At 46.3% G+C, this 71687-nt stretch overlaps 1 protein-coding gene across 1 annotated transcript; it reads right to left on the reverse strand.

Annotated features, from left to right (window-relative positions):
• Positions 1 to 11629: 11629 nt before the first annotated feature.
• Positions 11630 to 36519, reverse strand: DMBX1 (diencephalon/mesencephalon homeobox 1). The gene is given in 6 exon segments (XM_052802457.1): positions 11630 to 14410; positions 14884 to 15238; positions 16392 to 16570; positions 20803 to 20968; positions 36353 to 36409; positions 36412 to 36519. Coding segments are annotated over 6 exon segments (1266 nt in total). The 3' UTR covers positions 11630 to 14009.
• Between the last annotated feature and the right edge of the window lie 35168 nt (positions 36520 to 71687).

Here is a 71687-nt window from a genome sequence, read left to right on the forward strand (position 1 = left end):
AAGTCTTGCAGGTAATATCATTTCTGGGCTGATCAACATAGTTGGGGAAAGGAACAAATTAGCTTTCTGGATCATGACTACATGTAGCTATTCTATAATTAGGGATTGCATTTCTCTGTAGCCCTTGCCTGATTTAAAGTATCAGGAAAACTTTGTCAAGAGACCCGTTGACGAGCAAGAGCTCAGCAGAAGCAGTAGAAATCCAGCAAGAGGAACTATTTCCCCAGAGTTTTCAATATTTGGGGAGTGAGGGGGGGTGAAAGCCAAAGGGGTTAAAACGCAGCTCCTGGAGGCCTGTGAATATGAAAGCATCTCTGTTTTTAAATGAGCTTCTCCCTTGTGGTTTACAGAAATTTGACAGCCGAATACTGAAGTCAGAGAGTCCTTTATCTACATGACAAAATCTCATTAACTATTTTAGGGACTTGAGAGTAACTTCCTTGATGCTTTTGGTTGGCAATACTGTGAAACTTCAGTGAAATGGGGACTGAATGACATTACCATGTCCAAAAGCAATGAGGTTCAGGGAAGTTAAATAGCCCACACAAAATGATGTAAAATAAATCAGATTTTTTAAATTCTTCCGGTTTTCATAGTCCTTAACAAATAATGCTTTCAAGTCAAACTACGAGGCTACATTCTGTAGTTCTTATTGATTTCAGTTGGAACTTTGCCTAAATAAAATGTGTCAGCTTTTTTTTGACTCTTTAAATCCATCATTCCTTGCTATTACTCCTAGACTTTGTCACGTCGCTCCCTGCTACAATCAGCCCTTGTTGCATGAGTGCAATCTACCTGTATGCCCTAAGAGCTCCTGCCCCCAGAGGCTGACAAACTGCTGTATTTTCACACTTAGAACTCACACTTGCAGTAGTCCTCAGTAATGGAAACAACTGGAATATGAAAAATCACTCCTTGTGCAAGGCGAGTACAAGGAGACAGGGTTACGGGAGCAGAAGGGAGCATCACAAGGGCTGTTTGGGCAAAAGATGCTCTGTGGTTCAATGTCCACATGTATCGCTCACATATTCCTTCTCCCATTCTGCTCCTGGGCCAGTGTTTTTTATGTAACTCAAAGGTTTATACAAATGAAAACATGATGAATAAATTAAGCTGGTTAAAGACAGTGGTGTTAGCTTCCTCTCACATTTGGGGACTCAGAGCACCTTCAAAGCCATGTCAAGAAATTGCAGTAACTCCATCGAGGTGAGCCAGGGTAGGGAATCACCTTAATGCTCCTTCCCCAGCAAACTGCTCCCCAAGGACATGCCCGAGGGCAGCGAGCCTGCTCCTTCCCTTTGGTTTGCATTTGCCTGTAGTTGCTTTTCCTGAACACCCACTGCTGAGTGTAACTGGGAGATGTTGGGGACAGCTTTCTGAAGAATTTGCCAGGAGAGCCGACACAACTGTTGGAAGCCAACTGAATGCAAAGCAGGATTAGACCTGGCTCCTTAATACTCATAATCCCAATGTTGCAGCAATACCTCCACCTTGTGCGGGGCAGCTTCATGTCCAGTCCCACCCTGAGACTCAAGCAGATAAAGCGATATCAAGCATTTATTCCATAAGACCTAATAATCTGTGTCATCTGTTTGGCCCTTTTAATTGCCTTTCTTTTTTTAATCAAGGTTGAGACATCATAAAACAAGGGATGGTACCTTTGGAAGAGGAGAAACCTCTTCAAGAATCACTGGGAGATGGGCAGTTACTCCAAATCTATAAAACAGAAGAAGGTCAGTGAGAAATTTGCTTATACCTCATAAATTTATGATGCAACTGTCTGCCATTAGCTCCTGGTTGGTTTGGCACTGCCAGTATGGAGCAAAGTGCTCTTCATTGCATCGCTCAAAGTCACTGCTAGACTCATCCAAGTAGAAACCCAAATACTGATTTTTTTTCCCCATGATGCTGGCCTGTACCGTGGCCTTCCAGGCTAAGGCTGGTGAGCTCGGTGGTGGCTACCGGCGGCAGCAAACAGCTCGCCAGCACTGGGTGACAGTCAGGGTGACAGCTGGGAGCCTGCAAAGGGGACAGGCAACTCTAAACACATGCTTAAACACGGCGCTATTTGCCCAATAATCAGTAACATCGAGAGGGCGACATTAAACAAAATAATAAATTGTGTGCTGGGCTTCAGATTGGATCCCTTTTTTTATTTGATTTTGCTAGGATTTATTCCATTTGACAAACCATGCTGTTTAGAATACAATAGTGGCATAATCACAGCCTGGGGCCCTCATTCTTCAAGATAATGGGATACTTATTCATCTAAGGCAGGTACAAGTCTGTCCTTGGCTTTCATTTTACAAGATTACTTGTATTTCTGTCTCGTTTGCAATAGGTGATATCTGTCAGAAAGCAATTTTCACCCAATTTGGGGTTCTTAATATTTTGTCTTTAAACTCCTTTGTTGTTGATTTTTCCTTCCCCCCACCGCTTGACACGCATTTGGCAAGCAACCTGCAGACAAGCCGCTTTTTTTTCCCCTTTTAAACAAATAAATAAATAAATAGCATCCCTGGCCCTGTTTACATAGCTTGACGATTTATTAGTTAAGCGTGACAGCACAGGAATTTTTCAATGTACAAGACGTCCTGGCTGGTGTGTGTTCCACTTCATCCTCAAGAAAAAGAGAGTCTGCGCTCGCTTTTGTTTAGCCTGAAAGTTCAGCAGATAGGAGCCTCTCGTCCCCCCAAAGATGATCCAAAAAGCGGTGTTTTAAAGGCCAACTGGAAGGGCTGAGCTGAGGTCCCTATTCAGGCTTCGAGGGCTTAACTTCAACATTTTTTTCAAGTAAAGGTGAATGAAAAGCAGGGTAATTTTTTTGCAGGAGCGCAGTGACTTTTTCAGGTAATGTTGGGAAATGAAAAGAAAAAAAAATTGGTCCACTAGCAAGGTTCTGCTTAGTGCTAAAAAGAAACATTTGTTTTTCCATTTAAAGATGAAGTGAAATGGGGAAAAACATGTGATAAACTGTTTGGACCTAAAAAGCATTTAGATAAAATTCTAGCTATTTGGGATTTCAGCCCTTCCAGATTCCTTATGTGAAAAGCTCTTCTCATTTCCCTGCTTTCCCATTTCCCCCTGATTACCCCTGCAGCCCTCTCTGCTGCTTTTGGGTATCCCAGGTTAATTTGTCCTTGAATTTTGATTCTGAAAATGCAACAGCTCCATCTCAGTTGATGCTTTTCTTTTCTTTTCTTTTCTTTCCCCTCTTCCCCTTCATCCTTGCTGAAAGCTGCAGGAACGTGGGTAGGTGTGAAGCCCCCTCCCAGCCCCAATTCTTGTGCTGAGACCTGATGGAGTCGTGACACATTCCTGCAGGTAACATAGCCCTGCAGACATCCTGGGAGGTGGGGGGACTTAAAAATGCAGGTGGAAGCAAAGCAAACAAACAAAATTGGGGAAGTGGGGCTGAAATCAAAAGCACATCTCTCATCTCTCTTTGCTTAAGCCGGTTAGAGGAGCTCTGTGCAAAGAGGAATTACTCTGAGGAGACTCAGACACCTTTCTTTTCTCTGTGGGTGTCTCTGAAAGCAAAACTAATTCACTTCTTTTGCTCCATCAGGTCTCCCCTCCATTGTTCCTCACTAATGTAATTTTTTTTTGTCTTACTTCAGAAACATTCCTGCCTGAGTAATTGTCTCCAGCACGGAGAGTGAGGAAAGGAAATTAAGACGTTAGTGAGGGTTTGAGACATCTCTCATGTTTCAGAGTGGATCAGAAGGCTTTTTTTGCCTTTAAGGTGCCTGTTATGGGGAGGTGAGGCAAACATGTTGGATGGCTTAGCTGGCGGGAGAGGGCTGGGGTGGAGCGGGGCTGGTCTTCAGGAAGCGATGATGCTTCTTTCTTCTCTTGACACAGCAATAAATATGTCCTTAATTCCACATGCGGGTCCGTCTACAGCAGATAATCTCTCAGGGGAAGAGTTTCATCTTTGGTGGTCTCCACAGGGCAATCACAAGAACTTTTTACTAGATGGTTCCCAGTTTTACTTGGGGAAGGGAGGAGGCTGGACTACGGGAGGTGTCAGATGAGATCTTTTTTTGGAGACATGAGGCAAAACTGAAGCTGACAGATAACTTTTGAGTAGCTTTTTGCCTTCAACAACCACAAGCTGAAGGGAGCTGAGCCACTTCCACCAGGCGAGTGATTTATCTTGTTATAGGAAAGTTCATTTTTTAACCAAAGAATGAGACCGTACCCATGAAAATCCATCAGCAAAGGTTTTTCCAGGGTTACACAGTGGATTTCAGTTTTTCCCATGTGATTCCCAGTGCAGCTGTGGAGACCTGCATGGAGATTTTGAGCCAGCTTCAGAACTGCTTTGTTTTTCTCTGCTCCTTTTCATGGCATCCTTGGAGAGATGGTCTCCTGTCCCCAACAGCCACCCTGGTCATGGCCACCAAACTGCTGAGATGGACCACTTGGCTTAACTCACAGAGCCTTTGTGGTGCTTGTGACCTATTAATTGACTCCGTAAGAAAGAAATAATGGGGAAATTAGCATAAACATTGCACTTGGGATTGAACAGTGCTTGCAGCTGCCTTTGCAGTAAGGGGTGCTGTAAAGTTTACTGTGCAAAAATGATAGCTCCAAAGTCAGTCTGGGAGTAGCAGGTGCCTCACCTGAGCTTCCTGATGGTGGTGTGACCCCATGGGCCACCCCATGGGCATCTTTTCATAGGGAAGAGCTCCACTCAGATCCCATCCCCATGTCCAATACCATGTAACTTTTAGCCTCCCAATGTCCTGTGGAAAGGAGTTCCCCCAACTAATGATGCACACTGTAAATGGGACATCCTCGGTTTTCTTTGCAGGTGATGGAGTGACCTTGGGTTTGTTCATTCAGCTGGGTCTAGTCTGGTAAGCCTAGTGTAGGTGAGATGCAGTCCTACCACTTCTGCACTTGGACACTGTCCTGCAAAAGGCAAAGGATCGGCTGCAGTCTGACAGCAGGGAGGCTGGGCTTCATCCCACCGGGAAGTCACGCTCGCCTGGGAATGCTGGACTGACTGTACATGGCGGTGGGAGAGACCAGAGGAATGGAGCTGAAGAATTTCCCAGGGCTGAGCAAAAAGCCAACCTTCATCCAAAAAGGGGTTACAAATCCTGAAGACACCAAGTAAAATGTAAGCAAAAGTCTCAAGTGATATTCGGGCAAGAGTTGCAGATATTTAAGTCACTTAAGCATTATTAATATTTGCTTTGTCAAAGGAGAGATAGGTTTCTCTGACATGTGCCTTGCAGCAGGTTAAAATAAAAGACCAGCATGGTCCCTTCTGGACTTGCAGCTCCAGAAAACAGCGCCAGCCCCAGTGTGTAATAGGATCTTCACTGCTATTCCGGGGCTTGAATAACATTATGGTGACTTTGCATAGATTTTTGCCCTTAATGCAAATAGGGAAATGATTTTCTAATCGGGTAAGATAAGGCTGAAACATGATAGATAGAGTTGGGCTTGTTAATGAAATACAAAGAAGTAGCCTGTAGCTCCATAAACTATTCTTTAAAATAATGCAACGTTAAAAAAAAATGGGTTTCTTTGGCTAACAGTGATGTGAGAAAGCCTTGATGCAAATCTTTGTAATGAGTGCATTTCGATGAGCATTTGAAAAATATATATGTATTTATTTGCATTGATATGTTTATATGGCTTTACATATCAACTTAGTCAGGAAAAATTGAATAAAATGTCTCAGGTCTGGGAAATGAGAAGAGATTATGAAAAGCAGATTTAATATAGCACCATTTTTTGATGTTTGTGGCACATTTCATCATATTGCCAGAGACACCCAATTACACAGCTTGCAGAGTAATCAGCAAATGGGGGATCCGAAGGAGAATATTAACTGTGGTCTTTTTTTTCCCCTTCCTCCTCCTCCTTCTTTAGCAAATATTATGTTATGCTTTATGGAAATGGATCAAAATGCCACATGTGCATTTAATACTGAGCTCTGGAGCTCTTTCAAATCTTATTTTTCCCCTCACATTGTATTTTTCTGGAACAAACCTCCTGATAACTTTAGGACATGGTCTTTAAAGCCAAAAACATCACCTTAAACTTCCTGCAAGTTTGGGTTCCAGTTTTAGCAGGTGGTTGACTTTACCTCATTGACCTTGTGCGAGGGGAAAAATCAGGTCTTATTGTGAATTGCAGATAACCACGTGCAAGGACGTGATCATAGGTCATCCGTTCATTTCCCTCTTGGTGGAGGCAGGAATTGTCCAAGCTATTTGGTGGCCTTGAAGGTCACAGACACTCCTTACCCACAGGGTTTTTAATTTTCAAAGCAAACCTGTTACTGCAGTGAAAAGGGAGATCTAGTGATTAATATTCCCCTTATTGTGGAAAAAAATAGCAATGGTTGCATTGTAGGACAATTGTGGCTGGCTGATATTTTGGCTGCATGTGATCAAACAGTCCTCGAAGGCACTGATTGAACCGGGTCAAAAAAATTGGAACTAAAAATATTGCAGGCAGGGGTGTTCTCAGGCTCTGCCCATATTCCCACTGTTCTGGCTCTCTGCTTGGTTTAAGAGAAAGTCACTTTTCTTGAGAATGTCAGAAAAGTTATTAATCATTATTACAAATGCACTTGCTTTTCCTTCTTGATGACTTTTTCCCTACTATGTTGTTTCCTCTGCAATGTTTCTACAGTTGAGAAAAGAAACTAGGAAGTTATATTGGTGGGGGATGACATTCTGAAATTGAGTAATTTGATTCTTTTTTAAGAGCTTCATTATCAGATGACTTCAGGAAAATCTTAATAAATTCAGAAAAATATTTTTTTCTTATCAGCTTCATCAGGCAGCAAATTAGGCCTGTAGCCAAGATGGAAAGCCCTTGACATCACTAGGAACTTCTTGCCCAAAGAGAAGTCTCACCATCTAGGTAATGCTCAAACTAACCCTGAGGGAGCAGCACTGTAGAGTTACAAGCTTCACTGCCATCTTCTTGAGCACAGCCCACCATGGCTAGACCTAGAAAAGGGGACAGGTCTTCCACCAAAAGAACAGAAACATGCCCCAAATTGCATGAAAGCCCAATCATTTGAGAATGGTCCAATTTATCCTGCACTGCTGTCTTTAAAGACAAACTCTCTAGTCAGGTCTTTCCCATCATCCCCTCATCAGACATGACTTTGTCTCCTGGCTTGTGCTGGAAGATGATGAGAGAGCAGACCCCTTGTGCTTGCGTTGCACAAGGTGCTGCAGCAATTGTTTCAGTGTCTTGCAGCCAAAGGGGGTTTTCACCTCCCACCCCAGCTGGAGACAGTGGCCCCAACAGCAAGAAGCTGATGTTCTGCACCTTTTTATTGTGCAGACTTTTCTGTGTGGTCCCAGCCTCCCCCAGCTGAGAGGCAATGGCACTCACCACCATCGGCAGGGACGTGGTGGGGCCAGGCAGGGGAGCATGGGTTTCGGTGTGGGCACTGTTACCTGACCCACACTCCGTGTCCAGGTTTTCTGCACTAGAAAATGCCTCGCAGCCCACCAGTGACACGACTCAGGTACAAAACAGGAGCCCGCTTGCATTTACACCCCTGCCAATCGGCTCAGGTAGTTGTTAATGAAGGATTTGCAAAATAAATTTTCCTTGATTTTTTTTTTTTTTCTTTTTTATTAGCGGAGTATGAAAACAGGCAATAATTTTACAGAAAGCAGGACTGGCACAATTGGTACATAGCATCATGCTGCAGCTTTTTGGAAATGAATATAAACTCTTTTTTTTTTCTTCTTTTACCTACCAGAATAAATAAATATGATACACATTTGAGTTCCTCGATAGTGAATTCTAAAGCACAAGGTCTTACACTACAGCTCAATTTTACAGCGATCTGTACAGTATATTACTTTGATTTCCTTTTTGTTGTTTAAAAGCCTTTGTTCCTTTGCAAGATAGGTTTGACACACAAACACGGTTACACTTTGGGGCTAACTGTATGCCTTGGGTCAGAAGCTGGGAAAAAAATATAAATTGATTGCCTCCTGGCATGAGAAAATAAACCAAAAAGTTATTTTCCATTGCACAGACACATCTAAAGTTCTGCTGTATGAGATGGCCCTGCTCAATTGCCAGGGCAGTTAGAAAAGGCTTTGGCCATTTGTAGGGCACCAGATGCACTATGTAACTTGCTATGGGTTTAACATGTGTCTTTCTTAGAGAGCTTTTGCAGAGGGCTTTTAGCTTGAGGCCCAGACTATTAAAAAACATAATTGTATGTTTTTGTTAGTATATGACAAATCTTATATTCTTTACAAATTCATTTGGGGGCTAAATTTTGTCCTTAGCTGTGGCCTTGCTCCGCTGAAATCGGTGCAATTATTCCACTATGGCATCACAGCAGCGATGAGGGTCTTACTTTACATAGTGTCTGGGTCTTACTTTACAAGTCACAGCAGGTTCCTCTGAAACCAGTAAGACTACATGACCTGGGACATGTCCTGAACTTTGTACAAGGTCCTGAGACCATGCTCAACATTGGCATTAATGAGAGCCTTCATTAATGAGAGACACCCATATACAGAGGAGGTGACATTAGCATCTCAGCTTTTGCATCTTTTCCCCAGGCAGCCTGAGAAAGCAGGGGACAACACAAATGCTGCTATCTGTGCAGCTGGGAACGAAACAGCGCATCTGCAAAGTCTGTGGAAAACAGAGGACGTTAATCATTACTGGGCTGTTTTGTAACATGGTGGGAAAGTTGCACACATACATCAGAGCAGGGGATTTTCTTGTTTGTTTGATCTTGCTTTGCTGGAAATTTGTTTGTTTGGGTTTTGGTTTTTTTGTTGTTTATTGCACCAACCTCTTCTTATCCCTCTGCTATGGATTTGGATTGAGAGCAGACCTACTCAGAGAAATAGCTTATTTTCACTCGATAGAAAACACAGGAGATGTATTGTGTTGCTCTGGAACAGATCGTAAAAAATCAGCAAGGGGCACATGGAGGGGTAAGGAGGGAGGAAAAGAAAAATCAACACAGCTTGTAAAAACCAGCAGGAAAGTTCTGTAATTGACTTTTTTCAAGCTTAATTGAGTTATGTTTCATAGCTACTGTAATTAAACTAATAGAATATGTTGGATTTAAATTTGCATTTCCTTTCTACAGAGGTTTATTTAATCCTTTACGTATGAACTCTTCAGAAGTGTCCTTAAACTTCTCAAAATTGTCGTGTCAATGGAAGTACCACACATGGCACACAGGGACAGAAATAGCTCCAATTCCCTCTTCTGTGTCCACCCACTGTGGTGTTTCTTCAGCAAAGATGAGCATCTCTTTGGCTGGCTGCGGTGGCAAGAGAAACCTAGAGCTGGTTAAATTTTTTCACATGGTGAAATACCTAAATGAGAAATGAGATGTGAGGGGATCTGCTTGTTGATGGTTATTTTCGTGGTTAGGAGTGTTTTTGTGTTTCCTACATGGCAGATGATGATTTTGGGTGGGGGAAATACAGGCAAGACTTCTCTCTCTCTGTATTCCCATATTCACCATCAAGGATATTTCCACTTGTTAGCCAAAAAGAAAAAATAACCAAAAAGGGAAAAAAGACATTCCCTTTCTGCCACCCAGCATCATTACTGGATTTTTTCTCACTGGTAGTATTTAGTATTTCTCCTGCACTGTTTAAATACCTCCTTTATTTTATTAATACTTAGCAGACTTGTCTTGCAGAGTAAAAGAAATTTAAACTGCAAACTCTTACCCTGAATATTGTGACCTGTTTTCTCCTGGGCCCTGATCCTGCAAGGACCATAGCTAAAACCTTTAAAAATTCGGTAAGTAGGGTTTGGAGCCACAGCTGGTTCACCAAGGAGAGGCAATGTAAGCAAAGCCATAGGAAGGGAAAAGAACAGCAGAGGAAATCTCCAGGTACAAAACCTGTTTCAAAATAGAAATTAGGGAGATTTTTTTTCCCAGTCTCTCCACCATTGTTTTTAAAGGACTGGGCGTATCCTTTTCCCAGCCTCGGTGCCACGCTGTGCATTTATTTGGCATTCCTTTCATGCATTAAAAAAATCAACTGGATCATCTGCATTACGAAACACAAAATGTTCCTTCTCTTTTTACATTTATCTCTCTGCGGCTAAAACTGTACCAGGGATGCCCTGCCCCAGCACCAGGTTGGCGTAGCACCCAGAGAAGATAGATAGCTTTTTTTTTCCCCATAGTAGTTTTTCTGTCTGACGAGGCAGGATCTCCAGGTTACACTCCAGGCATTTTATGCCTGTGATGGAAGAATCTGTGTTATATCCAACTGCAATGTTTGTTAAAACACATCATGTGTCTCCTGGACAGTGAGGGGAGGGGAACCTCATTCCATTTTGTTTCTGAGACTCCACCAACAACCTCATTTTCCTAAATAGCTGGGGCTGGTGGAAGGAAAGGGAACAAGCAGACCTCACATCACAAATCAGGGGAGATGTGCAGTAGTTCTTCCCACTTGAAAGAATGTTCAGGTTTGTAAAGTTCAAAGAGGAATGATGCAGAATGACTCCCTTCAGTCTTCCCACTACATATATAGGCTCGGATTGGATGGGGAGTTCTCCCTGTGGTTTTTGATTTTTTTTTTTTTTGCCAGAAAAAGCCCCAAAGCCCAGAGGCATTAAAACAATATGCAGGAAAGAGTCAGTTTTGACAGATAATTCATTATTAACCTTCTGCAAGTTGGGAGCCTAAATTCTTGCTTTTTTGCATTTCCAAACCAATTTTGGCTTTACGTGTCAGCTTACTCCCATCATGGATGTTTAACTTTGACCTTGAGAAGATAAACCCCAAACTTGGCATAAAATACTTCAGGGGCTCATATATATTTAAGGCAATATATTTTTTCTTTTGTTTATTTTTAAATTTTAGCTATTTTTATCCTGATTCAGAATGGGAGAAATAATGTCCATGTAAGAAATGTTCACATGCTCTAGTCCAGGACCAGCTGCACCTTGGTCAGCTTCTGTACCACACAGAGGCAGATGAGGATGATACTGAACAGACATCCCTAGGGACTGATGGAGATCCAGGTGTCTCCTCTCCCAGTTTGCTTTCTGAGCTGTGCTGGCCTCATCCTGATGTCCATGGTTTTAATGGCGTGCTAGACGCTCCGTCTGGGAAGTTCCCAGTAGCTGCTCCAAGCCTGCTGTGAGGATGTCAGCGATACCACAGGGCATGAAGGGGGTCAGGCATGAGGGTCGGTCAAGACGTGTGAAGACGGTGAATGTTAAAATGAATTCTTGCACCAAGGCACGGGGAAGAGTTTCCCTCCGTGGCTCAGTGGGGAAGGTCTCGTCTCCCTCCAGAGGATCACGGCAAATCTAGTGCTGGCTCAAGCAAGCTTATCTCCTGCGCTCCCTGTCCCCGCCTTGCAGAAGCAGGGCATAAATCCACGTGTTTTGACCTTCCTGTGGTGGATGCTGTGGTATCCATCGTGACCTATGGGAAGGCTGTAGCTGCCCTGATGTGAGCTGACATCACCCATTCCAGCCCCATGGTACCCAGGCAGAGAAGAGATGCCCGTCTTACCTGGGATGGGACAAGAGTGACTACGACCCTCTGTTCTCTGCCTGAAACACTCACTGACATGAGTTGCAGTTTCATGGGCATCTTTTATTACTTAAAGAAGAGCTGAAGTCCAGATCTGGTCTCACTGCCAATTACCACCCTTGTTCGCTTCATCAGCTCAGTCTAGACTGGCACCAGGGAACAACATCAGAAGGGCCGTTAATTAAATTTGCAGTTGCTCTGCTCTGGCAAAGAAACTCCATATCCTACAAATGCACTGATGTTAGTGTGAGGCATTAAAAATAAAGATTAATATAGCTTTTTGAGGAAGGAAGAGGAGAAAAATTAAAGCTTTGTCCTGGTGTCCCTGGTTTGGGTGACAGGCTACAAAAAATGGAAGCTGGGACTTTCAAAGGATCTTTTTGGAGACAGTAAATGTTCTTTGGTGGTTTTAATTTAATCAAACTCCTTTGAAAGCGGCAGCCAAAAATCTGCTTCCTACGAATACCTTTGTTTTTGGCAATGTGGAGAATTCTGACGGTCACAGGGGCTGATTTGACAAAGTCAGGAGAACTAAAGCAGGAGAGAAAACCCCCAAACTGAAGTGTTTGGCACAACAGAAACGTTTAAGGAAGATGCTCCACTTTCCGTGGAAGCTGGTGCAGTCGATGAGCTGCCCCCTCCGGAGGTCCGCTCTTGCTATAACTTTATGAGGGATAACACACCATTTTCCGTCAAACTTGGCTATTCTTACATCTCTATTTGCAGGAGTTAGATGCTTTTTCAAGAGGCATTAGTGGAGTTGAAAACAGTCTTTCCCCCCATGTTTAAAGAGGTAATTTGACCCCTGGCTTCTGCCCTGGTATGAAGCAAGGTGGGAGCGAGTGGGGCCATAGGCTATGGATCTACACTTCATGGTTAAATCAAGTATGGACCAGCTGATCATCTGCAGTGAATTAGCACAGAACTGCCCTGTGTGTTAGTGGCAGACCCGGCTGACAACCTTGGGATTCAAACGTAGCACCTGCCACAGAGTCAGTCTGGATTTTTTGGTCCTAGGCAATGTTAGAGATTAGATCTGGATATCATCCCTCCCTAATGCTCGGGATAACAGAGTGGGTTCAAAGGATTTATTTGGTTTGGCAAAAAACTCCCGTGGTTTGAGTTGGCAGAAACATTTCTTCTCAACAAGGAAAACCACCCTAGGTTGAATGATGGGTCGTTCCAATGAAACGAGGCTGAAGCTGTTCACTGAAATAATTTTGAAGCTGGTGAATTTTGGTTACTTGCAAAGCCTGCATTTTTGGCAAGTTCATCTATGCCCCCTCAGCTCCAGCAAATACAAAGAGACTATAAAGCCCCTGTTTATCACCTGCTTTGCCTCCAGCATTTCAGCATTTTTCACTTGTTACATTTTCGCTTGCTAACCAGTTTCTGAAGCTGCAGGGCTTGAGGGTAGAATTTGGTGATCAGAGCTTTTTTCTAGACACAGCTTGCACTAATCAAGTTTTTGTCAAAGAACCATATAATTCATGGTGTATGAACACACCAGGAGTTCATACAAAGTTTTTATTATTCTCTATTGTCAAAGTTAGACCAAAATGCTCTCCAAAAAGAAAACCCCATAATTTGTAAATAGAGGAGTTTACACTTCACTGAAGATCAAAGAGGAAACAATCTAGATCAAAAATAATCCTGTGAATTTGGCTTTCATTTTTCTCCCCAGCCAGCAGCATTAGGCCAATATTTTGTCCTCTGTCTTTGAACAAGTGCTATTAAAAAGTAAACGAAAAATGCTTGCCTTATAGGAAGTGCTTAAACAGGAAATTCACCTTCATGTCATTTCCCGGCTGTTATAAAATTAGCTTTAGCAGAGAAGGGGGAAGTGGAGCAGTGAAGTGCACAATCGTTTCTCTTCGTCATAAACACCTTTAGGATGCTGACCCATGAAGAGCAACTAGCTACAAGCTGAGGTCAGGAGGATGGCTGATTTGTAACTTGGATACTAGCTACTAAAATTGAGAAGGAAGGGGGTATAAAAGCAAAAGAGGTCACAGTTCTGTAACACTGACAGTAACGCACAGGTGATGGGTGCTGTCAACATTATAAACTATATACAAGACGAAGCAGGACTCTTTCTTTTCCCAAAGAACGCAACAACAACAAAAAAAGGTGTATATTAACACAGTTGGCACATTATCGCAGGGATGAGGAAAGGGGGCTTCTCCTGAACGTTACAGGCTTAACTCATGGCAGTCCAGAGGACAGTTCATCTGTCTAAACATACATCCTCTCCCCCTTCCTCCTTAAATATTTAGTGAAGACGAGGCCAGTAGCAATGTCTGATGCAATCTTGGTGCTAATAAGACGTTAATAAATGCAAAGTTTTCCCTGAAAGGGAGCACCTTACTCCAGGAAGAGGTGAGGGTGGGTGGGGGTTCAAGGAGTGACATGTCTAGTGCCAACCTCTGGTGCATCTTCTCATGGGCAATGCTAGCTCATCTGGCAGTCAGTTGGGTAGGGTGTCAAGCCCAAGGGATGCCGCATGCTGCTTTGCCCGGAGCCTTAGGTTCTCAATACTCGTCGTTTTACTGTTCAGGCTTGGAAGGGAGCTGGAGGCCTGCAGGATGGGTGAGGACCAGACCTGCTGAGCGTGGGAGAGCGACTGGTAATACGACTGACAGTGCAGAGAGCTCAGCGGCGCCATGTTGACGTTCATGCCCAAGTAGGGCATGGCAGACGGTGTCCCCATTTCGAAGGAGGAGTAATGGACCAAGTTGTTGGTGGCAGCCATGTGCTGGCGGAATTGCTCCTGCAGGCGGAAGAGGCTCAGGGGTGAGGAGGAGTAGGAGTGAGTCTGAGCCAGGCCACTGCTGGATGAAGGCGTCACAGTTGCGCTGATTGGGGACTCTGTAGCAGGAGACAAGAGGGGATGGGGGTTATTTCTACAGGCTGGATGCAGGTGCTGATCCACACCCCAGTAGGGTTTGGACTGCAGCACGGGCTTCTCTCTTGCATCAGGAGGGCAAACGAGAGGGGTTGTGTTAGCTCAGGAGAGCTAAACGTGTCTGTTCCTTACTTAGCACCTTACAGCATAGAAATGGGGCTGACCTCTTTGCTATGACTTTCCTGCTGCCACTGGGCACTGTTCTCCCCAAGCTCTAACCTGAGTAGAAGGTATTTGCTCTTTCTGCGCTCCTGCTACAATAGACATCATGCCCTCTGTGGGTCCCGTTTAGTGCTGGGGGACAAGAAGACAAATCTGGGCAGCCATCTGCAAGCACCCATGCCCACAGGGAATAAGGGACTATACCCAACCACTAGCATCCCCCTTGGAAATGCCAGGTCCTGACACCAACCCCCATCAAGATGCTGCCCCTCACCTGCTTTTGGGCTCGCTCTCTTGCAGTTCAAAACCTTGCTGTCCACACCAGGGCTCTTGTCCACTTTAGCCTCGTCCAAGGTGCTCTTAAACTCCTCCTCTCTGTCGGTCTGGTCCTCGGGCGCTGACTCGCTGGCCGACTGCTCTGACAGGGTTAGGCTGAGGTCTGCGCCCACCTCGCTTGGGAGACTCTGGACTTTCTCGGTGTCCGGGGTGGTGGCCTGGGTCTCCAGCACGGGCGGCTCCGTCTTTCCCTCGCTGTGGCTCCCTTCACAGTCCTTCTGCTTCTGCAGCTGCTCCTTCTGCAGGCTACGCTGTTTCTTCCGGAATTTGGCTCTCCGGTTCTTGAACCAAACCTTCAAGGTCACAAACAGCAAGGGGGAAAACTGTTGAGAATCCTGCTTAGTGCCAAATTCAGCATCATTCAGCCTGGGAACTTCAAGGGAACCCCAAGTAATGAAGTACTGCAAGCCCACTGTGTCCAAATGTTTTCAGTGCTTCTACCAATAGCACAACAAATATATTTTTAAAAATGTCCAGCCTTCTTGTTGATTCTTTAGGCCATTCCACTGGCTTTTTTGTTGTTTTTTTGTTGGTTTTTTTTGTTTTTTTTCTAAATTAGTCAGGCAGTTTCATCCAACCAGAATGGCTTATAGCTGAGTCTGATGAAATTACACTGGTTTACAGGAAAGTACTCTTTTAGTTTCTAAAACCATTCGGATATAAGTGTACTATGATGACAACACTCAAAATAAGTCATTACAGGCATAGGCTGTTATCTGGGAACTGAATTTAAGGGAGGAGGAGAGAATCCATATTTTTTTAACCTAAATCAGTAGAGATGGATTGGAAGAAATATATTTGCAAATCTTGTTAGTGCTGTTTGGCTAGTTAGATGACAAAACAAAAATTTTGAAGATCAAAATGTCTTGACATTTATATAAAAGAATTATTTTTTTCTACTACTTATCCACTTCACATTGAAGAACATGCTATTTTGTCTTTTAAAGCCCAGCAATGCAAGAACCTCCCCACCAGCAGGTTATGAAGCATGTTGCACTAGTTGAAACTAAAAAAACACAAAAAACCAAAACCAAACCTTGGCCTGAGATGTTACAAATATTGACACTGGTGGAAAAGAGCAGCTGGAATTACTTGGGTTTCTGCTCTTCTGAGAAAGCCAGAAAAGCCTTACAAATAAATAAATAAGTAGACTTCTGTTAATGTTTCTAAAATTTCCCCCAAAGAAATGTGAAAGAACAAATGAAAACCAGTGTACACTTCAGACAATCCTAAATTTAAAAAATGTGCATGTGGATTAAGAATTTCTTTAGCAGATGTGTGACTTCAGATGATTTTATTCCGCCCCTGCCTTTGACAACTTTACTGCCCCCAAATCTTTGATTACACTGGAAGAATCTTGAAAGGTCAAGGGAGCTGTCAACCCTCTTGGAACCCCACTACATTCTTTTAAACATCCCCACTCACAAACCCACAAAGTATCAGTACCTGGACTCTGGCTTCAGGTAGGTTTGTGCACATAGCCAGCCGCTCTCTCATCACCACATCTGGGTAGTGAGTCTTCTGGAAGGTCTTCTCCAGCGCCTCCAGCTGTTGGGCGGTGAAGGCTGTGCGACTTCGCCTTTGTTTGCGGTGCTGGGATCCATAACGTGCCTCCAAAATGATGTCTTGAAATGTACAGCCGTTGGAAGACAAGAAAAGTGGCCAATTTAATTATTGGAATTTGTATGCTGACAGTTGAATAAAGCACTTGGTAACACCAGACGAACCTACAAAAACTTTTTTCATGGCTCTAGATCTAATAAAACACATACACACATTTTACTGGTCAATTGAGGTGTCCAAGGAGATAAAACCTCTGACTAGAAAGCCTATTCTGAAGAGGGAACATCTTTCTATGACAGCTGTGGAAACTGTTGAGACTCCAATGCTAAATTTGGTTGAAATAAGCCAATCATCTGCTTCAATGTCAGTGGGGTAGGACATGCAGATGCCCAGACGCAACATGGCATAAGCCTCTTTCATTAAGAAACTCAGTTAAAAACAAGGTGAGGAGATTCACCCTTGTAATAAGGAGAGGGGCCCAACATAATGCGTCATGTTCTCCTTGAAGCCAAAGGCAGAGCTTTGGTAGGCTTCAATGCTGCCATGATGTGCTGCCCTGATCGGTGGGAAGAGTCTGTGCAGCTCGAACACAGCTGCCTCTAGCTCATTTTGTTAGCTGCAGCTGTATTGGAAGACATGCATCTTCCCAGAAACCAGGCTGAGCTGGCTCTTCTTTAGTGTCTCGTATGTAGCTCTCTGTAGTCTTCAAGGCATGATACTGGAGTGCTGTTTTGGGCCCCAGTTCAGGGAAGCACTTAAGCTCTTGTGCTTATGTGTGTTTAGCTTGAAACCATGTGCTTTACTGCACATGGGCTCTCTCCAGCATCTGGGGTGGAAACACCAGCCAGGACCAAGTCCAGACCCACTGAGTGCAAGCCCAGAGCTCATGTGCTGAGCTCTTCTCAGTAGAGGAACTACTCACAAGGCCTGACTTTGCAAACTGTGCTTGCAAAATTAAGAGCAGAGAAGAAATTCAGACCGGGGAAAATCTGAGGCCAACAGTAAAGGGCTTATTATTTTACCAGAGGCGTTATTATTGCACAACAGTTAGTGGGAGTAGAAAGATCTTAAATCAATGAAAATTAGTTACTTTAAAATGAAAAAAAAAAAAACCCAACCCTTTATTATGCAAGCTGGGACATGCTGTGCTACAGCATTGGAATGAAATAGTCTGGCAAGAGGTTTGCTCTCAAAGAGGAAATGCAGAAAGAGCAGTGTCTGGTATCATTTTTAATTCAGTTAAGAATGTGACTTCCAGTAGAAGGGAGGAATGAGCACACTAGAAAACAACAGGGAGAAAAGTCGGCATTATCAGTGCATGGAGCCAGATGAAGGCTCTTGCTCCTGTTTATTTGTGCTTTTGTCACGAGCATTGTGGAATGAATCTAAACAATAAAACAAAACCTGCTGTCAGGCCAGCCGCAGAACCACACAGCCAGGTTCCAAATACATTGGCTAATGAGCGTAGCAAATCAGCTTTGCACTGCTCAAACATTCCTCTTCCAAACTTCCAGCTGTTTCATTCTAGGTCAGCATTTTCAGCACCTTTCTGGGTGATTGCCAAAGCCATGTGGTTTTGGCAACCTGGAAGAGACGTGATCAGGCTAAAGGTCTTCGGCCAAATACAATATAGTGTTGGTTGCATACAAGAGACTTTTGTGTTTGAGGTATCGGAGCTCCTCAGGGAGTTAAAATGCTGGTAATAGCTGCCACTTTGGAGGCAAAGAAACCATCCTTGATGCATTCAGACACAGCTCACAGTGCAGCCGGGCGAGGAGAAGGGATGTTCTGGGACAAGAAATAGAAGCTACCCCAAAACGTTTTACAAAGCTAACATTTGTGTTTCAAGTACAAGAAATCAGGAGAAAGGACACTGGTTAAACACCCTACCTGCAGGCTGGAATATTCCCGAATTTCTAGAGTAGAGGTTAGACCTACCAGCTCCCAGGAGGCGGCAGCTCATACATTAAGTTTGGCCACTCCAACGAGAGCCAACCAGCAATTATTTTAATGTTTTAACTATGTTTTCAGGCTTTGTGCAAGAAGGAGAATATAAATTGCAGGTGAGGCTTTGCAGTTACAATCAGAAACCTCTGTTTTCTGACTTAAGGTCATTTGCTTTTGTGCTGCTTTATTCTGACTGTCCCTGGAAGGCAAATGAGATCTATAACCTACACTGAAAGATATTCAGAAGTAACAGAATGTGAAGCAACTGCAAAGGAACCAGCTTGTAGGTATATAATGCCTACCTTGCCAATGATAAGCAGACAAGGGGACCGTGGGATTTAATTTGGAAAGTCTTCCAGGTGGGTTATTAATTTTAAAGATAAGAGGTCAGAAAACCAATTGAATCTCCCAATCAAGAATACGAGAATAGGTTTTTTTACTCTTTTTTTTTTAATCTCCCTCTACTTTTACCCTAGTTAGGGTCAAAGACGTTAAGTCCTCCATGCTCTACTGTAAAAGATAGAGGTGATCAGAAAAATCGTTCAAGAGATCCTTGCATCTAGGAAAGGGGCACCTTGAGACCTAAGGTCTGCAAGGCATATTGCAGAGTTCAGGACCATCTGCTCCCATCCGACCACCTACGCACTGAAGGGGTGAGGGAAGGAGGGGATGGACGACCAGGACAAGGAAAGTGCCCACCTATCATCACTGCAGCCCAGCAGTAGAGCCAGGATTAGAGTCCAGGTCTCCTTGATCCCGCTTTGGTTCTTTTTCAATGAGGACAGTGACTCCCAGCACTGCCCTATGGCCCCCCAGAGATTCCACAGGCCACAGTGAGTGGTCTGAGGAACTATGTTAAGGAGGTCACTACTAGCAGCTGGATAAGGGAACATTGCTGGCATGAAGGTTTGAGAGTCAACTGTGGTTCACTGATCCAAAGAGTCCATGACCTTTACCACCATGCCTTCGTGGACTACGCACATAGGAGGACCATCCTGAAACGTCTGCATCCTTATTTTGGCTTAAGCCCATGTCTCTTAAATTTAGCCCACTAAAGTTGTTTGGGTAGATAATTTTTTCCACCTCTTCTAGGCTGGAAGGAGTCACTCCACATTTTTTTTTTTTCCTTTAATATCAGACAACTAGAAAGCTATCTTAAAGCAGATGCATAATTTTCAGACAGTCGGGGAAGATCATTCCATTCTGGGAGGGTCTCTAGAATCACATCTATGGTCACTTTTTGCTTTAGCTTCAGTATACTGGTTGTCAGGTCTGCTCTTCCATACTGCATCCAAGCCCTGACCAAAATGGTGCTGTTGCAGCTGTTGATCATTTGCATTGCAGTAGCCTTTGATGATCTCAGCCAGACCTGGGTGTTTTGTGGTAGGCTGAAATGTGGAACAGATATATGTGCCCTACCATACCAAATATCCTCAGGTCTCCATCAATTATTTTTGAACAATTCCCCCAAACAAATCACAAAATACTATCTGGACTTTGCATTTCCTCCTAATGACAGTATCGATAAAGTGCTGTTACACTCACGGCTGAACACAGAAAAACAGATCAGATGCTCTGCAGCAGTGCCTCCTGTCCCACTGTCTGACCATCAACAATGCTGTGTAAATAACACTCTCTGGGTAAAGTCACACGTGACTTCCTTTGAGCCTAAAAAAGCTCTTTTATGGAAGGCAAAATACAAAGGCAACAGAGAGGGAGCCAGCAGGACCTGCAAGAAAGCATCACCCAAGCCAAGGTCTAGGATCCCCAAGAAGAAATAGGTCAAGGTGAGACCCAAAGAGAATCCAAATGAAGATCATTTTTCAGAGAGAAAGAGTGTTTGGTAAGACAAAAAATGGAAAATAGTTGCAAGAAGGGGCAACATGAAAGAACAAGCTATGGCCTGGGATGGCAGGAGATGGCTGCTAGGGGATGCAAGTCCTGGGCCCCTCAGTGGGGGAATCCAATTCTCTGTGTGCTCATATTCATCATGCTGTTTTTTACTAACAAGAAAGTAAAATTTTCTGCTATATTTTGTTCACTTGTCAGAACATACTTCCGTGTCTTTTTAATTCTCTCTTTTCAATCCCATACAGTGGGGCCGCGTCCCTTCTCAGCCCCAGGCTCCCCAGCCATTGGAGGCCAGTCTGCAGCAAGGTGCAGCGGTCCACTGGCAACAAACGCTGGAGGCCACGTGTCACCTGCAGAGCTTGGCCACGTGGCCAGTATTCAGGAGCACACCACGCCAGTTGGCTATGTCGCGCTCCAACTCCCAAAGAGTTTCACTCGGTGCAAGCAACAAGGGTTTTTTTCCCAGGGAATGGGAAAAGCCGTGAGTTGTTCTTACCAGCCAGTCTCTCTGCCAGGGTGAGGGCATGCACCGAGGGCCTGTAGTCGGGGGCATGCTGGGCTTGCTGAGCTGCCTGCTGGTGGAGGTTGTACATGGCGCTCAGCGAGTTCATGGCGTGGAGGGAGTAACCGTTCACTCCATAGTGCTGCATGGTGACATAAACCTGAAAAACAGCAGCCGGAGGAGAGAGGTGCTTAGGAACGTGCTATTCCAGCGTCCTGGTGTCTCAGCAGAGCTTTGGAAATGCTGAGCTCCAACTTAAACTGCTGTGTGTGAGGCTCACTTCCAGCCTCCCAACTCCAACAGGTTCTGGGACAGGAATCAAAATACCTCCTGTAGACCTAAAGCACCAGCGAAACCAGTCTGGCTTCCAAGTTTAGAGACCAGCATCTGACTATATTCCACTCATGATATGCTGAGCAAAAGATGAGAAAGGATTTTTTTTTTACATACTGTAATAAAATTTATCATATTATTGTGACTTTTAATGAACGGACCCAGCTCTATCCCAGGACTAGCTGGGATTTTGTCCCTATCATTGCCTACAGTGGGCTGTTCTGTAATCCCATTGCTGTAACGTCAAATAATCTTTCTTATCTGAATCCACTCATGCGTAATTTGTTTCCATTCATTTTTCTTAAGGTTCTTCCTAACAAAACACAAATGACACAGGGAAAAAAAAAAAAAAAAAGCATGTGGTGTAAAAGAAAATAAATCTGTGGCGTAATAGGACCAAAAATGTTATGGCTAAAGAGGGAATTAAGGTTTGCAATAAATACTGACATTTCATAGCTCAATAGCAAGGAAATTATTTCAAAAAACTAATGGCTTTTTTTTCTACTGTGGGCTCTGCATGAAACTTCAAGCTGTTTTTCCTTACAGACCATCTGTAAAACTGAGCTAATATTGATCCCAAAACCTGAGTGATGTTTCATTCATTCCTGTTATAAATGACGGAGGGCCTCCAGGATACCATTTCTGTAGTTTGTAAGACATCGGAAAGGAAGTTGTGAAACATTTGCCATACAAGAAAATTTTTAAAACATCAGCAAGTCATCGTCTGGAAAGTCAGTGCAATGAATGAACATGCAGAGAAAGAGGTCCAGCTGGACTAACTTAAGGAAAGCAGACAGGTTATCTAGGCAAACTCTTAGAAAACAGTTTGATTACTGGAGGGAGGTGGTTCAAGTCCCATGATTTTAGGAGAAACCTGATGCATTGAACAGCAAAAATTTGGATGAACAATTATCTGTTGTTTTTTCTGTACTGAGGAAAGACCTTCATTTTTGCCTGTAGAGGATTTATACCATGGAGGACAGACTCTCAGTGAAGAGGGAGGAATGGAAACGAGTTGCTCCCACCACCCCTCCTGCTCTGAATTCCCATTTTCTCCCAAACCACCTTCATGTAGGAAGCACAAACATGGAGTGACTTTGTTTAACATCCAGAGACCAAGCTGTAGTTCCTGGGAAAAGCAGCTGAATTTTGTACTATAGGGTCTGGCAATGACCTGAGGCATCTTGTGCCTCACCCTTGCAAGCACCTCTCCATCGTGGCACCCAGGAACGGAGGAGGGAAGCCATGCAGTGGGAATTTGGTCAAACACTCTGCCAGCTCAGGGATGGTCCTCGTTGCTCTGGGGTGGTTTTTTTTGTCTAAGGGATTTTGTCATGAGTGTGAGTGCTGCCTTTGGGACTGTCTTCTCAAAGAGGCTGCAGTAATTATAAGCCAACAATTTGGGAACCTAGCACTCAGCCTCATTCCTGTTTCCCCAAGTCCCTTCTGCTCTGCCACCACACCATTTAAGTGCCAAGAGCGCTAGCGGAGGGTGACAGATCCAGGTGTGGTTACACCACGAAGATGTGATGCACACCCTGATACCACCACCTTCACCTGCTTTGTGTCTCCCTGTTCACCCACTCTGGATTCACTCCCCAATTCTTTAGTTTTAGACTCAAAAAAAGATCAGTGGCTATCCAGCACCTAGATAGAATTGTAGAATCACAGAATATCTCAAGTTGGAAGGGACCCACACCCCACCTCACTCTGTGCAATGCCAGCCACAACCTTATGGCCCACGGAGAACGTTACTGGTCATGTCCTTTCCTACCACATCCTATATGAGAGTATAAGAAAAAACAAAACCTGCCTCCTACTTCAAAGTACAGACAGACAATTTTTATATGAATAGCTGATTTATTGAAAAATGCATTTAAGGGTGCCTGAGACATATTTTGTAGCTAGTTCTGGAAAGCAGGGGAAAATCAGATCTGTTTTGTTTTATGGTATCCAGGCAATCACTTTTGAATTCATTTTCAAAATGTTTCATTTCAAAATTTACCCCAGTTTTTAGAAAAGCAAAGACAACCCCAAAACAAAATAATAACCTTCATCTATATCCCATTAAGGTTTTATTCACTCTAACAGAGAGAAAGCCAATGCTATTCTAAGCTGAACTGCTGTGAAAATGGATATTTTTGGTTCAGATGCTGACCTAAACACAAGAATGCCATAGCTCTGCTCTAGTCAAGCTTAGGAAAGACCTAAGCAATGCCAAAATTGTTTGCTGGTTCTCTGATGAAGGGGAGGGACTTCACATGACAACAGATTTTTGGCATTTGTATTTTCCCCACGATGGGTTCACAGCGAAATTATAGCAGGGATGTTGCTTTGCTGGACTGCACAGTTTTGCTGCTGGTGGCACATGCTAAGGGACAGGAGCATGTCCCAGTGACATGTGCCATTGATGTGGCTGCAGAGGACATCTCCCATCACCTGGGGGAAGACCTGCAGGTCCCCGACCCAACCACTACCTTGAACGGTTCCAGCGGTGTCTGTGCCGCAGCCTCACCCCACCCTTGGCACAGTTCGGTTCCAAAAAGCAGCAGTGCTCAGCCCGTCCCCATCATCAGCAAGACCGCCGCAGTCGGCTGGAGAGTCGTTCGCTGCTTCGCTTTCACAGTCCAAGAGAAGGACTGGCTTTTCTGGGCAATGCGGGCAGCGACACAGAGGTTTGCAACTTCATTTTGCCTCCTCCCTTCCCACCCCCTAACTTGTGAACCAGCTGGCTGGTTCCACCAGCTTTGGCCAGCAGCATGGAGGTCTCAGAGCTTATTAAGTTCCTGCGTGTTTCGTGAAAACCATTTGAGGACACAGAACCTATTAATTGCCCTGGGCTGCTGCCAGACCTCTGTCCTTAACAGACACTGGAGAATCCACACCGGGGCTCAGCCTTGCCAGGAGATATGTGGGAGGCCAAGTGTTTTTGACTCCCAACTCACAGAAACGCCTGTTTCTTTTCTAATCCCCCTGCATGATTTTGGTTGTGTACCAAGCTGGCACATTAAGGGAAAAATGAAGAGGGAGAAGAGGGGAATTTTTCCCATACTATACAGTCTTTTGAGGACACTGCCAATGATGTTGTGTCTGGAGCCCAGTGTTTCCACTGAAACACTTGCTCCAGGAAGATTTCAGTTTATTTGATTGTTAAAAGATGCTTTTGTGTGTACATGTGTGTCTGAACAAACTCTTCTGGGTGGCCTAGAAGAAAGTGCATCAAATAGAAAGTAAAGAAAATAAAAAGTGGGAGACTTAATAATGATGGACTCGGGACAGGGGTCACTACCCATCACAGCTTTAGTGATAACTGCCTAGCGTGCTGTGGTGCACATGACAGGCAGAACTTGCTACTCACTTGTGCAGCAAATGTATCATCCCAGATTCAGTACAAAAAATGAGGGAATTTACTGAGCGAGACTGTTCAGCCTGGTAAGCAAAGTTAACTGAGACCACAAACAGCTCCTGTTTAACTGTCAGCTCGGAGCACACTCCAACCCCAATAAATTAAATATTTAAAAGACATCATGCAGCAATTTTTTTTAATGGAGAAAGCCATTCATCAAGCCACCGCTGTGTTTCACAAGCTGTCGAATAGTGCTTACACTGGTTAAAATAATCTTTATATTTCATTAAGCAACCAAATAAGCTGATCCCTTCCCACTGGCTGTATAGATGGTTTTAATTTTCAAAATCTGCAAATGCATCTTTTATGTCTCTGGGTGGCTGGAGGGCCTCAGGAACAGCCGCAGCCAGGAGGAAGATGAGAGTGAAGTTTGAGCTCCTCCTTTGTGGAAGGGTATGGGCTTGAGCAGTTGTCAATACAGCTGGGAGGGTAACGTAGAGTCCATCCTGGAAGAAAGGGGTGCCTCACCCTGATTTTGTACATCAGAGATGGTTGGAGAGTTGGGAGCGGTGGAGAAAGGAGATGGGAGCTGAGGAAAGGTGCAGGAAAACAATAGGTGAGAGGAAAATTTCTCTATAGGGTGAGGGTAGCCTAGGTTTGCCCCTGCCCAGAGCCTGGGGGCTGATCCTGCAGCATTTGCTCAGCACAGGGGAGTGGGTGCCTCTGTGCAGTGCCTGGGGCTGGTGGTTTCCTTCTGCACGGCCCCTCAGGGCCACATCGGTGACTCTCCCATCCCTGACATCAAAAGACTTGCTCTCTCCCAGCCACCTGCATTTCGCAGCACCGGGCTGTCAGGTCTCCACGCCGTGCCCTGTGCCGGACCCTGCCGGGGTTGCCGCTCCTTCTGCCTTTGCAATCCTGGCATTACTACCTCAGTCCCAAAAACTCGCCTATGGCTTTTACCTCTCGCTTAAGTTTTCATTATGGAAGTCTCATGGATGCTGTGCCCATTTTTCTTCCCAAGCCTGCAGATCCCTCGGGCTGCGGGGACTGTGTCCTGCCGGGATCTGGCGTCACAGAGAGGATCAGGGGTTCCCCTTAGCTTTAACTGCTGCTGGCTATGAGAAACCCAGGTTTCTCCATCCTCTGCATTGCTTAGAGGCCTGGCGATGTAGGTCTCTGCCCGACCCAGACTAATTCAGAGAGCAGACCTCTCTTTATTCAGGTGCAGCTGTTCAATCTGATGCAAAAAAATTTGCACGTTTACCAGCCGGGAACGGGAGCCCCTTTATCCCGGAGCAGAGCTGCATTGCTCCAGCTGCAACGTGGCTCCCATCCACCCCTTCCCAACACTGGTCTCAAAAACCTCAGGTTCCCATAAAGTCATATAGCACAAGAGAGGTGCAATTTATTGTACACCACTTAACAGCACAGCATATAGGGGAAATTTGGCCCTGGGCTTTAATATTATCAACTTTGGCTTCTCAACTTTTGTAAAAGGCTTTAAGTTTCCCTATTTAACTGGTAACTAATTTTGTATCCAGGCACATAATTCTGTCCTGAGACAAGATGTGAAAAGGAGAGAACAACACATTTCCTTGCCAGGTGAAAACTCCTGTTCCTAGTGGCTTGTGTTTGTGTGGAATTGAAGCAGATCTGGGAACAATAAAACGTCTTTTAAAAATGAGATATTGACATTTTCTGAAAAGTGCCTTGTAGCAAAACATCCATATTTTCCCTTCTATCAGGAGAAAAAAAAACCAAACCCAAAACAAAAACCAACAAACCACAAACCCCACCCTGGAGCTGCACTAACTGCACCCCAAGAATTTGAGATCAGGGACATTTTCTGTTCGCTCCTCTCCTCATTTCACTCCCTTACTCCCCCCACCAAAACATCATCAGTCTGTACCTGGCTCCACCTGCTACTCACACACAAGGCCTTTAACAAAAATACAGAACTGACAAAAGTCATTAAGGGAGAAATGTATCGATCCCTGCAGCCTGCATACTCGAGTGTCACTTGTGCTGGCCTCAGAGCTTGTGTCAGCGCTGGAAAGCTTGTCCCCGTGCTGAGCTGTCCTGAATAAGGACATCCAGGGCAGCTCCCTGTGCCAATGCTGTGCTGGAGGAAAGGGATTTTAAACCAAGACAGGGGTTTTGCTCAAGTGCGTTATTCTGGAGTAACGCACCTCCTTTCCCCCCAAATCTAAACTGAGTCAAGATGGAGGAATTTTCTTCAATAGCTTATTCTGGCCAGTTTTCCGAGGTAGAAGTAAAAAAATGCCTAAGACAAGACATTAGCCCTTCTCAAGCAAACGCTGTTGGGTGAGATGAGTTTGAGGCTGAATGTAGGACTCGAAGCTTTGCAGAGGCTTTGGACCATTTTCTCTTTTCCCTTCAGTTGGTCCCTCCAAATACTGAGTCATCCCAATCTCAAAAAAGTACTGAGACTAAATTCACTGACCTACACAAGATGCTTAGGTGCCATCATGAAGAATGGGATAATAAAACCTATGAGTTAAAAAGAGTAAGTTTATCCTAGAGAAGTCAGGAAGAGGATACCAGAGCCTGCTTTTGACTAATGGGCACCATGGGGTGTTACGTTATCCTTTCATTAAATCTCTCCAGAAATTGGGAGGGTTGGTGATGGTGGTGGGGTATGTGAGGCCTCCTTTATGTGGGAAATAAGCTGTGCTAAAAAAGTTACATCTGGACTTTGGCAACTCATTGGCAGAAGTGAATTTCAACACCATAGTTAGTTACTGGTGAGGAGAGATTCGCCAGAGATGCGCTTGAAGTTTGGAAGAGCTCGGCGCTGCCTCAGCTCTCTGCCCTGATGCAAGACACAGCTTGAACATGGGAAAAGCATCAGGGGAAAAAAAAAAAAATCGTAAAAGGAAAGTCTGGTGCTGTGGTCTGGTGTTCGGGGTTCCTGCAGATGACAGAAAAAAATAGGAGCAGCCCTGTCGGTCAAAAGCAAAGTTGCGGTCCTCCAGCCCAAGTGCCTGCTCAGGCGATACAAATCTCTACTCGTGTTTATGCAAAGCACAGGAACCCGTTGTTCATTACTAACAGGGAATAACAGCAAATAGTTTGTGCTAACAATGCCCCCCTTATTACTGCTGGCAATAAACACCATCGAAAATAAAATCACAACAAAATATTCCCCCCCGCTCCTCCCTGGAGCTGTTCTGCTTTATGATTTTGTGCTTTGAGTCCTTATTCAGAAACACTTTAAATCAGCAAGATAAATAATGAATCTCTGTCTCTGCTTATCTGACAGTCTAGGAAAATAGGCTCACTCTATATACAGGCATCGGTTTTATATGTATTTGGTACTAAATAAATTACATACCTGGGGGTTCTGGATAAATGATCCTTGCAAAAGGTTTTCTTCAATCTTTTTTTTTTATATCCCTAAATCTTTAAGATATATAAAGGTCCAAAATCACACAAGATAATAACCAGCATGTTATAAATCAGTTTTGTTCCTCACGTGAGATTGCTGAATGTCTAAGGAAACAATCTCACCTTTCTAGTGGATGAAATATAAATAATTTGAAATACTGCAACACATCATATTTTCTCATTCAAACGTCAAAGTCCGAGAGCAACATGCACCATAAAAATAGGTTTCCACAGGACTTTTCTTATAACTGAAATAAAGGAATTGAGAACAGTTCTCAAAAAAATCAAAATTCCCCATTTCTGATCTTCCTGCAATATTTTGACACCTGTGTAAATCTCTGGATTTAAATGCAGTTAATTTCTTAGTGCAGAGTGAGATCTTAATTAGACCTAGTCTAGTTGAACAAGTCGCAACCCACCAAAAGCAAAACCTGACCGGTTACACCAATTCTTGCAGATCACATTCAGCTACTACTACCGACCTTGGTATAAATGAAAGAGATCTTTTTCTTAAAACCAGGAGGTCTGCCAGCAGCTGAAATTTGGAAATACTTCCAGTTAGGAACAGCGTCACAGTTTTTGGGTAGACCTTGTCAAATAATTGCCTCTGTCGGAGCTGTGTTGCTGAGGAGCACAGCAACTGGATTCATAATGCTCATTTATTTGTAGCAGAAGCATAATAGGATGTGAGAAGGTTTGTGAGTTTTATAAAACAAACCTCAGAGCATCCTGCTTGAGATGGGGAAGTTTTATTGTAGTGGTCTACAAACTCAGGCACCAGGTTGCAAGCAGCTGAGGTAACAGGTCCTGGCTGACAGAGGTAACTCACATCAGTTGCTGTGATTTTTAGTTAAGGCTTTTGGGAAATCATGATTCCCCGCTGCCCCAAAGCCCCAGATAACAGAACCAAGTGATTGATTAGACAGTTCCTGGCAAAAGACTGTCCAGCATCTCTGTTTGCAGAGGCACGCTTCAAAGAGCAGGCTCACAAAATCTGAAATAAAATAAAAGACACCCTCATAGTCTTTGCTTTTGAGCCAGTTTTAAGGGTTGGAGCCCAGTGATTTGCAGTGTAGAGCCAGGATTGGGATCACTAAACATCACTGTGGTGCTAAATTTCTTGCTTGCAGTAATTTACACACGACGATCAGTGCTTACGGATCAAATCAGTATAAACGCACCTCCCTTCTCCCCTTTGGAGCAACGCTCAACCCTCAGTAAAAGCTCTTGTAATCTATATTGAAACAGAAGCATTTTCCTGGGTAAATAAGAAAAGCTCTTAATATGAACATTACTTCAGCTCTAGTTTCAGGATCTCATTCTGCTTCCAGCTCGGTCAACAGCAAAAAACATCATGCATTTTAGATTTCTTATGATTAATATTGCAACGGAAACTGAACCCTGCAGCCCAGACTGACCCCGAGGAGTTTGAGTACCTACAACCCGGCTCTGCTGGCGTTGCTGCTGCACGCTCCACGTTTGTGGATGTGAAACGCAGCAGCATCCTGCTGCGGCCGGGCTCTCGTGTACCTGCGCTGCCTGTCTGTTCTCACGTCTCGAGACCTGATGGCATGTCTGCCTCCAGACTGGCCCTGAATTCAGGACTTGGAGTAACCTTAAAGTGCTGTGCAATCAAACTACTGACTTCATAAACAGCTTAAAGCGTTTAACTTAGGTGTTTATATGCAAAAAAAAAAAAAAAAAGTACTTTCCCCCCCCGCAGCCCTTCCAAAACAAGCATGTTTCTGGCTTAGTTGTATTTGCATGCGGTTTGTCTGGCTCAGCCCTTCCTCTCACTTTCGCAAAAATGCCTTTGCTTGAGAAGCATCATTTCATTTGCCTTAATGCTGGCAAAGGGAATTTTCCAAACCAGATGATGGGAAAGGTCCAGACTTCCCAAACTGGGCTTCTTCAGGGCTGCTGGCAGCACAAGGGGCAGCTCACTGCCTGCTCTCTGCCCCTCAAAACAGTTTTGCCTGCAGCGTATTTGACTGTAGATAGCTTGCGTGAGCAAACTGACCGGCTTGAAGGCAGCTCCTTGGAGCTGCTGGTGGGGATTCAGGAATCTCCACTGTCCCTGAAAGATAAAGCTATATCCTGGATGATTTTACCCATAACATGGTCTTGTTAACAAGACAAGGATCTACAGTTCTGTGTCGAAATATGTTTTTAAGCCTGCGACATTTAGGGGCCAGGACCCTTCTCTGTCCTGAGCACCACAACCATGACGCTGATCTTACAGTCGAGCCCTGAGCCCTAACAAGAGAGATCAGTCACTGCAAGAAGCACTGGCAGAAGATGGCCCTGACAGATAAACTTTGTAAAGATTTGCTCAGGCAGTTAAAGACATTCCCAGTTCCTCTTCTGCTGCTCTCAGGTGCTGCCAGCCAGCCTGGTAGCTGGGCTGGCAGAAGGAAACGCGTGCTTGCTCCGGGTGCTCCCAGTGCAATGCCTGAGCTGAGATGCTGAGCTCCAAGAGCAGCGACTGGGATGAGGCATGGAGGGAGGGTAATTTCTCCACCCACCATCGCTATTCATCGCGTAAATGTAAGTTGGAGCCATAAGTTCTGGGTGTTAAGCTGAGAGCAGTTAGGTACGCGCGTGAGGAGGAGAGAGCAACACGTCTTTGTGAAATGCAGTGGTTTGCGCCGCGTCGTTGGAGTTTGACCCACTTGGCACAAAATGACTTTCCTAGGTGCTCTTTCAGCTGATTAGCTGAAAAGCTGCAAGGCTGTGACACCAAGTGCAATTTTGCTTGAAGCTGATTTTGGAGAGGTCTAAAGAACAAGCAAGTTTTGAAGGAGACAGAAAATGAGAGCCTGAACCCAGGATGTTTCTGCAAGTACAGCTGGACCCTGGGTCTGCCCCTGCAGATGGTGCTTATAACACTCAAAACTACAGTCACAAAAGGCACAGTGGCAATTGCTTTTGCTCAGACTAAGATCAGCTATAAGACAAAATGACAGACAAGTCCTACCTTAGTATAAAAAAAAAAAAAAAAAATCCTGAAAGGCAGCTCCAGAAAGCCATGCAATTGTGGGGCACTTTTAATACCTTAAAAGAATAAACCAAAAGTTTTACATTTTCCTTCTTTACAAGTGATAACACTAATTTTCTTCCTACCACTAAAAAAAGCTATTTGAGTTCAATGACTTTTAGGAGGCGGCGCTGGGGCGGGGGGGAAGGCTTGTGCCACCTTAAAACAGGGCCACAAACTGGAGCTAGCAGCAGAGGCGCCAGGGGCTGGGGAGCACTGCGGGTGCATGTAAGGCTTTCTTTCCCGTAAGCATTTGGATCCATACACTGAATTAAGTGCAGTTGCCAAAGTAAGCAATATATTTTGGCCACCAGCAGGTGATCTGTGCTTTAAAGAGCTGTACACTGCAAAGCAGGCAGAGCAGCTAAACGTCCGCTGGGTTTTGTGGGGAGATGTACAGTCCTTCAGCAGAAGCGTGTTTACCCAGCTTGGGCTAACACACACCAAGAGCGTGCAGAGCTGCTGTCTGCTCGCTCCACGCCAGCGCTCAGTACGGTTGGCGACAAACGACTGAAGACATCAGGTTTCTGCAGCTCCCTTGGTAGAAGCACTTTCTACCCCCTGAGATCCATCAGCTTGCATCCCCCAGCCCAACTGTTTCTCTTTTTTTGGAGGATCCTAGTGGAGGGCCCAAGCGTCACGCCCCCATACCCCATACTTCGAGCTTTAACATCTGGACAGCTTAAAGCAGCATTTCTCATGTATGTTTGCTCTAGCCACACAGAGGCTGCAATTGGTCCTAAAAGAGTTGTGCCAGCAGCTACCAGGAAGAAATCACATTTGTATCGTGGCCCACCCACAACTCCTGGCTGTAAACACCCATTTGCCACTGTTTGGAGAACTGCTGGTCTCTCCCGATTCCAGCCCTGCTCCCAGCCCTCCCTCAGAGCCTCTCTCCTTCCCAGGAGCTATATCTGCACCAGACATGCTTAGAAAACATAAGGAGTCTGATCCAAAACCTGATGAAGTCAAAAGGGAAAAAAATTAAAATAATTCAGTTTCAGTAGCTTTTGGATGGAACAGACTGGCAGAAAAAGACCCAGGTTTTGGCTAACCCCAGTGCACCATGAATTAATTCCTGGATATTTAGCTGCATTTCAGAATTCTCCAGCCTCTTCACAACAAGCATATTTTGATGGACATTTCCCCAAAGTAGGTTAGTTTATCAGTAGCTGCACAGGGTTGGAAAATTTGGGCTTTATTGAATCCATGTTCTTCAGCATTTTCCCTAGTTCTGTGTTTTTGCCAAAAGCAGCGAAGTAGCTATAAACATTTCTGTTCGGACATGAGTGGTGGAAATCAGCACTGAACCTTTCGAAAGGGTTGAGACCTGACTGACATTTGTCAGTGCCTCAGCAGAAGCATTTCCATCTTGATGAGCTGAATTTTGGGATGACCCTGAAAAAACACAGAAAGAATAGCTGGTGTCTTAGAAAACATGGGCTACTTCTAGCTAAAGGGTTTACCCATAGCTTCACCAGCAAAACCAGTAGGCAGCCACATCACAAGAACTTGGTGCTGGACCATCTCTGCAGCACCTTTGTTTTTGCAGGGCTGGTTGTGATGATGACAGAAGGGAGAGAAATTCTGTTCACACCAGCTTCTTTTCATCCGATTCCCTTCCTCCTCAGCAAAGCATTCTCTTAAAGGATAAAGACACTGGGAACAAAACCCACTGCAGTCACTCCCTCTACAACTATATTGTGCTAAAACTTGCCTGGCCAGCCTGCCCTTCTCTCTGACCTGTGGGAAGCTCCTCTGGGTCTGGCTCTGTTTCTTTGATGCAGGTAGCGACCCCGGCACTAAGGAGAAGCAACATCTGCGCCGGTTCTGCGGAACAGAGCTGCGTCTTCTGAGATGGCAATAATATCACCGCAGGAGCCTGCTGATTTGTGTGAGCATAAGACCATCCCATTTAGACATCAAGATGTCTTTAAATTAGCAGGGAAAGCTGGAAAGCCAATATAAACTGGCTTTCTGCGTGCTGACACGATTTTGGATGTATTTTTGCATTGAGTACGTTGGTGTAATTTAATACAACCTCTCATCAGCCATGGGGTAACTCAGAATTGAAGTCACTCGTACCCTTTCAGGAATTTTCTGCCCTTACAGTTCTTAGTTAGAATGGAAAAACTGAACTTAGAAACACAATCTGAAAGCCAAAGGGTTGTAGGTCCAAGTCTCTCCAGCTGGGGCAAACGAGGAACTGGGATTGACTTGCATCGACTTACTCACGGGTGAAAAGTGAGCATGGAAGGGAAAAGCTAACCAGTCAAAGTGCCAGTTCTGAGATGTGGTTAAGAGAAACACGGAGCAGTGAGAAACTGCAGACTCACTCTGTGCTCCCCGCGCAGTGGGGACCATGGACCAGGAGGGTGTAAAACCTCTCCTCTTCAGGGTGAGCCCCATCCTGCTCTCCCTAGGACAGGCAGGGCAGGGGGACAGCCTCGTCTGCGCTGGGGCACCCCTTGGGGCTGAGCCTTTGCCCCCCCATGGAGGACACGATTCACACCCTGCGGGTGGATGAGGAACCCAGCACCCACTGGGGACATGGGACAACCCGACTGCTTCGGGTCAGCTGCTGTCCACGGCTTGGAAACTCAGAAAGGGGAGGAAAAAGCAGCAGGGATTGCTTGAAAAGCTGGGGATGGGGGGCGTGCTGGAGGTTACCCCCGCAGCCCACCTCTCTGAGCCCCAGCCAGGTCGGGAAGCAGCCGGCGGCCCCCTCTGGCCCCGGGACCTCCCGGTCCCCACCGAGCCAGCTAAGAGCAGATTTTGCTCCTCATTTTCTTTGTGCTCCATGCAGAGGTGAGAGGAGAGGGGGAGAGAGGAAGAAAAAAAAAACCAAACCCCACCAAACCCTCCAGCCCTGCCTTTGGGGAAGCGGGAGGCTAACTTCAGACAAAACTGTTATCCATTAACATCCAATTATCACTTGGTCCAAGCCATTAATTATAAATCAACCTCCTAATTGGGATAATTAGCTCTCTGCTACTTAATGTAGTATGACTGATGCGTTTGGAAAGAAGGTAATCAGTCCATTTGTTTAGCGTTAGGCGAACAAATCCAACTCTCATGGTTTAATTTCAGCCTTAGCCTCCCCCTCCGGCCCCCCGTCAGCATTAAAAGCTCTTTGCAGCCCCATTAATTGTTTGGGAATCACGGCGGGGATGGGCACACGCAGCTCCGTGGGGCTTTCGGGAGGGCAGCCCCCAGGCCGGGGATGAGACCGGCCCCGCCGCTTGCCCACCTCCCGCCCCGGGATGGGGGGGGGATTGCTGGGGTTTTGGGGAGGGGGTTAATTAAAGGGGACGGGTTTGAACCCGAGCGCGACCCACAGGTGCGATCGCTCCGGAGGAAGCGAGGGGCTCCGCCCCCCCCCGCGGCCGGGCCTTACTTTTAGAAACCATTTCGGGGAGAGCGGAAAAAACTTTCCTTCTTCTTTTTAATTTTTTTTTTTTTCGCTCCTTTCCCCCACTTCCCCTGGATGTCTCATTAATGCCGGCTGCTCGGCGAGCCGCCGATAGCTGCGGGACATGATTAGATATTTATTACTGTCATTTACATGGAAAACTTGAGCTAACCAAGTGGAACTGGAGGGGGCCGCCGGAGGGGACGGGATGGGGCGGAGCGGGGTGTGTGGGGGGGGAAGATTTCTTTTTCCCCGGCGCTGGAAGCGGAGCCGGAGTGCGGGACACAGCCGGAGCCCGGCCGGCTGGAGCGGCGGGTGCGGGGGGAATCCCGCAGAGCCCCCCCCCCCACCGGGGCCGGGGCTTTTGGGCCGAGCACTCCCCGGGGCCCCGGCTTTGGTGCCGCTTCGCTCCGCCCGCCTTTCGTTTCGAAAGGGATCGGGCAGCGCTCGGTGCGCGCATCCCACCGGGAACCGGGGGATGTCGCCCCCTCCCTCCTTTCCGCTGCCGGGCTCGCCGGGGCGACCCTCGGGGACGCTAAGGACTCAGCCCGGGATGCGCTGACCCCTGCCCACCCACACCCCCCCGCAGCCGCCCGAGGTCCATGCCTGGAAATAAATGGAAATTGCAGCCGGGGAAAGCCGCCGGGGACCGGAGGGCTCCGTGCGGAGCATTTCTTGCCCCTTCTGCCCCCCAAAAAGGGGCAGCTACGGCAGGTTTCGCAGTCAAACCCTATCTGTCTCGGAGGAGAAACTTCCCCGAGGGCCTTGCTTTGGGCTAGAGGAGCCCGTGTCGTCCCCCCAAGGCAGGACACCCCCCCGCGGGGAGGTCACCCTCGTCCTCTCCTTGCCCCCTGCAAGGGGGACGGGTCCCCGGTGCCCCCAGCAGCCGGCACCGAGCGGGGACACGGACTTTTTTCCGCTCAAGTGCTGGCTGCGGCGGAGCGCGACCCGCCCCCCCCCCCCGCTTCCCTATCTGTTATCCCATGGCCCGAGGGGCGACTCTGGCGGAGATGTATGAGATCTCTCGCGGTAAAAATATGCATGCTGATCCCCATTTGGTTAGCCCTATAATGGAGGTGTAAATAGGTTTCGACTGCGAAGCCCTTAATTTATCAAGCGAGCCTGGCAGCGCAGGTCCGGGATTTATATACCTCTTAAAGTAAGAGGGGCGGGGGGGGGGGCGGCACAAACCGGTCCCCCAGCTCCTTGCAGGCGGGTCCCCGTCCGTTTTGCCGTCTAACCTCGCAAAGGGGTGGTGTGTGGGGGGGGTGATTTTCCCTAGAAACGTTTCCTAGCGCTGCCGGAGTCTTGCTTTTCCTTGCCGTCCCCTCCGCACTCAACTTCCAGCCGTATCAGAAAAAAAGCCAGCCCCAGAGCCGCCCCCCAAGCGGGGCCATCGCCCGGCCTCCCCCTCTCTCCCGGCCCCGCTCGGGGTGGTTTCTGCCCCCGGCGAACTCTCACTGGGCTGCGCGGCTTATTAAAACATCATTATGTAAATAGGGGGGAAAGTTGCGCTTTCCCTCCCTCGGAGCCCGGCAGACGGAGGGATGCGCATCCCCCACCTTCCCCTGAGCCGGGCTGCACCCCTCTCTTCCCCGCCAGCTGCCTAAACCCACACCGGAGCTGGCCCACGGTCCCAGCCCACGCCGCGTTTCGTGTGAGCGAAGCCCTGAACTAGTAGTTGCGGTTTTGCCTTTTTTTTTTTTTTTGAGGAAGCGTAGTATACTCCAAATAAAGCAAAAAAAGAGGGACAGGAGGGGATGGGACTTGCGCTGAAGCCCGGGCTGGGCTTCCCCTCTTCCGCGGTGCGCGCATCCCTGCCGGCGGCTCCTCCGCCGGGCGCGGAGTCCCCCACGGAGAGATTCCCCCTCCTCGCAAACAAGCCCCAAACTCGCCTTATTTCCCCCCCTCCCCGCATCCCCAACCCACCCGGAGCCGCGCTGCCTGGGGAGGGGTGGGGGTGTGTGTGTGTGTGAGTATTGGGGAGGGGGGGTGGGTGTCTTACCTGGGGCGGCGGCGCAGCCTCTCCGCCCGCCGTGGGAGCGGTGACACGCGTGGGAGCGCGGCCCGCGGGCGCGGCGCTGCGCCCCGGCCCGCCCTACTCCATCCGCCCGCGCTGCCTGCGCGCTGCCTCCGCGCCCGGCGGAGCTGCCATCTACCGGGAGGCAGCATTGAAGAAGGATTTTTAAAAGGAGCTTCATAGCGACCCGGGAGCTACCCAGCGAGATTTTCAATGGTCCTCCACCCTGTCAATCAAAACGGGGCTGCTGATACACCCCCACACCCCACCCCACATCCCCCCCCAACACTTCTTACCAGTCGTTTACTCGAAGCCGAGGTGTAAACGCCTAATTAAATCCCTGGGAGCCGATGGGATGCCGGTGGAGGGAGGAGGGCTAGACCTAGGGCCGGGGGGGGTGATGGGGTCCGTAAGGCATAGGGGAGGGAAGCCATGCCCCCCCCCCCCGGTCCCCCCTGCTTAGCACTACGCTGGAGCAGACCCTGAAGTTTCTCTCTCCCCCGATGGCCCCTGTGTGGAGGTGCTAGTGGGGGATCGTCTCCCAGCGTTAATTACAGAGCCGCCGCGGCCCCCCCACCCTCCTCCTGGCCCCCTCTCTGTCCCAGCGTAGCCTGCTGCACTCCTCGGCTGCTCTTTAAAACGGGGTGGGGGGACACAGAAAGATAAAATTAGGAATAATGGAAGGAGCCCAGAGGAGCTGCGGGGCGGCGGGTCCGCAGCCCGCCCCGTCGGGAAAGCTCCGCTCCGGCAGCCGAGAGCACACGGGCGGCTCTGCCAGTGCCGGGGGGGGGGGACACACAGGGAGGCAGAGGGGGGGAAAGCGGACAAGGAGGGGAGGCCACGGGGCTTCGGCGAAGAAGGAACGACCGGTTAACGCACTCCCCCGCTTTTTAATTTTTTTTTTATACTTTCCCCCGATTTTTTTTTTTTCCGGGATGTAAAAGGAGGAAAACTAGCTTTTCCTTTTCTTTTCTTTCTTTCTCTGCGGGATTTTCGCAGGTACCTTCCCGTCCAGCGGCCGGGCTGGTTATCTGGCAGAGCTCACTAACTGGAGCGATGGTTGTGTTTGCTTTTCAGCTTTGCCATGCCTTCGCAGCAGAAAGAGCAGTTTAAAGCCTTTAGAGAGATTGCTAATAGATGCCAGCTCCTTGCCTTTAGATTCTCTCCCAGCCCAGGAGGATTTAGGATGGGATTGGGAGACGAGACGCCATTTCAGGCTCCAAAACACCCTGTTTTAAAATGACTGCGGGTAAGAGGATTAAAACAATAATACCCTTCTCTTCTTGAAGGTTTTTTTTTCCTCTCTCCCTCCTATAGAAAAGATTTCTTCTCCCAGAGCAAAACCGTTTAGACAGGAATTAAGGGAACAAGAAAGAATAAGAGGGGGGGAGAGGACCTTTTAATTTGAGCTTGATATTTTGTACAAATTCTGACCAAAAAAAAGAGGGGGTCGGTCTGGCTTAGGACACCAGAAGGCTCCAAGTGCCACTTTCTTGTATTTATTTTTATTGTATACATATATATATAAAAATTTTTTTTTTTCCAGAGGTTATGGGGTACCAAGCGATTGCCTCAGCAAAGAGAGGGAGGGGGGGAATCTATTGAAATCTATTCCAGCCCTCGCTCCGCCAAAGTCCCGCTTGCTCCCCAGGAAGGAGGGGAGCCCCTCGCAACTGCCTTTCCCCCGCACCCTCTAATTAATAACCACCCGCTTTTGGCCGGGAAACCGATTGAGCGAAACTCGGCGCTTTGATTGCCGTTATCGCTTTTCGGGGGCGTTCTTTGGGGGGCACCGTGCCCGGCCTGACCTGGGCACCACCCCCCAAAGCCCACGGGGAATCGCCCTCCTTGCTTTTTTAGGGTGACTCTGCAAAGGGATTTCCCCCCCCCCCCGCCCCGAGTTTGCAACCGGCACCTTCCCTACTCCGCTAATCACAACGACTTGACACGGGGGACGGTGGGGAGCAGGCAGACTATGCTTCCCAAAATTCAGTGACCCCCCTGGAAGCCCCCTCTCGCCCTCCAAAGCCTGGCTGGGAGCAGCCCCGCAAACCTGTAGCTCGCAGGAGCTGGGGCACAAACCTCAACCCCGGGGTGCAAAAATCTGCTGAAGTAACCGGCAAACTTTGCAGGGCTCCTTGCTTTCATGCAGCGGGGAAGGGTCTCCCCGTGTGCCGTGGGGGGGGAGGCTGTGCCCCTCGGGGTGGGGGCAGCGCGTCTTCTCGGTTGTTTCTGAATTGTCGCTTGCAGCCCAGGCACAAAATCCCAAACCCTCCGACCGCGATTTCACCATTGTCTCGCCTTTCTGCTCGCTGAGCTATTAAGCACGGGAGATTTTGTGATTGCTTCGATGAAAAATCCTTAGTTTTAATTCCTCCCTTCCCCCCGAAGAAATAATAAGAGTTTCCCTCTCTCTTCAGAAAATCTTTCCGAGCTTCCCAGCGACGGGATTTCTGCTGTTTAACCAGCTCCTATAAATAAATAATTGCGTTTAATTCAGCGCTTCTTCGCAGAAACGAGTAAACAGTGCATTTAGCGCAGCTCGGAAAAGTAACCCCAGTTTGTCCGCAGAACTGATTTATCACATTTACCCCCCGCCCCAAGCTATCGCTGCGGGCAAGGCATCAAGGAAATCGGTACCGGTTGTGTCGAGATTACAGGGGTTTCTTCACCAAAACGCGGGGAACCGAGGGAGGGATGCGGGCTGAGCAGGAGGGAAAGCAGCCCCGGCAAGGGGCGGTTTGCAGCAGGGGGGTCCCCCCCACGACACCCCCCCACCCCGGTCCCGCTCCCTCTCCCTCCCGAGCCGCCCCGTCCGTCCCGGGGCTCCGCAAACTTGCGGCCGGCACCGGGTCCGACACCAAAACTCGGCTTGGCTGGGCGAGAAATGGCTATTTCCACGACAGCCAATAAAATAATAATAATAACAACAACAATAGTTAAAAAAACACAACAAAACCCAAAAACAACCGGGGTAGAAGGGGACAGAAATCGGGCAAATTTTTTTGTGTTTAAGTTTTGCATGGCAGAACAAAATGAAATCTGAAAATACATAAATGTGCTACCCCGACTTGATCCTGCACTACGAGACGGGGTGGGGGCAATTTGTCAGTTCGCCAAGTAGAAAGGACATTTCAAGTTTCCGTGATATTAACGGAAATATTTTGGCTAACTGGCTGGGTCTATACATGTACCAAAAAATCCCCTTCAAAGACCATTTTTTCTGTCTTTGTTAAGTGAACCGGCATTTTCAGGCTTCCATGTAGGCTCTAAGCACCCTCACCTGCATGACGGGAAGGACAGCTGCTACTTTTAATTTGAAAACTGCTTTTTGGAAAAAAAAAAATATTAGTGGGACGGTCAGGGCATAACGTTGGAAGTAAATTGTGTTTTCCTCGTTTTATTGGAAACACGTGTAATTTCCTTATCTAGGGTATTTTACCCACACACACCACATCCCCATACACACAGAATTGTGTTTGCACTTGCACAGAAATCGTGCTGTTTCCTTCAGAACAACTAAAATCAAAGCCAAGCTGGTTATGTTTTAAACAGGTAATGCATTAATTCCCTCCTTCTCTCCCTCTTTGTTTTTTGTGAACTTTAGCACACCTCTTGCCAGGACAGTAAACTGTGCTAAAGATGCGGGCATTTAATTTTAGGTTGAATAAAGGGAAATAAACATCCATCCTTGGAAGACGGACAAGGAAGAAAACTGCAAACACCGCCAAACCTCCTTACCCCTGGATCTACGGCAGATACAGTGCAAGACGATTTCTACTTGCCTCAAATTATAATGGCAACAAGGTCTTAAAATAGCTACTTAACTAAATCAAGGCCACTTTACTTGGTTTTGTTTTGGGTTTTGATTTTTTGTTGGGTTTTTGTTGGGGTTTTTTGTTGTTTTGGTTTTTTTTTTTTTGGTATGGGGCATCTTTTGGGGGTTTGAAATGTTCCAGACATTGTCCAGTACTTTGTCCCCGACGCCAACCGCATTCGTGTGAGACCGAAAGGGGATTAACTTGTGAACTTTTAAAAATCAGAACTTAAATGAGAGGCAAATCTAGGCCACAGCTCATTGTGGGAACCGTTTCTTAAGCAATTAAAGCGAGAAGAAATTCCTCGCAGCCTTTTTCCTTAAAGCAGCTTTCTGAAGGATTTAAGGAGGACTAGTGTCCGGTCCATCAAGAAAGATTTAAACTGCACAGTGATATAGAAAATCTCCACTTGCTCTTATTTAAAGGGGCACTATCACCATTTCCATAAGACCCTTGACATTGTTTCTTTAATCTTGTTTATAAACTTAAACAGATTTTAAAAGTTTTTTTTTCTCTTCCCTGCCTCCTTTTTTTCCATGAATTCATTGAAAATATATTTGATGCAGTATTTGAAAAGAGACCAAAACAGGCTCACTTTTAAGGATTTTCTGTTACTAAAAAGTCTCAAGCCACAGCTTGCTACATTTCTCCTTTTGCTCTTGGAGGTTTGGAGGAAAGTGAGATTAGTGGGAAGCGGAATTTATTTTTTTTTTCCTCCAGGGTCAACTATGCAATAAAAGTTCCTTTCTCCCCAAATTAAGAGGACACAAAGCACCTTTTCCCCCCAAAATCGACTCAAACTTTCACGCAATGTTTGTGGTTTAACACATTTTCCCTTGGCTGAGAGCAGAATTACATCCTAAGCAGCCTCCTGCAACGTCAGGTTTCTTTCTTTTATTCCCTCCCTTCTCTTTCTTTGCCCCACTATACTTGTGCTCTCTCCTTATGTCCTGGCTGTTGTGGCTAGTTCCTACCCGTATTTAGAGGTCAGCCGGTATTTCTCACAGTTTTTCCAATTTGAGCTGCTTGGCAAGGTTTTCTGCACAGCATTAAAAAAAAATACCTGCTAACCTTATTCCAGCAAAACCAGTTGTTCCCCCTTAAGTCTTAAAAAGAAGACAAAAAAAAAAAAAAAAGAAAGTGAACACCTTGGAGTCACCAAAGCTTTTGGTGCTTATAGCTAATTAATAGCCCTAATGATATTTTTCCAAGTCCATGAATACATTATGCTTGCAATCCAAAAAGGCGTTAGCCCCATTCAAGGGTACTTCAACATCTGCTCATTTAAGGGCAATTAATCATTTTGATATATGGTTTAAAATTGACTGCTTCCAAGGGACTTTTTTTTTTGACAAGAATAACAAAGCAATTTGCCAGGAGCCATCTTCTGGACATGTTATTAGCAGAGCCTTCATCTTAAAGAGGGTTTAAAAAAAAAAATCCTCAGATTTAGGTACCTGCTTTAAAGGGAACCCAACACCTTCTCTCTCCTGCTTGCTTTCTTACACTTCCTCCAATTCTTCATCTAGCCTTTCATTCCTCTGACAAGAGTTAGAGATCTCTTCCACCTTAGACCTAAAGTTTATACCTTGATTGCAGAGGCATGTGGGTTTATAATTTTGCCCCTTGAGGAGAAGGTGAGCTGGATATCATGAAATACGGAGCAAGCTCAGCTCCTCCTCCCATTTCTGCTCTTCCTTAATTGTGATAATAACTAGTTTTATGTGTTTGAGTAAAGATGCTTCATATCCCCTCCTTGGACTCATCATTCTCTCAAAAGCAGCCAAGGGAATTTCTTTTCTTTTTGCTATTAACTGCAGTTTGTAACTGTAATAAGCCATTCCTTAGTTTAGCCTATTTTAAAAAAAATACCTGTAAGGAATCAAATCTACCAAGAGTATTAGGTGGAAACAGCCAAAGAGATCAATTTTTTCAGCCTCTGGTTCCTGGTAAAAGTGTTAGCTGAGAGAATGTAAAGGGGAAGTCTCTCCCGTGCAGGGAATTTAAAGTATAGTTATGACGGGCAGATCTACTTATTTATTTATTCAGTGAATCCCAGCTGTGTTCAGAGTCTCCTGCCGAACAGGGGGCCTTTTCTAGCCCAGGAGCTGCAGATGAAGTGAGAAAAAGGAGGGCATCCAGGGCAAAAGAGATAAGCAGGAAAGGTGATGAGAAAAGGCAAATAAATAGAGGAGTGACGTGCCCAGCACCCCCTCCAGCGCCCGGGGCAGAGCCGGGAAGAGAGGCCTCCCTCAGCCATGTCCCTGCCCTCCCGGCAGCGATGGCCTTCGGGGTCCGGCTTCCCGTGGGGACACCCCACGTCTGGACCACTCTGTCACAAAGGCATCAGGTGTTTTTCTTCCTTTCCTTTCACAGGCTGCCTAGAAAGAATCAGCAAAACAGAGATTTTGCAATAATATATCAGAAATGTTCCTATTTGATTTAAAATTTTATTAATTTTCTTTTCTGACTTGATGCACCAAAAATTCCCCATGTGTTAAGACCTGGGTTGGATTCAGAGCCTTTTATCCGTGGCTTTCCTCTGGTCTGAGACCATCCAGTGCCCAAGCTACTCCTTGTCCTCATCCCATTTTTATCCATGGGTCTAAAGCCAGGGGAAATGTCTTTGTCTGCTTAAAAAAAGTTATCTAAATGAGTGGACTTGATTTAGAAAACGTCCTCCTTACAGAAGATTTGGATTTTGATCAGGAATTTGAAGCCACCCTCAAAATAACTAAATAGCCTAGAAAAAAAAAGCCAGCTAGGGAAGAAATGTGGGCAGTTCTGATTCGACTCTCCTGCTACAGTGTGTTGCAGTTGTAGTTTGGGTACGAGTCATCTCCTTTCTCCTCTGAGGATGGAGCACTGTGGGCAGATGACATCTCCTAGGTCATGTGGGGGAGATATGGTGAATGGGAGGTTGAACCATCAACCACCACATGGCCAAAAAGACCCGGTAGCTCCTCGGTTTTGAGATCTTCTGAGAAAAATGTTCTTCCTCCCTAGTAAGGCTTGAGTAATGACAGCTTAATGTCATTCCAGACCCTTCACGTTCGTATTTTGCTGAAAAAAACTTTTTACATTTTCCTGTATTTTACAGAAAAGATGCAATGAAACACCTGAAAACACCCCACTGTTCGGTCCAGCCCATGGTTCAGGAGGGCTTGAGCACAGGCTGAAGGTTCAGCCCATCTTCTGCTGCCAGAGAAGGTACTGGGGAAGCCTGATCTGCCCAGTCCCTTCGTGAAGGGTGGGCAACGTGGTTTGGTTTTTTTTCTGGCCATGTCTCTCATGGGTTAATTTACGGGAAAATAATCTCTTGGGGATTTACAATGGTCATACCGAACCCGGCGTGAACAAATCCACCCACCCATCTTCACAGACATCCTTTATGGCCTGGGTCCGCCTGAGATTTTAATATTCTCCACGCTCATCGGATGCACGGTGGGATGCTGCCTCTCCTCTGACAGGCGTTTCCTTGCCAGAAAAGCCTTTCCTCGCTTCTTTGAGAGGTGGGGAGCTCTCCACATGGCCGCTGTGCTCCGGTTTGTTATTTAAACCCTGATGGCACTCGTGGAAAGAAATGTGGATGTGGAGGTAGGCTGTGATAGGGGTGTTACAGCTCCTGGAGCCGGTTCTCCAGCTCCTGGAGTGCTGGAAATGTTATCCAAGCGGAACAGAAACTCCAGAAAGTTGCTTAAATTCAGGTCCTGCCTATGGGCTTGGCATGGGAAGACTCTGCTTTTTCTAGCTAGAGGCCCATCCCACGTGAGTAGCAAAGGAAACTCAGTCTCTGCTTTGCTTACTTTTGCAGTGCCCCGTGATTCAGGCAGCTGTCATTAGCTGTGGGGTTTTTTTGTTTGTTTTTAAGAGCACAAGGTAAGTCCATAGGAGGACTTGCTTTCTCTAGGAATGACACGATGTGCCTACCTCTGTGGGCACAGGTCATGTAAGAAGTTTGAGGCAATGAAGGAGTTTCTGACCCTGATTCTCCTGAATGCTTGAGCCACTGTAATAGCCCTCTGTTTCCTTAGCTGAGGTCTAACTCTGCACTATGGGATGCTCTGAATCCAGCAGCAGTGTCTGCTGTGGCTTATCTTCCAGAGCACTGATTCTGCTTAGCCTTGGGAGAGACATTGTTCTTGCAGCTTGGTTGCACGCAAGTGTGGACCCAGGCCCAATGTATATTGAGAGTTGCGTTATCCCAACCTCCCATCACTGAAACCAAAGGAGGGCTTTGCCATTGGGACTAAAGATTTGGCCCTCACCTAGCACATTAGACCCCGAGCTGGATCTCCCTAACCATCTTTTTAGAAAGAAGTCCAAATATGGGTCTCGTGGACATCAGTGCAAGCTCTGCCTGTCCTGACAGCAAGGCTGGACGCAGTTCAGCTCTGTTTTGCTGGTGTAAATCCAAAGTAATTTATTCAAAAGTGATGATATTTATCTAGATTTACATCCTTTAGCACTAAGTTCAGTCCTTCGGTAACGGATGCTCAAATGCATGACTGCATTTATTTTGTACCTACCTCTGAGCAAAATGACAGATACGTTTCCTGGGGGATAAAATCCATCTCCCAGGCACAAAGCTGGGTTAGCCGTGTTTTCCGCAGGAGAAATTTCAAGGACACGAGAGGGCTGGGCAAAACGAACTCTCCCTCCCAGATCAGGAGCATGGCCCAGCAGCCACCTCCACCAGCACTTGTGCAATAGTGGCTCCAGCCCTCGCGTTGTGTTTTGAGCATCCGGAGGAAGCGTTTCAACCCAATTTCCCTGCACTGGTCCCTGTTGTGGGGATGCGCTGGCTGCAGGCACCAGCCAAGCTGACCCACCACGATGCCATCTCCCGTGCCACCCCACCGCTGAAGTGGGTTTCTTGGAGGGGAGGACAGAGGAGGGGAGATGAAAATGAGCCCCGCTTAGTTTTGGGTAATGCATGACATGAAATATGTTAGGTAAACACCTTATTAGAAATGATTTGTCATCCCTCTGCCTCTCTCAGCTGCATGTAACTCTATCTCCAGACTATTATAGTATCAAATATATTTTACAAGAGTTTTACCTACAGGTGACTTGCTCTTTATTACTGGATGTAGGCAAAATCAATACTTTAGTAACTAGAAGATCATTTATTTTTCTTTTTGAAACATTTTTCAACAGTGGGAGAGCAGCTAAACCCTGCGAAGCTATGATTAAGAACCACAAACTCTACCTTCCTTTCCTTCTCCCCCTCCTAACCCATTTATTGACTTAAATAGGTAATTTCCAAACCCAGAACATCATCCTGAACAGCTACTGCTTGTGCACGGTTTTCTTTCTTTTTTTTTTTTTTTTTTTCCCCTTGCAGACAGATAATTCTTTAAACTTGGGTAATTTCAAGGGGGAATCAACCTAATATAAATGTAGCTGTCACTGGTTGAAATAGAAGCAGATTCTGGCCTTTCAATAAGGCCACTTCTGCAGTCCCACACTGGGGAAAAATCAAAAATTGCTGGGAACTGATAATACATTCCTACAGCTCCACAGCCCTGATGGAGTTCAGTCAGGCCAAATACCCCGGCTGCTTTTATGTGTTTATTTTACCTTCTGATTTGTTTTGAAGGTCATATGATGCAAAGATGTTGGAGAGAAAATGCTTGTTGTTTAAGGAGGTTTGTCCCTAAGTCACAGCGCTCTGCTGCCAGCGAGTGCCCCACAAGGAAAGGAAAATGCTACCAGGTTGGTGCAGAGGAGAGGAGGGCTTTTGCCTCTTCCCCCCAGCCACAAAGGTTTTGTTATCCTGCAGGTTTACGGTTCCTCTTGCACTAGCTGCCGCTGATAGAGCACTTAATCAATAATGAAATAATCTCAGGGAGCTGAAATGTCCATGTGTTAACAATGCTTGGGAGGATGGACTCAGCGGGAGCGAACAAGTGATCTTGCTCTAGCCATGGAGGCGAGGGCTGCTTGGATAAAAACTCAGCCTTCAGAGGCACAAGAAACAGATGACATCTATACTCCACATCAGCCTGGGGTTTTATTCACCCTCCTGGTCAGCTTCTGTGAGCCGAGGAGAAGGGCATTCCCCCATGCGGTGGTGGGGAGGAGCGGCCGGGCGCCAACAAGCGTGAGGAGGAAAAACCTTCCTCCAGAGAGGCAGCTCTCCAAGCATCTTTCACCCACGCCGGGATGCACTTCCCACCCATCCCACCACCTCTAGCCGCTCTGCAAACTGCTGGTCCAACAACACCCCGTAACGTGGTCGCTTTGGGGTCGGCCAGCCCACCCAGGGTCCCGTCCCCATCTCATGGTCCCTTCCAGTACCAGGAGCGGGATGCCGGCTTTAAGAAGCCTCCTATATCTGTAGGGTATAGTCCGTGCCTCCCAGTTTGTGAGCTGCTGCTGAGACTTTGTACCTCTGTTTCACCGCAGCACAAGGAAGGATAAGCCTTGGGCATCTTGCCAGCTTGCACATCTGAAGGAAGAAAAAGAGAGCGGGAGAGCTTGGTATGAGAACTGATGGATGACTTTTGGGTCTGTCCCCCAAATATACCACCCTTCCGAGGGGTAAATGTGGACTAAAATATTGCCACTAAAAAAAATCAGAAAGAGAAGTGGGTCCAGTTTTTGGGTTGGTCCACTCTAAATTTGAATCTTTGGGATTTTTTTAATGGTTACAAAATGTGTATTTACAAGTCAAGAAAAAGAAAATTAAATTATATTTCCCAATGAAGCATTGCTGTCAGACAGCTGTATTTCTGCCACGTGGGCCCACACCAGACTGGTGTTTATGGGACACTATACCTCCCAGAAGGCATCGTGCTTATATCTACTTGACTTTTTTTGGTCCATCAAGGGAACCTGCTTGACCTGCGGTCCAGCACTGGAAATGCAGGCTGGCTAGAAAGCAGGAGCTGCAGGAGAAGAGGTTAACCAGGCTGTAAAGCCCCAAATGAATCAGAGATACATGGAAATTCATGTTTAATTTTCTCATGACAAAACAAAGAGAAAACCAAAACAGAACAGGTTTTCAGAGCACTGAAGTGTTATTTTTTCCCCCTGAAAAATGACACGCTTTGACTTTTCCAAGTGTACTTCTGTCCTCCACAATTGCTATTCTGCAGGAAACATGAAACCTCCAGTTTCTTTAACTCTATTTTGGACTGAAAAAGTGTGGAAACAACTGGATTTCCCTCAGGATGTGTGTTAGGCGTCTCACTTGGCTCAAGCTTGCTGTTGTTATTTCTGATTTCAAGCCTGAGAGATGAAATGGTGAGGGGGCCATCCGAGGAGTTAGGAAGATGAAAACACAGCTGTGTAAGGGAGCAGGCTCATGGCAGGGCTGAGTGTGGCTGGAGCAGACTGGTGGGTGACAGACCTTGGCTCAGCATCGGTGCTGGGTCGGATGGAGCCTGGCTAGCAAGAGCCCGTGGTGCATCTCCCCTGGCTTGGGGAAATCTTGCTTTATTCATATAACACCACTCTCATATTGTTCTTTGGGTTTTTTTTTCCTCAAATATTGACTGTATCCATTAGTCATAATGGCTTAAAACAAGATAATTTGCCTGATGTGCTATCATGGGTATTTTTCCTGCATGGGCTCAGCATCCCTTTGGTTTTAACAGAATTTCTCAACCAGCCGTTGGGTATTAAGTCAAATGAGCAAAGCTGTTAGCTTAAAAACATATATTTGCACATATTTGTATACCCACATTCAAATACATGCACAGACTATATTAATTATCACCTGGAATGTCTTTTGATAAAGTCACAGACTTTCAGAATCACTTGATTTTCCAGAAAAATCTGATATAATAGTCTGCTAGTGACAAGAGGGGTTTTTAGCCATTTCTTTTTAATGGCTATTCTCTCTTTTAATGAAATCTAATTTCCTTTTTTGAAGAGAAGAGCCAGATTCCATCACTCCATATAAGCAAGGATGCTCCTTTTGGCTTTCTGGCACAGCTACGCAGGGTCACACACACCGGGGTTTGCAGGGCGAGGAGCCCCTAGACCCCACCATCCAATGTGGTGCTGCACATGTATTCTCACAGCTTTGCTACAAGGCCTGTGGCTATCAAGGCACGACCCCGTGTCCCCCAAAATAAATAAGAAGCAGGGGGATGTACGTAAGTTGTCACAGGATGGAAATAAGTTACCGGTCAGGAGGTTTGCTGGATTTGATTTGGAGTTTGGTTTTTTCCTGCCACTCATCCCTGCTTTTGAAACTATCTTGTCATGCAGGAGGGGTTGGCAAGTGCAAAGACCCTTTGTGTTTTGATTTGGGTAGGGGTAAATCTCCCATACATATAAAACCTCAGGTTTTTGGAGGTTCTCTGCCTCCTGCCAAAAAACCCGGGCTGTGTTCTAATGCTTGGAAGGCCTGTGGGCAGGGGAAATGATGTGCCATCACCACTTTGTGCCTGGTCTTGATTTCTTCCTTTTTATTTAAAGGAATTTTGCAAGGATATTGTTATGTGGGGCTTTTCCACTTCTTCTGTTGCCTCTCAGACTCATGGCAGAGCTGGCCCAGGACCTGGCTCTGGCTGGTGGGGACATCTCATCGGCACATGCCAAGACTTAAGCATCTCCCAAAGGTGGGAAGGCTGAGGACTGCCAGCCCCTTACACGGCTGGCAGGTGTTCGAATAAATTAGATGCCTTCGTCTCCTGATGCTGGACGCCAGCACGTCTGGAGCAGCTCTGTGGTTCTTTTCATCAGGGTTTGCTGATGATGGTCCATGTTTCACCCGGGAGAAATGCTGCCCGAGCCCCGCTGAGGTCTTGCCTTCCCCTTGCCTTTCTCTTGCCAACCTCAGCCGAATTTCTCTCATTTTGGAGGAAAGTCACCGGCAGGAGGGTGGGAGGTGGCGGTTCAGGCGGTCTCACCCCCTCTGCTCCACCATCCACCGTTCCCACTAGAGGTCTGGCCATCTCGCATTCACAACATGTCCGGCAAAGTTTGTGTCAGGGGGTTTAAACTTTAGATTTGTGTGACCAAGGAATTCCCAATTCTGTTGCATGTGTTCCCCTGTCTCTCCCTCTCCCCCTTGTCTTTCTCTTGGCTGTGAAACAGCACAAGGAGACTCTTTGTATGCTCCTAATCCTGAAGCAACACAGCTTTAGCAACATCCAGGGATAAAAGCACCATCAAACCACAACTTTATGGGGGCAAATCTCCTCTAATCCCTCGCTTTAGCTAAACAAAGCTTCTTGCCCTAATCCGCTATCGCTTTAAAAAAAAAAAAAGCTCAGATTTTGTTTTTAGTAAGAAGATGATCCAAAGGACTAATTTTAAGAGAGACTAACCAACTCTGACAGCTTTTAAAATAGACGACAAGAAAATAGATGCAAACTTCCCTCTCAATTCAAGGGTTTTCAGGCTATGCAATAAGAAAAATATCCAGGGTTTAACTGCTTTCCTTTAAGCTCACTCTTATTGTATTAAATGCTCTGACCAACTCAGATTCAAATCACCAGGCCTAAATGCCATTTGATCTTTAAAAAGAGAGTTAAAAAGTGTGTATATTATTCCCAGGAAGGCAGTCCAAGGAAAATCAATTATCATAAACAAGGATTATATTACACACACGGTCAATATGGAAAAACAAACACAATGCTGATAATGGGCTGTTGAAGCGGCTCACATCTGAAGCCACTTTGACTGCGTTAAAGATAGTTCTTTATTAATTTAAGGATGGGTGTGTGTAAGTATGGTAGTGAGGAGTAATCGAGCTCTTAAACAGTCAGGCCAAGCTTTCATTCCAAACCTGAACCAAATCTTGACTTTTTCTTCCTTTTTTAAAGAATTTCTTTCTTGCAGGAGGTAGGAGAAGTGTTGTGGCTTGGCTTGGGGGCTTCAGTGTATGTGTGCAGTTTAGCACTGCTTGGCTTCAGGTGTGGGAAAACGCTGGGCTTGGGGCAATCATGGGGAACCGCTGTGGTCCCCTGGGGACCCTGCTGGTTTGAGTCTCAGCAGTGAGCAGGTGCCCATCTCACTCCCACCTCATTCCCTCGGTGTTGTGGGAAACCAGTTAAACCCATTAATTTCTTCCTCTGGTTTATAGCTCTGCACTTGGCAGGGTGGGGATTTTTGGGTTCCTATCAGTATCTAGTCTGGCATCCGGCAATCTGCCTGGAGGATGAGGAGGATGAAGAGTGCAGTTGTTACAGCATCGTGGTTTTATCCTTATTCATGCTTTGCTCTGGAGGAGCAGGAGAAATCTGCACCCACGTTTTTCCATCATGTCTGATACAGCCTGAACACCTTGGTGATGTGAGGAGGGGGACATTACCATGGTTTTGCCCCCTTGGCACACCTGGGCAGGGACGGAGGGATGGACGGGGTTGCCCACCCATCCGCTCCGATGCTGTGACCCAGCCCCAGAGCAGGGATGAGACCTTTCCTTGTCACAGATCCTTCCTTCAAACTGGCTGGGGAGCAGCAAAAAACCAAAAAAGTATTTCTTCCCCAGGGGAATTCCAGCACTTTGAAATGTGGTTTGGTGCAAATCTCACTAGGAAGTCAAAATGATCTGTGGATAATTTTGGCCTTGTGACGTCAAAGGACGTGAGTAAATACCAAATACGGCACGAATATGGTATTAAATAAAACTGAAGCTGCGGGAATATCTTGACATAACATAAAAGTAGAAGTTAAATAAACTGAGAAAACTCCCCCCCATGTGGAAACTTGCTGAAATGAAGCACTTTTGATGCTCAGCGCGCTGAGAGAGTCTGGGCAGATTCTTTGGACATTTTCCCATTAGGAAAGGTTGTCGAGCATGACATGTTTTTGCCACGTGTTGGCTGATCACAGTCAGATGGGGAGCGGTTCTGCCTGAGGCGTTTGGAGCATCCCCCATGGACGCAGTTCACAGGGGAACCCCAAACCCCTCCTTGCCGCTGCTCATCCCAGCCTGCACCAACGGTCGTGGACCCCATTTGACCTTTGAGAAAAGCCACTGGTGACCTCCAAGATGCTACCCTGTGCTGGCATTGCACCCCACCAGGCACGCTTGACCCACTGTGCATCTGTGAGAAGGAGCGTGTTTCCCTGCGGCCCCTGGCTGCCCGGGCGCGGGAGCTTTGTCCTCGACCAGGGAGACGTGTATAATCTTTGGCTAAGCTCCCCCAAGACCCCCAGCTTCCCTCTGCTCAGACACACTGAAAGGGCCCTTTTGAAGTCTGCCCGGTGTTGCGGGGTGTGTTTGCCCGCGGAGGGCATATGAAACCGGTAAACACCATTTCTGGACAAAAATCTCCAAAGTCCATATCCTTTGAGCCTGAAAGTTTCCCTTTCTCATTGACCTGTGCCCAGAAGTGACTCCTGATTTGAATAGCAAATAGTAGCTGTCTTTCCCTCCACAGCTAAGCCGTTTCCTTTTCTTCCTTCCAAAGCAAGGTGGGATCTTTTCATGATGCCCTTCAGAGCAGCCGTGCTGCTGCAGAGGGGAAAGGGAGGCAGCAGAGATGGCAGGGGCTGAGTGGAGCCCCCATCCTGGCTCATGCAAGGAGCCTTTGATGGACCTGTTTTTTGCTCCGCCGACCCAGGCAGCAGTGGTTTTCCACCAGGTAATGATGACCCTGCAGAATTGTTGTGGCACAGGGCTGGGATTTTTCAGAAGCAGCCTTTGGTTTGCCCAGCATGGCATCAGACCGCTCAGCAATGGGTTGATTTTACAGCATCTTGTGTCACCTGATGATTTTGTTGTGTATTCAGGACTAGACATGGAATAGGGAAACCCCAGTGGAGGAGAGGGATCACTTTGAACCCCAGAGCATCCCTAGAGCAAACATACATACCCCCATCCCAGCCCCACGCTGCAGAACAGGGGCGAGCCAGTGGGTCGGCGCTAGCAGCCCACAATCAGGTCCAGGAGATCAAGTGTCAGGTGGGATGAAGCTTTTGAAAGGCACTAACTGGATTTTTTTTCCAATGTACTTCGCCTCCCCGTTGGCCTTTGGGAAAGTTGTGATTGTCACATGCCCTGGGGAACGCAGCCCTGAGGCTGGGGGCTCTGCCTTTCCCAAAACAGCTGTGGGAAGTTAGCAGGCAAAAGGGGCTCGAAAAAGCTCGGCTGAGAGTTGTGGAGGTAATGGGAAGTTTTCTGTCCCTTCTGATGGAGCAGCCTGGGAGAGTTTCCACAGGTCACTGGTACTGTGCCTTTTCAATGCTCTTCCACTGGAGCGGGACAATGGGGAAAGTGCCTTCGTTTGCTTTTGTGCTAATGAAGTCAAACAAGCATCAGGGAATTTGCACTGGGGCTCTGTCTTAGGGTTTTGAGCTGTATTAAAAAAAAAAGACAAAAAAAAAAGACAGTTCTTTGGGTAAAGCTTATCCCAAAAAGCATCTAGTGGACTGAGGACATCTCCTTTGTTTTCAAAAGTTGGGTAGCGACTCTGGGAGCAGGGGATTTTTGTACCTAGATTTAGGTTTGAATCTATATTTTTCGCCTGTTCAGGGGTAAGTGGTGGGATGTAGGAATACCTGGTTTGAGCTCATTGCTGGTAATCAATGTGTTCACTGAAAAATAAGTTGCAAAAGCCTACAGCCTGGCTGGTAATCCCATTTGTTCTCCACCCTCAAATCTCCAGGTCCTGGAGTCATGTGATGGTGCTAGGGTCTCCACTTTGACGTTTAATTAAGCTGCAGAAAGGGACCTATGTATCATTTTAAAAGTCTGAAAACCAGAAAGGAAATGTGTGACATTTTCCTTTATTTTTCTTTCTTATCTCTTGACTTAAATGTCCAAGCTAAGGACAAAGGCACTGAAAAACCCGGTGGGAACATTTTGAGGCTTAATGCAATTATTCAGCATGCTGAGATATTTTGTAAGATTGTAAAATCCGTTCTTTTGTTGTCTGTATGAACCTGGCTGAAATCTGTGGAGTTCACTGTATAACTACTACTGCAATATCACTTCTATGTTTTACCCTAATCAAGCAACTGGGAGCAGAGTTTTGGCCCCAGGTTTTGAGTCTGAAGCCCAGAGCATACAGCTATCTTCTTCAGCCTTTACTACTCTCTATTGCTTTTCTTAACATTTGATGTGAATAGCTCATAAAAACCCCTGCAAACAGCAAGCAAGCAGCAAACCCAAACATGTCCCCATTGCAGCAAATGCTGGAAGAAATAAATTTAGATGAAAAATCCCTGTCTTGGTTTTTTGTTATATTTCTTTCTCTTGGATAAGGCAAAAGAAGGGGGAAAAATTAAAATCCCTTGGTTGCAAAAATGCCTTCAGTCAAGTTCTCTCTCTTACTGACAGCTCAGTTCCAGCTACAGGAGTCTTAATGATATTTTGGCCATAATGCCAAGAGAAGCAAGAAAGCCCCTTCAGACACCGGAGCTTTCACCCGACTGGAGCAGTAAGTAGACAGCTGAAATGCATCTTTGAACTCAGGAAGGGAAAAATAGTTTGTCGTGGTGTCCCTCCTCCTCCCCTCATCCATCTGACCGCACTGGCACAGCGGGCGCTGGTGGCACGTGTGCCTGGTGGCTCGGGCTGTCCCCCGCAGGGTGGTTAGGAAGGGACGATGCAGGTTTGGTGCTAGCTGGTGCTCCTCTTGCCAGGGTATCTCCTTCGTCTGGCCTAGAAGTGTGTTGGTAGCACACAGTGGGGGATGCCTTTGGCCTTTTTAACTGTATGGGTTGTGCGGGTGTCCCATGGCTGCAAACCTCACTCTGGTGACCAGCAACATGTGTTTCCAAAGGTTTCTGTGGAAGGAAAGCGGCTGGACTTCCCCTGGCCAGCAACCGGTGTCACCGGTGCCTGTCCCAGCGGGTTGTGACACTTTATGGGCTTAAATGGTGGAGGTTTGTATTAAATTGAAGTTGAGCTAGGGCAGGGCGATCTGTTCTCCTCTTAAGTGTGGGTATTCCAGAGCCTCCAGCTTCCCACTGGTCCAGGTGGATTTGTCTCCTGCCCTGCAGCTTGGATCAGCCGCACTAAGCCCTCAGTGGTTGTGCCTGGCAAATGTGACTGATCTCATACCCCTGATTTTGGAGCCAGGGACTTATACTACATTTTTCTGCTGCTGACACCAAACCCGCAGGCTGTTTCTGATGGTGACCCTGTCCTTGGAGCAGCCCTAAGGCAATACAGGATTGTCCACATGGATGTCCAGCCCTGTGGCAAAGGGCTTCGCTGTGGAGACTGTGTGGTCCCTCCCTGCACCTCTGCCCACCCCTTCTGAGAATCTCAGAGACGTCCTCTCCTCTGCCCACCCCTTCCTTGTGTCCTCCTCAGGGTTGAAGGCAACCCCAAGCAGTCTGGGAAAGATGCTTAGAAGTGACATCCTGGTGCTTCCTGATGCCATCCCCGTGGCTGCTGGGCGCTGCCTCACCCATGCTGGCTTTGGCAGCTGACTGGGATGCTCAGTCAATAGCCCATCCATAGAGGCAAAGCCCCAGTCTGAAGAGGAGTGTGTCATACTTCCAAGGCTTTTGGTGCTCAGTGAAAGTAATTTTCAAAAATGATCTTTTACCCCTTAATCAAAGTCTTTATCCATATGCTTTATTTGCCTTTAAACCCCAGCTGGAACTGTTTGCAGATCTCTCTTGGCTATTGGCTGATCCTAAGTAATAAGCACTAATGTTTGAGCTTCAAAATCACTTGCAAAGTTGCAGTCTGGTAAAGCCATCTGGTTGAAATCTGTCACTATTTATTATCCACTGGAAGTTTCTCTCTGGACAGCTCTGATGCTGTCTTTCGTTATCATGGAGAGCTGATCATATTAAACTAATTACAGGGAATAGCTGATGACAAGTTCCTCTTTAATCTGCGATCTTTTTTTGAATCAGAATTAAGGTCATTCTGCAAGGCCTTGATTTTGGAAACTCCCTGGCAGCAGTTGTTAGCTAGGTTAAAATATTTACAAATCCGTATATCTTCTGTTGCTCCTGTTAGGAATGAATAAGCAGGGATTTGTTAGTTCGGCTCAAATTCACCATTGTTTTAGAGGTACTAAGTATTGTTCCCATGTACTGCTTACACCACGTGGGGTGGATAAGAGGGGCTTTCACACATTCAAGCTTGCCAAGTCAATTTTTCTTAGTCAATGTTAGGTTGCCTTTAAATCAACTTAATTTGTTTCCCATCCCTAGACTTGGACATACCAAGAGAATTCCAGTCTGGTCTGTAGGAGCAATGAGACAAGGCTTTCCAGGCTACTAATGCTTCTTCGGTGCCAGGTTGTGAACTGAAAACGGCCTCTGTGCACGCTGGTCCCTGCCTGCGTCCTTAAAGGCGCCTGCAGGCAGATGGGGCCAAGGTCAGGCAGCTCGGGGGAACCTCCTGGTCAGGAGGTTTGTGCCCCTGCCGTGAATGGCAAATGGACTGGAAGGAGTCACCGAGACCTGGGCATGGCTGGCTTCGGCTCTGCCTTCCCAGTCTGCTTGCTGGTGGATTGCAGGTGAGACGATGTAACCGCTGTCTTAGTTTCCCCGGAGGTAAAGACAATCCCTTACGGGGAGGTAGGAGGGAGATCTTGGTGTTTTCCTTTCAGGGTTGGAATCCGTTTGGTTTGGATAACACTTTCTTTTAGTTGTTACCTGGCTACATCCAAAGTTTGGAGAACACAGGTCTATCCCTTTCCATTGTCTTCAACATTCTAATGTTACATCTCGTGCTCATGTTCTGCTGTGAGATCTGGAGAGCAGCTTCTCTGCCATGACAGGTAGACTTCTCACCTGCATTTTTCCTCCCACTTACAGGAGATGAAGAGTTTGCTTCTTCATGTTTATAAAGCCTGATGAGGACATTGCTTTCCAATTACCTCCATACTTTAAAAATTATTTTCCTGTAATATGAGGTAATTTATATCTTGAGCTTACTGCCCGGTCCCTAGGATGTAACTTGGTATGACTGCCTCCATCCATGCAAACAGGAGCAACTAGAGTCCTTCCCTTAGGGCTTACCCAAGTACACTATATTTAATAAGAGTTAATCCCTTTAACACAGTTGCTGGCCTTGCCTTTTAAAATTGGATTAAGACTGATGCACTATAGAGAGTTTTTAATGCCAATGAACTCAACCTGTTCTAGAAAATGGAAGTTGTAAACACGGTACGGATGCTAAGATCAGTCTAACCCTAGGAATTGGCCTTGGGAAGAGCTGCACAATGGCCTTTTTCACACCTTTAACTCGGCAGGACCTGAAGGCAAATCTGCAGACAGATGAGCAAGGCTATGAAGAGTTCAGTTGATTCTCTGCCACTCTCTGAGAAGCATGATTAAATGGCAGCTAGGCAGAGAAAACACTTCTAGTGCAAGTGTCCTGAGGAGGAAAAGCATCAGCACTAAGAGACTGCAGAAGCCAAGCCCTAGAAATTACCTTAAGACTGAGTAAAACTGATGCAGATCTGAATTATTACTGGAAAGGAAAAGTGAAGCAGATGCAGAGCGTGTGTGTGTGTGGTGATTGACAAAGGGCTGTGGGACCTGTGGGTTAAAAAGAGCTGTAGAAGTAATAGTTCTCATTCTCCTTGAAATGGCTTTGAGAAAAAATCCTAAGCTCCATCCTTTTGGGTTAATTTTCTGAAAAGTTTAAATATTTTTTTATCTCATATTTGGGGACAAACTGTTTTACCTATAAATTTTAGATGTAAGTATGTATTCAGATTTGAGCTTGAAGGGATAAATGAAGGTTTAGCCCTTACTTTTCACTCAGGCTGGTTTCCTGGACTCCAATTTACTTCCCTTCACAGCACTGAAGTTTTCCATCTGATCTCTTTTTCAGAGCAATGAAGAAAAAGAAAATTAAGTAAATAATTGTATACGTGCCTGGATCTCAGATGCAAATGCAAACAGGGCAGGATGGAGGCTGTCCCCTGGACAACACCCAGACTCCACGACACAGTCGGGACTTGTGCACAGGGCTGGGATCCTGGTACTGAGCAAGGCTGTACAGATGGGCAGCCAGGACTTGGCTTGATTTATTTCCTCCATACCTTTCATGCTATTTCTAATGTCTTTTACTTTCCAAAGTGGTAAGGGGAGAGAGGTGTTTACTTAGCCTCCTCCGTTTGCCCCATCATTTGTAATATGAAGCCATAAAATTAAACCTAGGATCTCTCTAGCCTATTGATAGGCATTGGCAATCTCAGATCCCTTCCCCTAAATGGAAGGGGCGGTTCATTGACACAAGCAATTGCCAGACTGCAGTGGCATTTGGATGGAGGAAAAAAAAAGGAGTAAACAGACCTGGGGAACTCCAGCTTGACATAAAAAACAACGTGATGGATAGTCCACAGTGACCATTGGCTCCAGTGGCTGGAGGACAAGAGGAAAAAAAAAAAGCAAGCAGGAAAAAAAACCAGGACAAGCAATCTGCAACCAGCCTAGGAAGATTACTGCCATAAAAGTAATGCTGGAAGGGGCTAGTTATCAAGTGGAAAACAAGAAAGTACAACTAGCTCCCCAGTCACCAGATTTAGGGGACTCTGGTTGGAAGGTTCATACTCTAGTGGGCCATTAGAGCAGAAACAGAAATGGATGCAGTAATCCAGAACATATTGAGTCTCTAGGTTACCATGAAATATAATGCAGGGAGAAATGAATTATTTTCCAAGGGAAGCTGTAGAAAGCACATATATAGACTTTTTTTTTATTGGAACTGTGTTATCAACAGTCTCTCTTAATAGTCGAAAACAGCTTCTTATGTTTTTTATAGAGTTTTAAAGATCCCTCTGGACATGTCTGGAGGGGCTGGACGGGGGGAGCTGCAGGCAGAGGAGGGAGAGGGGGAAGAGGAGAAGGGAGGTAAGTGCCATTAGAGTGAGCACGGTGCTGATTTCCTTGGGCTGTCTCAGCATTTGGGTATGGTGCTGCATTATGTTAATTTTGCCTCATGCCTTGCACAGAAATAACAATACACAGCCTCTCGGTTACATATGGAGCCTAGTTGGCCTGGGTGTTTTTCTTTACAAGAGGGTGAACCAGCACTTCTCCAAAAAATAGATGGAGGTAAAAAAAAGTGACTTAATGCTGTTTCTACCCACCCTAGAGTACCCACAGGGAATGGTAGAAAGGCAGTTGGAGGAGCCCAAGGAGAACTAAGCTCCTCCTGATTTTGGAGGTTCTGGATCACCTCCTTATTCTCCTAAGCCCACATTTAAAGAATGAAAGACTCTTGTGAAATCCCTCTCATGACATTGATGACATTTAAATGTTTGGGAGTGAAAATATTAAGGCAGATCTGGGAGGTTTTGATGGGTTTTTCCATGCACAAAGAGCAGTTTTATACTTTAACATCTGTATCCGCTTCTAATATTAACACCTCGTGAAAGAGCTGCTGCTGATGACATGAAGTTGTCATAAAATGAATCTTGAGATTGTAAAAATAATGTGTAGTAAGGTCTCTTTTGCCTTGTCATCTGACTTCTGAGGTTCTGTCCTGTGTGCGTGTCATGTTTGCAAGGCTTTTTGACAACCATGGGTAAAACAAAGAGGAAAGGGAAGGAGAAGGAGAAGGGGTAGACTGCAAGCAAGCTGAATTGCCAGTCTCGCAGGAGCTGATGTTTGAAGAGACCAGAGCCAGGGATTCAAATCATAAGAGCTCGCAGCAGAGATTTTTAGTCACAGCAGAGTCCTTCCAAGAAAAAAAATGCTGAGTTCCCATGACGGACAGAACACACAAAAGCATGAAAATCACTTTGCTTTGCAATAGCCTGCCTGCGCCTGGAATTGGGCAGCTGCCTCTAGAAGCAGCCTCTGAAATGTAAAAACTGCTGCATGCAGGAACCAATCCACCAGCCAAAAGTGCAGGGATATTGTCTTCAAACCACAAAGTTGGACTACTTGAAGTAAGAGGAAAAAAAAGGAACAATCAGTCTAAAACTCAAATTCCTTGAAAAAATGAATTACCTCGGTCAGAAAATGTACTTGATATTCTCTGTCTGCCTACCTAACATCACTGTGTTGTCTTCTCCCTGTTACTCCACAAAGTTGTTTAGCAGAAGAGCTCATAGCTGCAGTTTTTACTCTGCTTCAATATTAAAAAAAAAATACTTATCTTAATAGATTTCTTAAAGTCCAGCTGATGTTATACCCAATACAGAATCTCACTTCAGCTGACTATGGAGAGATGTTGATAGCAGGACGGACTAATATATACATATACAACGTGAATTTTACACTAAATACAGAACAAAATAATTTCAGAGACCCAGGCACTGATCTGCTGTACCGTGCAGTCTAAATTACCTTATTTTTAATAGCCAGAGACGTGCTTATCTCAGCTTAGCATCCACCTCTTCAGTCATCCCCCTGCTGAAACATGGCTCTCTACACCAGCTCCAGCCTCGAGAACCAGCCCGCAGCCTTATGGATGGATGGGGGCCCTGGCAAAAACCCATTAGGAAGCTGTGGGATGTGAATGCTGCAGCATGGTGGGCTGAATGGGTGGGTGGGTGTCTGTGCCGTCTTCCTTGAGGGGAGGGGGTTCCTCCAGCCGCCGAGTATCCCAAGGAACAGAGATCCCAGTGCGGCACGTGCTGGAATTTCTTTCTTGCTATGCCAGTTTCCATGTCTTGTGGGAGCATTTGGGGTGGCAGTGGGTCAGATTGGCACAGATTTATATGCCAGGCTTGTCTCTAGCTCTGACTCTGCTGTTCCGCCTGGGCTTCCTTCATTTAGAGTCCTTTGTTACAAAATGTAATGGATATCGCCCTAGGAGCCGTTTTCAATTGCTCGTGACGATGTAAGAAACAATTAGGCAAAGCATATTTTTGTTTATATCCTCACTGCCTCCTTTCCTCGGAGAGATTTAGAGATCCCTGGCTGGTCGGGTCATTAAAATGTTGCTCTTGGAGGCAGAATCTGAATGAATCTCGCAGGGTGGATTGGGGTCGCAGCTCCCCCCAGGCTGGGTAGGGGTTGGAGGAGGAAGGTAAGGGGAGAAACCAGAACTGAAAATAACAAAAGAAATGGAATTTATTTTTTTATTTGCTTCAAAAAGGTTTCCAAAACCGCCCTAAGGGCAGCTTGTAGACTGGTATTGTTCTGCTGACAAAACCTGCATTGGGCACATCAAACTGTGCCAGGCTTTGACCTGCGACCGAAATCCACATTTCAGTGCTCTGGTCAGCCAGAGCTGTTTGGCAGACGATCCAGGCAAGGGTGGAAAAAGCGATGGTGTGGGAGGAAGGGGTGGCAATGCTGGTCCCTGAGCTGCAGGCTGGTGATGCTCAGGGAAGCTCATGGCTTGGGTTGTCCCTCCCTAGCTGGGCTGAAGGCTGAATGCAGTAGGATGTGGCTGGACACGGGATGCTGAGTAGGTCCTATGTGTGTTGTGGAGATACAGAAAGGGATTGAGAGATAGGAGGCATCCTTCTGCCTCTCTTGCTCCTTCAAGTGATGCTGATGGTGGATGTGGTCTGCCTTGGGTGCTGTGTCAGTTGGTCTGGGATGAAAAATGGTGCTCTCAGCACAGGTGCCCGGCAGGAAAGGTTGTCAGCCAGGTCCTGGACCCAGTGGGAGCAAGGCCAAGGGATAGCCCCAAAGAGAGAGGTGCTGTTGAACGGGAGGGAAAAAGGGGAGAAAGCCCCACCAGCTGCTTCGTGAGAGAGGTGACAAAAGTTGACAAATGCCTGGGACAGCATCGAGAGCAGTGGGAGTCTGCGTCTGAGTGCAAGGACAGGCTCGATGCCAAGCGTCTGAGCATGCTATCCCATAAGCTGCTCCGTGCTGGGGCTCTCCAGAGAGAAGCCAAGAAGCAGAGATTGCTGTCACATGGGCTGTGGGGATGCCAAGCTTGAACTGATTGGGCTGATCACTCCATCCTTCTCCTGACACGGGACTGATGTCTACTGGATGTTACTATACGGCCTGTCTCCTTCAAAATGGCCCAAACAATGGGGTTGCTGCGGTCATCCTTTGGGAAGAGGGCTCTCCATCTATTAGACATGTTGCAGTGTTTGCCTGGAAAAGGACCCTGCTTGTAAACACAAAACCAGGCGAAAGCAGCCAATGCCAGCGGTAAAATACTCTTGCTACCTGCAGGCAGACACAGTGCAGCCCCATGCCCCCATCAGGGAGGGCAGGCCCCTTCATCAGCTTAACGAGCCCAGTGATCTGCATGCAAACAAGGGCGGGGGGAGCATTCATCATTGCAGAAAAGGGCTTGGAGATGCTCACAACACATGGCTTGTCCTTGGGAAATTGTAGCCTGAGGATAACATAGTATTCGGACCTTCATCTGGCACAGGGAATAAACTGGAAGCTGCCTTCCTCAGTCATTTCAAATAAATCTCAGTTACTGATACAAAAGGCTCTCAGGGGGTCATTGATAAACCTCAGTGTGAAACCCAAACAGCACAGCTACCTCCTGGTGAGGAAGGAGCAGGTTTAGAATGGGTTAATTAGAAAGATAATGAGCTAACAAGGCTTCATTTCTGTTCAGTGGCTCAATGAGGAATTCATTAGAAAGGCTTAATCTAACTGAACAATCCCAGGGCTTAGAGAGATTGCCCATTGATTGCCAGCCCAAACTGTTTATTTACAGGTTTTTGCTGGCTGAAAGGTCTCATTCCTTTATTTCTAAGGCCATTCGGATGTGCCATAAGGAGACGTGTGTCCCCAGCAAAAAGCAGTAGCAATAAAAATCTGGCAGTAAAGCCAGATGGGAAGGAAAAAGGGATCGATGTTCCCAGTAACACCAACCATCTAATTTCAGCCTGTTCCCCCAGCTGAGGATGGGGCCAGGGGAGTTTATATGTAGGGTTTGAGTGCTACTGGAAGAGAGAACAAATGAAATGTTAGGAGAGAAAAAAAATGGAGCACAAATGCCATGTAAGTGGGGAGAGGGGCTGGAGCTGATACCTTCAGGCTTTTCTGTTTCTCACTTCATAGCATAAAATGGGTGTAATTTTGAAAGTCTTTTCCAGGGGCTTTCAAACACCCTGGGGAACCTTCCCATCTTGGGAGTGTGAGGTGCCTCCACAGGGTCAGGGAGAAGCCAGGAATGTGCCACTGGAAAAAATCTCAGAATTAAATCTCTGCAGACAAATCCCCTTTCCTCTTAGCCCTCTAGCAGCTCTGCTTCTCTCCCCTCGTGAGCATTTAAGGCAGGAGGTGGGACTTTGCTCTGGAACAGCTGAGGGATGGGCACCTTTCCCACCACAGGACATGAGTCTCCAGCACATCAGGCACCGGTGAGATTCACTGCAGCCCTTTGTGGTTCCCCGTGGTCTGGTTTTCGTGTTTTTACAAACTGAATCAATGCTAGGCTGGGTTGCACAGAAGTCCCAGGAGGATTCCTTTGTTGAGATCAGCCTCTGATAGGACCTCTCTCCTGAGAACTGACAGTTTGGTAAAATTTCAAGCCAAAACCTGTGTTAATGCACCCTTTTGATGATCTGGCCCTGTTTCAGAGGGGTTTCTTTCACTGTTATGCTGGGTTGCTGGGTTTTTTTTCATAGGGAAGCAAGCTGTGTGGTCTGCTCCTGGAGACTAAACCTATGTGGTTCCAGGAACTTTGTACCAGAACTTCCACCAAAATGCAACTGTGAGGTCATGAGTTTGTTCATGACCTCACCCACCCTTCTAACGGTGCTTTTTAGTGGCATGTGACGGGACTATATTTAGTGGGAAAATTACTGTCCTGGACAAGGCGGCAGGCTCTCTAAGGAGATGCAGCACCTTTGATAAGGCCATCTGCTATCGTCAGAAAAATGGTCAGGATGATGAGCGTAGACACAAGTGAGGTTGAAGGCTGGAGGCTTTCAAAGATCCATCCCTTGGGCATCTTCCAGTGGTGTAAAGTGAAAAAAACTAGAGTGCCTTTAAATAAATAGGAGACCAATAGCTGATTTGCCTCGAGTCTTTGTAACCTCTCTGCGGTCGGTGAACACGGCCTGTCTATCAGAACTATTATGTTTGCACCAGTGAATGAGGCTGGTGGTAATTTCTAGATGGAGTATGTTAGAGTCACATTATATTTGCTGAGCTCTTTAAAATCTTGCTAGATTAATAGCTTTTAAAAAAAAAAAAATCTATCTTAGTGCCACATTAACCACAAGCCACAGTGTATTAACTGACAAAACCCAAATTGTTCTTTAATATTCCTAAAGCTGGTGTTAAGCACAATACGAACAATTTTCACTTTCAATAAGAATCTGACCCTGGATTTGCCCTCTGCCCTGACCTGGGTCTTTCTCTACAACCATGAGGGACCATGTGGAGTCGTTCTGTGCTCCCTTGAAATTATGCTAATTAAAAAGCATTTGCTTTCAGATTTTTCTTCCATCTGATTATCCCTTCCTCTTTGGTCTTTCTCCCCTCCTGGATGTGCAACTGGACTTCCCGTATTTTTTTTCTGCATCATTGCTGGATTCCTCTGTTCTTCTGGTGAATCATAGCACACAGCAGTCCAGCTTTAATTTACTATTATGATGGACTTCCCGGGGGTTATTTATGGGAGAGAGAAGCAACACAGCCCACTATTCAGTGTGTTATTCTGCTGATGTTCTTGCTGGCTGTGTGCAAGTTAGTGGCTCTCCTTCACCTCAGTTTTCCCATGCTGTAAAGTCTGAATAGCAATACCTGTCTGGAAAGCATTAGGTGAGGTTTTAACTGGGTAACATTAATTATAATTACAATGAGGGATATGTCAAAAGTTAGAAAAAAATTAAAAATAAGTAGCAGGGTTTTTCCCCCATGCAACGTGTTATTAACAGGAAGAGCTTCCCATGTCTCTGGTGCTGATACCTGGACATTTACGTGGTTAGCTTCAATGTCCACAGTTAGTGCTTCCCAGTGATTTGCAAGCGATATGAAACATATCTTCATGCTTCAGGGTTTAAACTGATGTCCAGGTGTCAGGATATTTCTGTGTAGCCATGGACCATTTGCCATCAAGCGGTGTTATTGCACCTTCTGCTAAAGTCACTGGCGTTGGTTCCTGGCTGGGATCAGAACTACAAGCCAGAATATGGTAACTCCTGGCTATCTAAAATTGCAACCAAAAGGGGAATATTTGGAGGCAATAATCAACCACATATAATGGAGGAGACCTGCAGAAACCCAAGCACTGTCAGTCACACATTGCAACAAAACCTCTTCTCTGGCACCAGGTTGGCCTGGGAAGCAGTCAGCTTCCTCCCTGCCCACCCTCCTGTCTCTGCCTGCCCTGTCGAGCACTGGGGCACTGCAGTTATCTCAGTGACCAAAACAATGAAGCTTAAAAATGCCCTCCTCCTTTTTTTTTTTTTTTTTTTTTTTTTTTGAGGACAGATTTCAGCCCAAATCAATTGGCTGATCAGTGTGGGGGAATGGAGGGGCAGAAACTTCTTAAGTCAGTCCGAGGAGTGGGCAGGCCTCCCAGATTTAGAACAACTGAGGAAACCAGGGCACCTTCTTCTGGCCAGGAAATTTTTCTCTCCTATTTGGAATTAAAGCAGCTGTTATGCATCTTGGGCACCCATCCCTCGGACATGCCAAACAGGAGAAAAGGGACTTGTAGCACCTTATTTGTTTTCCAAAACGACTGGCAAATTTTCACGCTTTAAAAATAAGTACAGAATGCAGAGATTTGCAAATAGGCCAAAGAAAAAAGAGGAAAATAACTTCATTTGCTGATTTATTCAGAGCAGAGCAGACAAACAGCTCTATTGTCAATTTGGAGAGCTTCTGTAAGGGAAAGAAAACACTCAGATTTCAGCATTTCTGACAGTCTACTCCTTTAAAATCCTTTAAAATCCTTTAAAATCCTGCACCTGGAGCTCCCCTAAGAGTAAGACTACATAATTCACTACCTGGACTGACTGTTGCCGATGTGTGTTTTATGGTTTTGGCTGCTGCAATATAAAATCAGTGCATGGGTAGTTTTTATTTTCCTCGATCAGAGGACTTGGTAATGCTGCACTGGTGCAATACTGCAAAATATTTCTTAGCTCAGAGAAGAGCATGGGAAGAATTGTTGAAAAGCAGAATTGATGTTCCTAGCTTGCAGTTTTCTTTGCTCTTGATTTTAGGTACCTGCTCTTGCAGAGAAATAGTTAGGGGGGTGGAAAGAGAAAAGCGTATTGTCTCTGTGTTTCCCATGCATTGTTCCCTATGAAAGCATCTCCCTGCAACCTTTACCTTCTGTTCAGACAGCCCCGGCCTGCAAAGAGAGAATGGCAGATTTGTGCTTTCTAAGCTCCAGATGGGGCTCCTTTCTTCTTCCTCTGTAAGTTAATGGTGTCTTGCTGAGACCAACTGGGCATGTAAAGATTTGGGCAAAACTCACAGCAGTGGTCTCATAACCTCAAGGCTTCACAGTCTCATCCCAATGTGACGGCCGGTCCCCAGCGGAGCTTGCCTGTGGCTCTGATGTGGTGCCAAGGAGATGGGGAAGGTTATGTTGATTACATCTGTTTACCAATGGTTAAATAAATTAAAAGCCCATTGCAGACCACCAGCAGGCCAGGGTCCCGCAGCCCCTGCTTTCTGCACAAGGTCCCATTTGCACTCCGGTATTGCTCTTTGTGTGTCAATATTGCCAGGGTGACTCTAGTTTGGTCAGGATGAATCTTCACAAATAAAAATTGACGAGATATGAGCTTCCTCCTTCCAGCAACACCAACTGCCTCAGCCAGATCCTTTCATCAGACGAGGGTCACACCAGCGAAATCAGTGGGCTGTGCTGATTTGTACCAGATGGCAGCTGGATCAGCTCCCTCCTTGCCCCCCACATCCTATGCTAAAGGCAAAGATGGGAAGAAACATTTGTGGGATCCCCTCTAAGACCTTGGTAAGCCCTGGAAGAGCCTGCAGGAGGATTTTGTACTTTGTTGTCACTGTTGGCACAGCACGGGAAGGGTCTGCCCCTGATCATGGTCCCTGTTTGCTAGGCAGTGTGTAAAGTCATTGTAAGGGACAGTCACTGTCCTGAAGAAAATGTAGTCTTAATAAGTGGGAGGAGAAATGAGTCAGCGAGAGAAGTGCCCGCAGTGGCTGGAGACTGGCGAAGAGCTGGGAAGAGGACACGGTTTCCACTTGGGGGTCTGATCTGACACTGTCACTCCAAGCCAGCCGGATCCTGTGGGAAGGAGGTCTGGAGGGTAAGGAAGACCAAGTAGCCAGTTACGGCTTCTCTGCCTCTAATTTCTTTGATTCTCTGAGCTAAGCCATCAGATCCCTATTTGAGGATTTTTTTATAATTCATTCCTAAGCAGCCAGATTACCAGCCATATGGACAAAGGATACTAGAGAATGATTATTAAGATTATTAAAACAGATTATTTTTGCCGTTGGAGCAGAAGTTGTGATCAGTGGGTAAGGCCTGAGCTTTTCCTCACTCCTATCGCATGCTGAGATGGTTCCCAGTGCTTCTCCATTTCACCTGTGAGGGCTCACAAGGTCTTGTGCCTTTCAGTAGTTACCCTGGGTGCCTCTAGAGACACTCCTGGTTCTCCTGGTGCTTGGGGGTATGCTGGTGTCCCATAAGACCTTGTTGATCAAGGCAGTAGAGTAGCATTGTGAAAAATTCATCCCAGCTGTGTCAAGAAAGTGCTTGCCTGGTATTTCAGGGAACAAATATACCAATGAAGCAAATGTCTGCAGAAAGAACAACTCAAACAAACGGCAGAAATTGAGACCGAAGTGGTTTTTGGGGACTCTGGTCATCTTGTCTTCCATCCATTGCTGTATGGCTGTTGGGAAAGGAAGCAGAGGCACAGCGAATAGCCTGGTTTGTCTGTCCATGTGTGTGCAGTCTCTATAAGGGAAGGGATCAAATCCTTTTTTCTATTGACTTGCTCCGGTTGGACAAGTTTCCCTCCTGTTCATGCTGCTGACTGATTTCCTTTGCAGTGGGAACGATACAGGCCCATGAACCCATCAACACAACAGCACGCCAGAGGCGCATTTCTCTCAACTACATGAGGGCTGGTATTTATACATGAATTAAGAACCACACAGTCATCCTGCCAGAACACTTGCAGATCCCTTTTGTAAGAAGGTTTTGATCTAGCTGAACTTGCTGGAGTCATCTTGTAGCCACCAGTGCCTGCCCTGGGCTGCCTGTTGCTCACACCGAATACCCACAGGACTTGGGAAATGAATGCTACAGCAGATGCTTTCAGGGTAGAGAGCTGGTGGCCACCGGGCAACAAAGACAAGGGCTTCCATACAGTTACCTGCCCAACCTGACCTCAGAGCTGCCTGTGCTTTCTGGAGCAGAGATGTGTAATCTGTTCTAGAGACTGGAAAATCTCAGTGTGGCTGATATCATGTGTTATCTGTTACCGATGATGGTAAAAGGGATGTACTGAAGACTTAAGATTTACCCATGCATCATTATGTATATGTGTGGAAATCACGTCTGTGAGTCCCATTTTCTTTGATGGACACTTGTGCTGAGGAAACTCTAAGACTATTATCCCAAGAGGGAATCTCATCTCTGCCTGTTCGCTCTTTTGGAGAGACATTCTCTGTTCTCTCACATCATCCATCACTATATTTGTGATGCCATGAGCGTATCCAGCGCTGTAGCAACAGAAGAACAGAGCACAGCACTGAACCAACAGAGGAGCTACTGGGGTAGAGAAGCCCCTGGGAAGGCTCAGCCACAAGTCACTACAGAGAGACTTGCAGAGGTACTAGGCACAGACGTTATTTTTGGTATAAGTGTTCTTGTTTCAAGTTTTTTCAGGTGTGAAGTTTCCCTGTTCGACAGCCCATCAATCACATGGGGGACACCATTAATAAATCTGTCCATTCTTCTCCCTTGAGAGTGAAGAAAGAAAAACTCCAACTGTTAACAATTATTATAGAAAATTAACTCCATGGCTTTAACCAAAGTCTCATTGCAGGCTATTTTTACATCATAAGGAGGGGGGGAAAAATCACCCTAAGAACTACAATGATATGAATTTAAATTTCTTTGTAAAACACAGACGTTGGCAAAAGTTTAGTCCTGGAATTAGAGGCAAGTTCAATGGCTTCTTATACTCTCCTGTTGAATCTGACTCCTTGCTAGCTCCATTTGTTGGCTGGACACTGCAGATTGGTGTAATGAGAGTCACCAGCATTACATCTAAAGAGCCAGCAAGGCCCGCTGCAATTTTCTAGGGTCACCCCATAAAAAAGGTTTCCCCCTCCTTCCTGAACCTCTCCCAGCATTTGTTGGCCAAGCTTGGCTGTGTCTTCTAGAAAGCCTCCACTCCTGATTTCCTGACTGTCAGTGATGAAGAAGGTGAGTGATGGAGAACTCCTTCCAGCTCTTAGTAACCCATTTCAATGGCTAATTACCCTGACTGCTAGTGATTTGCATGCTCTTACTAGTTTGAACCTTGCTGACTTCAGCTGCCAGTCCTGAATGTTGTTATGTCTGTCTTGTGGACTTAGAAGTGCTTTATACCAGGTGAAGAACCACAGACTGTGATCCTGTCTACGGTACATGGGAAGCAGGAAGGGTATACCCATGGGTGAAGGTCCTGTTGTCCCAGAGCTCCCCTTGGAGAACAGCAAGATCGTGCAGGAAATTTGCTTGGGTTTTTTGTATGTTTATGCCCGCTCAAGAACTACCCTGTCTTGGATGTTCTGATCATTTTGCATGCATCAGGGAGTCAAGATTAGACACCAAGGAGCTGTCATATAAGTGGTGCAGTTCCCTTCAGCCCAGCACAAGTTCTGAGTGGCCACAGCTGAATAGACTCCTACTTTGCCCCCATAACCTTGTGGTCACCTCTGCACGGGCACTTAGCAGAGGTCTCCTCTTCAACCCTTGTGCTTCCTAGGAGCTCAGTGCAACCTTGCTGTGTGCCTCCTCCTACCAAAACTCCGCATGCAGTGTCTTTTCCTTCCCTCTCTCTCTGTCAGAAGCTTTCTCTGAGTTGATGAATCCATGCACAGTAGTAGGTTATATTCATTTGCCTTGTTCTCCAGTTCATTTATCACAATGAGTGCTCTGTTGTGGAGAATCCTGATAAAAAGTCCGCTTATTCTCCCGGTTGGCTGAAATGCAGCATTTCAATCAGCTGATTGCTTATTACTGCGACCTTGCTGGAAAATCTAGGCAGCACCCAGAAGGGTGGGGAGAGAGGTCTTTCTTTGTCACTCTTCTCATGTGGAAGAATGATAATAGCATTTTCATTTCTCTCCTACTGCCTGCTCTGAAGAGTTTTGCCTTGGCTTTTATTTTCCCATTGCTATATTCCAATTACTACATGTGGGATACAAAGTTTTCATTTTACCACTCACCCTCAAACAGTTCATTAGCTGGGAGGATGGGGGGGCTTGCAGCTGTAGGCTGATGGAGGAGTGCATGCATATAATAGACACCAAGGGATCTGCAGAGGGTCCTCAAGCACCTTATTGGTGTTCAGGGGAATGGATCAGGTAAGGATTTCATAGGTATGCCTGACCAGTGAGGCATTACAAAGAGGGTTTAGAGGTGTAACACAATCCCCTTCCCATCTGTCCCTGTCCCCAGGTCCCACAGGATTGCTCAGAGGATCCCCAGCTGTTTGCGGTAGGGCATCTGGCACCACACTGCAGGTGGCCATGTCAGGCCTGGCAGTGAGAAGGGGACAACTGGTGCCATCCTGGGGTGGTGCTGGGGCACCTCTGGGGTCTCCAGTCCAACCTCCCATTCAGAGCATGGCTGTTGGCAGCACCAGGTGAGGCTGTCTGTGGCTGTCTAGCCAGGGCTCAAACACCTCCAAGGGTGGAAATGCCCCAACTTTGGTGTCCTGTCCCCGGACCTGCATGGTATTTAATTGTTTTCTCCTGTCCAACATGAACTTCCCAAGACACGGTTTAGCTCAGGTCCCCCCACCTCTCCTTGTAGGACATACCCCAGACCTCTTTTCCCTCTTGACCTGCAGATCCTAGACTAGATGTTTCCATCTGTGGCCTCACCAACACTGAGCAGAGCGGATGATAACTTCCCTTGATCCCCTTGCTGCAGTCCTCCTAATTCAACAGTATCTAGACCAAAAGATGGGCAAAATCCGTCTATCGGCACTGCATCGCTGGCTAAAGCAGGGGACAAACATGGGAACAAGTGCCCACTTAAAGTGCCTTCCACCCTAACTTCTGTAAGTACGTGACCCACACTGTGAAACCATCCCAACTGTCTACAAAACCATGTAGAAGGGCATCTACCAAGCTCCTCCTGGGCATGGTGTAAATGGGTGTGATTTGCCCTGATTTTTTCTAGCACAAGTGATGCCTGCTGGTGGTTTGGTTTGTGTATGTGGTGTATTTCCCCTGTCACAGCCACAGCAAGAATCATGTCAGTCCCTACAACGTACATGCTACTTGCGGGTTCAGGCTTTCAGACATGTGCATGGATTTAACCTTAAGTATGGCAATATAGAGGATTGCATACTTTTAAAAAAAGGGCTATTCAATACCACATCTCAACATGCTATAAATGTGGACACTACTCTTTAATACTTTCCCCTGCATCCATCCTTTCAGCAGCAAAAGACTTAGCATAGGAACATGATGCAGCCTGAGCTCTTCCTCATCACCAGTCAGAACAAATGGATTCCAGTAGCAAAGCACACCATGGCTTTATCATTCTTTTGACAGGTAATTTTCTCCCTAGTGAATATATCCGAGGCTTTTGCAAACCACTTCTCAGTGGCTGGAATGAAGTTGTTTCACTCCTGGCAGCAAGGAACAAGCCCGGCAGTGGGGTTGGCTTGTTGCTCTGTGTCTTTCCAAGCCCCACGCTCCTGAAAGCCTGGTGAGATTCTTTATTATCCCCCGATTATGTCATATGTCCTCACTTGCCTGTTATGACCATCAGGCATGTTATCTATTACAGTGTTTTTCCACCAACCTGTTGTGGTCCCTTCTCCGAGGCATTTCGCACACTACTAGGAGATAATATTCTCTCCCAAGAGTTCACAGTAGAAAGGCTTACTCAGCTGCAAACTCGGTTAAATGTTGCCCCTCACTTGCTAGCAAAACCAAAATTCAGATGCAAGAAGGGCTGTGGTGTGCTGTTGAATGCAAAAAAGCAGATACAACCTCCGCTGCAGGGAGAACCAACACCACAGATTGAAACAAGATGGTAGGGGCATATTGCAAGGAGGAAATTCGGCCAAGGAAATAGGGTAATGGGTCTAGAGAGAAAATGGGGAAAGAAGTGGAGGCTCCAGTAGAAAAGCTTGGGCTATACGATCAAAATGAGGGTGAGAACCTTTCCAGCTCTCACATGAATATGGATGTATGTTGCAGACACATATTTAGCTAACGGTCGCAAAAGTATTCCAGACGCCTTTAGAAGGCCTTGAACAGAATAAACAAGACGACAAAAAAAGAAAGATGCCAATTAGAAGAACACAGGTGCACATTCCAAGATAAAGGGAACTTGGCACGAAGAACCTCAATTTGGCAGTTTATCTTAACCAATTAGGCTGAGACAAGTTTCGCATGTTTTAGTTAGTATAACCAATTGTGTCCTATGTTTAGGCGCGTGTACAGAGTTAGTATAACCAATTGTGTCCTATGTTTATGCGCGTGGACAGAGATAGTATAACCAATTATATTTTAGCTTTTGGCACATGGACAGCTGATGTTTA

Source organism: Harpia harpyja, chromosome 11, assembly GCF_026419915.1.
Source record: "Harpia harpyja isolate bHarHar1 chromosome 11, bHarHar1 primary haplotype, whole genome shotgun sequence".
NCBI classification, from domain to species: Eukaryota; Metazoa; Chordata; class Aves; order Accipitriformes; family Accipitridae; genus Harpia; species Harpia harpyja.